Source organism: Tympanuchus pallidicinctus, unplaced genomic scaffold, assembly GCF_026119805.1.
Source record: "Tympanuchus pallidicinctus isolate F22 unplaced genomic scaffold, pur_lepc_1.0 scaffold22, whole genome shotgun sequence".
Classification (NCBI taxonomy): domain Eukaryota; kingdom Metazoa; phylum Chordata; class Aves; order Galliformes; family Phasianidae; genus Tympanuchus; species Tympanuchus pallidicinctus.
In genome coordinates this window covers 20,324,312-20,396,400 of record NW_026294739.1, presented here as the reverse complement: position 1 = coordinate 20,396,400, position 72,089 = coordinate 20,324,312, and the positions used below count along the sequence as shown (strand labels likewise).

Below are 72,089 nucleotides of genomic sequence, written 5' to 3'. Positions count from 1 at the left end.
TCATAGATTAAATTATCCCACAAAGAAGAGGTTACTACTGAGAATGAAGAGATTTGGGTATGTTATCATTCCCTTTCTGAGTTTAAATTCTGAATGACTTTTAGGTGAATAACTGCCTTCCTGAGGATGCAGACATTTAGGCATCTTCCTTAAGTAGAGATACCAGAAAATCCTCACTTCCTAAGCTCTCCAAAGTAGCTGTCTGAACTTTCTGATACTCTCTGCTCAAATTCAGATGCTTCCTGCTCAGGAAAATCAGCCATTTGTAGACTGTGTGCCCACAGGCATCCCAGAAACATCGTATTTAAATAGTTTGCTTGACATCAGGAGTGCATGAGTTAATTAAAAAGTGATTAACTTTTCTGTTCCCCTTCTACTTGTCTCCATTCAGCATTCCAATATGCTGAAATATAACAAACAGCAAAGGGCAGCAGATAGCATAAGAATTCAGCACATTTTCTGCAGGGAAATGTAACATTTGTAAGGAAACAACTTTTTTTTTTTTTTTTTTTTTTTTTTTTTTTTTTTAAAGAGGCAGCTATACATCACATTAGGTTCCACTGCAATGTTTAGGCAAAAAAGATAGGAAGCACTTCTCTATAAGGTGGTTACTTCCTCCAGATAAAATAATAAGGCCCAGCACAACCAGGAACCTTAAAAGAAACGCTTCAACCCACACTATATATTTAAAACCACAAAGTATCCATTTTTATTCCTGTGATTATTCCTTGTTTGTTTGTCTTCTGCCTCAAAGGAAGCAAAGAGCTTAAGAAGAAATAATCCCTTCTCCCCTTTCTGGTCACGTTGCAGCTTGCACATGACAGCAGATTGGCAGCAGGACAGCCAGGAGGGAGCTCAGTGTAGGAGGAAGGAAGGGGCAAATCTCAAAGCAACCACCAGCAGCACAGAACCAAAACCCTTGCCAAAACCCAGCAGCTGACCAAAGGTCTCAGCGATAGAAATATGCTGTTGTCACAGAATATATAACTAGCAAACCACTTTCTTTTTTTTTTTTTTTTTTTTTTTTTTTTTGTAGTTCACACTTTTATTACAAAATTACACTTTCATTTAATAGTTGCACAACCACCAGATTGTTTTGATGTCAGTGCTTCATGAAACGCTCTGATCTCATTTGACCCCACTGAAGCCAAGTGCAAAATCCATCCTGATATAAATAGTTTTCCAGCTGAGTTCTTCAAACAGAGTAAATTAAGGTATAGCTTGTTCTAACAATGAAGTGAAATTATTCAAAATCAATTATCACATAAAAGGCATCCCAAATTAGAAGCTCACTGAGCTTACAACTTAACATCCCAGCCCCAAATGGAAATCCATGCATCACTGAACCAAAGCAATCAGACTCCAGAACACTTACTTGAGAGGAAAAAAAGAAGAATTTCCTCCTTTTCTGCCCCGTGCAGAAACTGCTGCTGTTAGCTGGGACCACCAACAGCAACCAGAGTAACCACAGCTGAGGATGCTTCACCATCAGACCTCTGCCAGCATCACAGAGACTTCCAAGCACAAATAGCCCACTGCTTCTTCTGCCTTTGCCTTTAAACCCAGCCCCGATTCACCTTGGCTTTATCTCACATATGTGGAACAGCTGTGGAGAAGCTAATGACTTGCTTGGAGTCCTCTGGAGGAGGGAAAGCCTTCCAGGCTGGCGCTCAGCTACGGAGCTGCGCTCCTCTCTACATGTAAATGATAACCAAAGAGCTCTGTGCCAACATAAGATTAATGGAAGTAGCTTCTCGTTGGGTTTTAAAGCAAAGGACACACTGGTGATAATGCTATTTTCCACAGTTGCATGACTATTCATATAGAGAAATAGAAATTTATATAAATGTATACATATATATAGATACACATATACATCATGGGCATATACATACATACATATATACACATGGTGTTATCTACACATACACAGATTTGTATATACATATATATAAATATATATACCCACAAATATACAGACAGTTTTCCTCTTTTTAGCTAGCTACAGTTACAAATTCTCCCTCCCCCACAGAGCCAAGATGATCTGCGTTGCCTCTGCTGAACTCTCCACGGTTGCCTTTCCATCACAAATTAAATATAATACTCATTATCCTGCAATTCTGGTTCCTGAGAAACTTGGCAACATCTCTGAATGACTTCAGATGCAGCAATTTCTCCCGCATTGCCTCTGCTAACCTATTCCATGAGATGCAATATGCTGCTAAGACGAAGTGTCCAAAATGCTAATACGTCTGAGAAATGCCTCCACTGACCTACATTAGGAATGTAGGTCTTAAGGTACACATATTCAGCTTTATCACCAAAATGCCCATATTTTAATAACAGTTCAAAGCAAGCCAAATGCCTGAATCTCACGGAATTTACAAAAAAATGACTTTTACACTTGAACATGCTAGCATATACACATATACATACACATTCAGAGACTGTATATACGTATATAATGCACACACTCAGCATCATCACTTCCCTACATACATCAGCCCCTCCATTTCAGCAGAAGTAACAACGTGGGAGGCGGTTACTTCTGCTTTGAGCTAGCAGGAACTAATTTTAGGTTGTTGTACACGGAACATCTTTGCATTATCCCTGATGCATACCTGTTAGGGATCCATCTTATCAGTGCTTTGTGCTCTGAAGGCTTTAACAGACTTTGGCAGGCTTGCAGGGCTGGCAAAGCACAAGGCATGTAATACCACCGTGGCTAACCTCGGGAGGCTGCTTACAAAGCTGAGTTACAGGTAGGCAATCCCGTCGATACATCTTACAGAATGAAGTCTTGAGGTGCAAAACATCACTCTACAGAAAAACCCAACAAAGATAACCATGTTTTCAATTGGTCTCCGTTTCTCTCGCACGGTCAACGTGCAAACCGAGGCGTCACAACCCACTGTCAGCCAAATGATTATCTATCTCTGCATGCAGGCAGGTAAAAGCGATGTGGAGAATGCCAACAAATCTGAAGGCTGCCTGAGAATTCAGGCTCAGTGTGGGGGAGAAGGGATTCTGTAAGACATTCGTTCCCCTGCTCTAAAGGAGAGGTCTCTACAGGAATGGTTTGCTGCCACTGACTGTCCCTTACGCAGCGAGGTGATTGACTTTGTGGTGCTGTTTGCATTGCTAGCCTTGGCATGGTTCCTACTTGTGGCAGTTTAACCCAGCAGTGCCAATGCCATTCCACCCATCAGCACCACCATCTGTAGTGCCATGGCCCCACACTGTCCACAGGAGGAAGACATAAATACACACATAAATTGCATACATCCACCTTCTTCGCTTTGCTGGCTTAAAACTAAAGGGGATAAATGAAGACACTGAACCATCACTCTTCGCCTTGATCAGTGAAGGCAGCAGAACAAGGACCCGATAGCAATGATTTGCCCTTTCTTGGCATAAAACGCTAATATAAACTGGATCTGAAAAATATCTTTACTTGCCATATTTCTTTGATTGCCAATACTATCCACTTTCCAAAGCAGCCAGGTTTTTGGGTCACTGCAAGAAAACACAACAGAAGTGATGCCACAAGAAACGACGCTCTTTGATGAAGAAGAATGCATTAGTTACACATCTTTTCCAGCAGTGCTTTCATGAGGACCAACCAGGTGTGCCCTTACATGGCAGTTTAACTGCATCAGTGAAGCTCTGGATGAGTTTCCTAAAGAACCCAGAGGCCAACAGTCAATGTTTGTTACCAGAGCCCAGATTTTTCATTTTCATGTTCATTTTCATGAACATTTTCATGTTCATTTTGCACAGAAATGCTGCAACTTGGTTTTTCTAAGTGCTCGTCACTGTTCTAACCCCTGTGCCAAGTAGCTGTGAGGGACCACGGGTCTCTGATTGCTTGGGGTGAGAGCTAATGGTGCAGCAGGTTAGCTGGCCATATCTGGCCCTGTAACCCCACTAAATGGAGCTCTTCCTTTGAGCCTAACATAATAGGTGCTCTTGGGAATGAGAGGACACAGAAGCACAAACACATTGCAACTCTGAGCTCAAAGTGGCAGATCCTATGCTCTTTTGAGCATGGCTCCTTCATTCTCCAAAGCAAAGAGTAGAAAAGGGAGATTTGAAAGTCCTACTAAGAAGTAATCTTTGGTGATAACTTTCACATTGCAATGTTTTCATTTCTCCATTTTGATACCCCTCATTAAAACCAATCACAAAATGACAGCAACAAAACTGTAATTAGCCTTGATTTCCAAAGCAAAAGCATCCAAAGTTCAATAACAGACCTCTGTTCAAGGATTACTCAGATAACTGTCATGAAAACCACGAGCCATTTCATTTTTTTTTTAGGATTGCTGTTTCAGGAGTCTGCCAGCAATGGTGCCAAGTGTCACCAGCAGCAGAATAGATGGCAATGCCACCACACGCACCACGTCTCAGGTCTGACAGTGACTCTCCCCAATTTGGGAACACGTGTTTGAAACCACTATCTGCATCCCTACAGAGAACTTCCCTTCCTGGTACAGAGCTACACAACATGCCCAGCTTCCACGACACGTGCCATGCAAAGGAACTTTGCTCCCATTTGTCATGGTATCTATTTGTCTTCCCTGACTCAGAGAGATTTGACCCTTCACTAACCTAAAACTTTTCTTCTGAATTCATAGAATATATAGGATATTCTTGAGAGATACAGGCGATTCCAGTAGAAAAATAAAGATGTTAAAAAAGGTAAATGGACATTCAGTACATCACATGTTCAGTACACGACACACGACTGAGCTTTTAATATGCTATATTGTGCTATACCCTCTATAGTTATCTGTTCTTTTTAAGGCACACGACTTCTTAGTATTGCATATATGTACATCTTCCTAGTGTCAAAAAAATAATCCTTCATTTAGAATTTCAATCCTTCACATTCAAAATGTAAAGACTGATGCAGCATCCACTCCACGGAGGTACAACCCTTAGACAGGGAATTCCTATAGCAAAGCCAGTAACTCCTTGAACTTTCCCCCATCTTTTTCCCACAAAGAAGTGAACAATCTGACGCTCTACTGAAAGCCACCACAATATCAGCAGATTTAAAAGAGAAAATCCAATGTCTCCAAATGCTTTCATAATGATAAAGATAACCTACATCACGTCACACCCGTAACCTTCTGATGATCACCGTCTATAGCAAAACTGATGGCTTCAACAGTCACCCCTATCTCCCCAAGTGACCTAAACAAAAGTACAAACACACAACTTCAAAAGAACCGGGAAGCTCTAAGAATTAAGCAAAAGACATTTAAATATACACATACAAAAACCCAATTCTCGGTACTTGTAAATATTCTTGCTTTCAAAGAAAAAGGCAATACCAATAAGGTATTTGCAATTGTTACATGAATGATCTTGTTGGATATAGTAACCTAGAGATTGGCTCTCCGTTATACATTAGATCTGAACTCCTCCACCACTTCCTACATTTCATGAACCTACTGTGACACTACTGTGATATTTGCCTTCATGCAAGCTCTTTTCTTTCATACCAAAAAGTGCTAAAAATGGGTTATTCACTAATGAGGTCAATCGAGACAGTTACTAAACCAGTATCGCCTTTTTCCCTATGCTGTTCTCCATGTTATTCAGAAACAGTCCCATGGACTATTGAGGATACCTGGAACCACTGAACATAGGTTGCAATTTTCTGAGATTAGGCTTTGCTCCGCCTTTGGATCCGTTGATCAAAACTGAGCTGCAATGAAATCCACCACTGCTTTCAACAGGAATGGGATCAGACCTCAGCTCCATGCCCACACAAAGCTTTGCTCCTGGCATATTCCACTTCTTCCACAAGCACAATCATGCATCACATTGGGGCTTAGATATGTTTTCCAGAATAAATCAGTTTTTCTTTTCAAGAAGAGGGGGAAAAAGAGTATTTCCATCACACATTATTAAAAATGGCTTTTTTTTTTTTTTTTTACAAAGAGAAAGGTTTTAGTGTGAATAAGTTATGAAACTACATATGGGGTGAAATTCTACTGTACTTCTCACATGGAAACGACTGTTGTACAATCCAACCCATACATGAGCTTATTGTGAAAGTCAGATACGAGGAAGTCAGATTTCAAACCAAATCTTGGTTCAGCAAGGAGGAACATGCAATGTGCAGCAGAGTGTATCCATGCTGTAAAGGCAAATGCCATTGGAAGAAGTGCAATTCTGGAACGAGTTCACACCGAAATGGCCGGTGTGATTGCCAAAAGCCATATTCTCAGGCTGAGTAATGCAGATAAGCAGTGAACTTCCAAACTTACAGCCAGATTCTGCACACTCCCTTCACGTGAACACTTCTGCTGTAGACAGAGCCAATTTATCACACGCTGTTCATGTGAACCCTTCAACTCCATCTGAAGCAGGTACTTGAGTAAAGAAGGAGCATAGCACTCAAGAGCTGCTGCTAGCACACATCAGCCTTCCAGAAATAGAGACCATTGCATGCTGACAATCTGCAGAGACCTTTCTGTCATAATGCTGTTTATAGCAGAGAATACAAGTCGGTCTGCTTCAAACCACATCTACAAAGAGGACTCGCAGCCTGGTCTGGTGGTTGGTGACCCTGCACATAGCAGGGGGGTTGAAACTTGATGATCATCGTGGTCTTTTTCAACCCAGGCCATTCTATGAATATATTAAAAGTTTTTTGGTTTTTGTTTTTTGTTTGGAAAGGTCCCTGACAACATGCTGAGTTACCACAGCTTCACTCAAACTTTCTGACTCTCAGAGCAAATGATGTCTCCAGACACAGAATCCTTAGAATTAGAACATTCATCTGACCAGGGCAGTATGCTTCCTAGCATCCCACAAGACTTCAAGAGGCATTGTGCACTGTGGGAGTCAGACTATTCGTACCTCAACAACTAACATCACTACTGGTACAGTCAGTTCAGCAAAAGTTCAAGTTGCAAAGAGAACTTCTGACTCATCTAACATATCATCTTACATCAATGCCAATACCAAAGAAATACAAAAGAGCACTGAGCACTGTCATCATCATCTCTATTTCCCTGCATGCAGCTTTTACTGGCTGGGATTGGGACTTACCTGGTGGTTCCCGTCCTCTCCACCTGTAGGAAGAACTTCAATACAGTCAATGAGTGAGTAAAGCAAACACACAGCAACAGATTTACAGCACTGCTCTGAGCACCACCATAGGCTGACCTGCTGAAGCTGATACCACCTGCTTGTCACACACCATGCTAAAATACAGAAAGATTTATTTCAAGCACTATCCCATCAAACAGCTCCAACGTGAAGGTGGATCATTTGACTTTATTTGGTTCCTTCCCAATGTTATTAATGCTACCAATAATACCCCTGATGATGATGATAATCCCTGTGAATTAGGAGCAACTCAATCACAGCATGTAAATATTCACTCATCACACATCAGAGATGATGGATCCACTTTCTTTTCCTGCAGTGGGAAGCAATGCTCAACCTCAGCTTGACACAATGAAATAGCAAAATAGAAGTCATTGCAATATACATCAGATATCACAGTTATATATTAGCGACATTTCTAGAGGGAACCATCCCCAAATGGTTTCAGGGAGTCCCCAGCACACAAGGAAAAGGAAAAGCTTCCTACACGAGGAAAGAAAAATAACTCGATGTAAGCCAAAAATTATCTCTTTTAATACAAAATTCCATCATCATTGAACAAATTTATTTCCACTGAATAAATAGATTTCCTCACCAGCCACGGGTGAGGTTGCTACCTATAGTTATGCTGAAATTCTCTTGCCTTCCTGCATTGTAATTAAAATATAAACACTATTTGCAACTGGCTTTGCTATATTTGGATACAAGTATGAACACTTGGGGTCTGATGGCATTGCCAAATGTATGCAGCACCGCTCTCACTAGGGGTTGTACTTTAACCTGATTTGTACAGCTCCACGTGCTCCTTGCATGTCCCCTTATCAATGCAGTTATGATTATCACACCACAATGATTATCGTAAGAAAGATCTGGCCTCTGCACTCGGATGTTTATTATTTTTAACACGTCCATGCTCTTCTACTGTGCATCAAAAACAAACAAAAAGGATCAACCCAACAACCAGACAGGAAAAAAAAAACAAAACAACCAAAACCAAAAACCAACAGAACCCATAAAACAACCCCCCCCTTCCCCAAGCACATTAGAGCTGAACGCAGCAGTTATAAAATGCATTCAGCTCAATAGAGGGATCTGGGATCTCTGAATGTATAGCAATTATTATTATTTTACCAAGGACACGAAGCCAATGCTGAATTGCAGACATTTGGAGCTGTCCCTCCATTTCAAAGCACACACGGCTACTGCCAAGGATCAGGAAACTACTTCTGTCGCACCCAGATGCTTCTCTAAGACAGACTGACAAAAAGCCTGCAATAAGCAAACTCATTGATGCCATAAGTAGAGGCGCTCAGGGTGGAAACAAGCACTCACGGTTTTGCCTCCATTAAATGCATTGTGCTGGGTGGAAGAGAGTTGCTCCCAACAGAAAGGAGAGACAGCTGGGTCTGAGGTGACACCAAGCAGTGCTGGAAACCCCAAAGGGCAGAAATCCTCAACCTCCCTAACACCAACCAGATGAAACGCCCTCGGGGAGATACAATTTCAACGCAGGGCGAGGAAAGTAATCACAATTCACCTGGATATATTACCGTTACCCCATGAAGACAAGAAGAGATTTAGAGATAAGATTCGATCGCTCTCTACAGAATTCAAGCTTTAGGGCTTCAAGTCACCGTGCTCCGAGCTCTCCCCTCCTTGCCCTCCTCCCCACCATCCCGCTCAGAGACGCCCGGAGCTGCGGGGCCGCGATCGGACCGGGGCCGGACGGCAGCGGCTCAGCGGAAGCCAGTGCCGGTGTTATAGCGCCACCTTGCGGCCGCGTGGAGTCGCCGCCACCGCCCGGCTCTGATCCGCAGAGGCCAAGATACCGACCGGGACTTCCCCCAGCAGGGGCAACCCCATATCGTCTTTGGTCTGGCTCCGCTTTGAGCGGCTGATGCTTTAGGCATCCTTTTCCAGCTCGCACCGAGGTTTTGTTTTTGTTTTTGTTTTTGTTTTCCAAAATTGAAATGCGTTACAGTCGGTGCCCCTTCCCATCCCCCTTCATCAACTGCCATGAGAACGGCAGGAGCACCCCTAGCGATGCCCCCCTCCCCCTGGCCTAGCAGCAGGCAGAGGCAGCTCTCCACGAGAACGAGGGCTTAAATTCGCTGCCTATTTTTAAATACACGGAAACTGCCATCAGCGCGGCGCATCGTGGGAATACAGATTGTAAATCGGGTTTTAAGAAGTCTCGGGTGGTATCTTGGCGAGAGAAGCTGTACAGGGTTTTCTCTGTTAACATCACAGTGCATTGAACCGTTATTAATAAAATAGCTCTCGAGGTTAAAGTGGGAGAAGGAAATCTCATAGGGGGAAGCTGGAGTTTAAGGTTCAAGCTTTGTAGTCTTATATATACATATATATATATATGGAGATATATATATATGTATGTGCATGTTTTTGTTTTTTTTTTCAAAACGTTTTATTAGGAAAGCTATACCAGACGCATCACTGTACAATGATTAAACATTACCTTTACAATTTATATTCACTTGAAATTACAGAATAAATATAAGCACATCGTTGTACCTCGGTGTGTGCGTGTGCATGGTTGTGTGTATGAGAGAAAAACATTAAAAGTGCTTCCTACAAAGCTGTTAGTGACAGGTGCCCAGTAGCTGTTTTTTTTTTTTTTCTTTTTTTTTTTTTTTCTTTTTCCTCCTTTTTTTTCTATATGTTCGCGTGTTGCTTTTAGTAGGAAAAGTGCGGATGTCCTCAAAAAAAAAAACAAAAAAGAACAAAAAAAGAACAAAAAAAAAAACCCAAACAAACCATGGTGTCACGACGAAGCGTCACCGCGCATCCTCGAGGGGTGGGTGGGCCACGTGGGGACAACCCAGGGCTGCGGCCCCGCACCGTTGGGGGGGGGGGGAGTGATCCCGTAGGGGGCAGCAGGGTGGTGGTGAGGGTGTGTGTGTGTCTGTGTGTGTGTGCGAGGGAGAGAGACACGAGTGAGACATTCGAGCAAGACCCTCCCCTCCCTTCCCTCTTGCAGTTTCCAGGCATGCAGCAAACTGCGCTCGTTTGCTTCTTTGCAATTTTTGTTTGTTTGTTTGTTTGCTTGCTTGCTTAAATAAATGTACAGAATCTGTGCCATGATGGGCAAGAAGGAAGCAAGCCACGAAATGCCATCTTCCATCCCTCCCCCCCCCCTCCTCCCCTCCGAGGGAAAATATAGAGGGAGTTACTGCAAAACAAAAATAAAAGGGGGAAAAAAAAATGAAAAAAAAAAAAGAGAGACACATGGCATTTACTTAATCAGGATCAGTACAAAGATCCCCGATAATAATAATAATAATAATAATATACCTTAGACATGGCACAGTCAAAGTCTCAGTTTCAGTATAAAAAAATAATGATTGATTAACATCTGCTGGCAAAAGTCTGCGAAGGCACTTTGTCGATTAATGATCTGAGAACGGCCCCCCCCCGCTGCACTTCTGGCGGGGGGAGCACAGCTGGATCCTCGATCGCATGCGGCGGGGCCGGGCGGGCGGCGGGGCGGCTCAGAACCGGTACGTGGTCTTCTCCAGGACTTCGAGGTAATCCGGCTTGGTTTGGAGTTTGGCCCTTAACTCGAGGTATTCGCTTGTGGGGGTTTGGTGGTCTGAGAAGCCCTTTCCGGCCGCGAAGAGAAGGGTTTCTTTGAGCCTGGCGTCTTGCTGCAGGTCCGGGTATTGCATGCCAGGGGGGTGCACGTGCAGTTCCTTCAGCTTGGGCACGGTGCCGTACAGGCAGTCCACGAAGCCCACGGCGCACGGCGGCCGCTCGCGGTCCCGCGGGGCCCCCCCGCCGCCGCCGCCGCCGCCTCCGCCGCATCCCCCCGCCCCCGCTCCCCCGGGAGCTCCGGGGACCGCCGCCAGCCCTCCGCCCGCGGGGTGCTGGGGATGGACGGCGACGATGGTGTTGAGCTGCGAGCTGGACACGGCCAGGCTCCACTCCTGCTCCTTCTCCAGCAAAGTGCGGTAGTTGGTGCCCGGTTCCTGCGCGGCTCCGGCGGCGGCAGCGTGGGAGAAGCGCTCGCCGCCGCCCCGCAGCAGCTCGGCCGCCTCCCCGCCGCCGCCGCCTCCCCCCGCCGCCTCCTCCTCCTCCTCCCGCGGCTTGTAGATGGGGTTGTTGCACATCTGGGTCACCGGGTGCGGGATGTAGTCGTAGACGTGGCCCGCCGGGGGCGCCTTCTCCGGGGAGCGCTCCCCTCCGCCGCCCCCGCCGCCGCCGCCGCCGCCGCCGCCGCCGCCCTCCTCGCAGAGCCGCGGGCAGCGCAGCGGCACTCCGCCCAGGTCGGCCGCCTCCGCCCGCGGGCCGCGGAACGGCAGCTTCCGCCGGCGGCGGCGGAGCACGAAAGCGAAGAGCCCGGCGGCCACCAGCACGGCGGAGAAAAAGAGGACGAGGAGGCTGAGGATGAGGACGGAGAGTGGCACGGCGGCGCCGGGCGGGGGCAGCTCGTAGGCGGCGGCGCCGGTGGCGGCGGGCGGCGGAGGGGCGGCGGCGGCGGGGGGCGAAGCGGCGGCGGCGGCGGCGGGGCGGAGGGCGGCGGGGCAGAGCGCGGCCAGCTCCAGGGCGCGGAGGTCGCGTCGGGCCAAGCGCTCGGGGCTGGCGCACAGCACCTCGCCCACCACGCTGACCGAGCTGAGGGCCTCCAGCCACTGCTTGAGAGGCACCAGCTCGCAGGTGCAGTCCCAGGGGTTGAGCTTCAGGTCGATCTGCACGATGGCGTGCAGGTGCTCCAGCACCCCGGCCACCGGCAGCGCCAAGAAGTGGTTGTTGCGGAGGTTGAGCCGGGCCAGCGAGGTGCCGGCAAAGGCGTCGGTGGGCAGAGTGCGCAGCAGGTTGTCGTTGAGGAAGAGCAGCTTCAGGTTGGGCATGAGGCTGAAGGCCGCCGGCTGGATTTCCCTGATCAGGTTGTACTCGAAGTACAGGTAATGCAAGCTCTGCAGGCCCCGGAACATGCCCGGGGTGAGCCGCTCGATGTCGTTGCCGTTCAGGTAGAGGCTCTTGAGATTGGGCAGGTTGATAAAAGCCCCGTCCTGCACATAGGAAATGCGGTTGTTCCCCAGGTGTAAGAGATCCAAAGAGGAAAAATTCCAGAAATCGGAGCGGTAGATTTTCTGTATCAAATTCCCGCTCAGGTACAGCTTCTTGGCGTTCAGGGGCCTGGGCAGGAGCTCAGAGATGTTGTGGAAGCCTCTCTCCTTGCAGTTGACCGTCAGGCCCAGGTCGTTGATGTGCAAGCTGCAGGAGCAGCCCGTGGGGCAGATGATGGGGATGGGAGGCCGGGTCTGGTAGGCGGCCACGGGCGGCTGGTTGGGCCCAGGGTACAGCCCACGGGGCGTCGGAGGAGGCCGGGGCACCCGGGGCTGCTTGGTGGGCTTGGGCTGCTTGTTGGAGGTTTTGTACTCAACCGAGGAAGCGGTGAAATGGAAGGAGGACAGCATGGAGGAGGGCTTGGTAGGCCACGCGTTCTCCTTGCTGGAGGACAGCTGGGGGATGCCCAGGCTGGCTTCCACCTCGGAGTCGGACAGCATGGGGCACAGCTTGCTCCGCTTGATCTCCCGCAGGTCCTTGCCGTGGAAGTGGAAGGGGGTCTCGCAGGTGATGTCCCCTACCAAGGCGGTGTAGGGGATGCGCTCCAGCCAGCTCTTCAGCTGCACGATCTCACACGTGCAGTTCCACGGGTTCTCCTCCAGCTGAATCTCCATCAGGCTCCTGCCAATGTGGTCCAACATCCCGCGGTACGAGAGCACTTTCAACCTGTTCCCGCGCAAGTCCAAGTGGGTTAAGGACACGGACTTAAATAGGTTGGTGGGAAGCATGGGGATGAGATTGTCATTTAGGATAAGGACCCTCAATTTACTTAGGTTTCGAAAAGCCCCGCTTTCAATCCGCTTAATGACATTGTAATCTGCCTGCAGATATTCCAGACTTTCCAAACCCAGGAAAGTGTCGTTTCTGAAAATGTCCAATTTGTTCTCGTGCAAATACAACCTCTTCAGGACCCGGAGCCCGTTAAAAGCCCCCGTCTGAATGTCCTGCAGTGCATTGTTCCCGAGGTTAATGGACACAGCGTTGTTTAAGTGAAGAAAACTGTTGGTGTACAATTTCCTCATGGAATTCCTCTGCAGATAAAGTTTAAAAGGTCTCGACCACGACTCTGTTATCTGACTAATATTTATAAATCCCTTGTTGTCACAATGTATATGGAAAAGGCTCTCCTTCACTTCACAGTAGCATGGATCGAAGCAAGGCTCATCCAGTTCCTCCGAGTCCTCTATTAAGGGGATGGGTGTAGTCCATGCTAGAGCAATTGTGCTTAGAAGAATTATCCACCACATCCTTCCTTTGTGAAGCGTCTCTGCCGAGGAAGGTTTCATCATTTGTTGACGTTTACAAAACTGCAATGGGAAACAAAATGCAGATTTTCAGTATCCCTGTCCTGCCCCGCTCCATACACCGAGCCCCTACCTGCCAGACTTGTGTCAGACTCCTGCAAAGTTCAGCAGTGCTTGGCTGGATGTTCACAACACGCTCTGAGGGTGTCAGATGCGCGAGCCTTGCCCTGATTTATACCTAAGAGATGTTGAAGGTTTAATCACGCGATATCAGCCTCCCTCCGCCCCCCAGGAGGTGCCACCTATATAACCAGGAGAGCACATGCAGACCCTACAGCAACACAAGCACACAGCAGGACGTGTTGCCTCTCTGCCTGTGTTCCACCACAGCACAGTCATTCACAACCACACGTCGTTGCTACTTGTTTGCAAGGCTTAGAGCCATCATTGCCCGCATGGATACAGGGATATCTCCCCAGTGGGACTCTCTGCTGTCTCTCTACAGCTCTCAGGTTGCCCGAGGAGGCTGTGGATGCCCCATCCCTTAGAGACATTCAAAGCCAAGCTGGATGTGGCTCTGGACAGCCTGGTCTGCTGGTTGGCGACCCTGCACATAGCAGGGGGGTTGAAACTAGATGATCATTGGGGTCCTTTTCAACCCAGGCCATTCTATGATTCTCATCCATGCAAACTCTCAAAGTTACCAAATTCCAGCCCTTCCATCTCTCTCCCTGCCAGCTCCGTGCATTCTGTAGGTAAGTTGGGAGGAATGTGAGGTTTGCTGATGTCCCTACCAGAACGCTTCCCTTCCGGCACCCCCACAATATCTTTAAAGCAGCAAATGGTTAACAACCCTGATCTAAAGGAAAACATTCCCCATCCGAACAAAACCACAACATTATTGCAGCTGGTAAATTATCATAGATAGATACATACCACATATTAGTCATTTTAGCTGATTAAAGCGTTTAGAGATGATTAATCTTGCTAAAGCACATGCCCATGCGATCAGCAGATCTAAGGGGAAGTGACAGCTCGGAGGCAGCCAGGATGGAGCGCTCAGCCTGCCTCGGGGTAGGCTGTTCTGTGCCCCAGCACCAAGCAGGAGACCCGGTTAGAAAGCTGAAAGTGGAAGAGAAAATGCCTTGGCACTTACCAGCCGGTAAATTATCTATCCTACTATATGCGCTTCCGAATGAAGGCACCGTTCTTCTCCAATCAGATGAAAATAATACTGTACTAATGAGATGCAGCTCCTTCAACATACCATTTCCCCCATCCTTCCACCCGATATTTTAAATGTATGGGCACAGAGCAAATGCTAAGGGCGGCGAGAATAGCGGCGGTGATGCAGCCTTCCTTGAATCCCTGAAATGCCCGTTGGAATTATTTGGAGCAATCACTGCTTTTAGTCTTAATCTCCCAACAGAAAAGGTCCTTTTTGCCTTCCACGCGTGAGAACTGGAACGTTTTGCCCCCCCACTCCCCCCCCACCCCCCGTCCCCAAACTTAAGAGCAGAAAGATGCGTTTCGAAGAGAGAAATGCCAAAGGAGAAGAAATCCTTCGGATCAACTTGCAAATGAAACCCTCCCCTGTGGGAAAGAGATGGTTGGAAGCATGAAAAGAGAAATACCCTCTGCAATTAAAGCCAGCATCTAATTGGGGAGAAGGGAGAGAGATGAGAGCTCTATTGCAGTATCAGTCTCTCTGTCTCCTCTGCAAAAATAGCCACTTAAGTTCTTTCTCTTCTGTAATAAAATATTAATAATAGCAATAATAATGCTAATACTAATAATAAATAAAGGGGGTTATTATATCTCCTTTTGGGGAGAGGGGGTGTCTCTGACCCTACGCGAAGACAAAAGGATCCAGAAAGCCGTACTTACCGGTCTGCAGGAGAGATTTTAGCACATCGTTACAGAAAAAAAAAAAAAAAAGAGGGGGGGGGGGGGGGGGGGGAGGAGAAAGGGGGGGGAAAAAGCCCGAGTTTAAAGCTTGCTGTTCCCTCAGCCTCTCCCTCTGCCTCTCTCCCTCTCTCCACTCCTGCTGAAGCTGAGGCAAAAGAAAAAAAAAAAAAAAAAAAAAAAAAAAAAGAACCGAGCCTGCGACGTGCTGGGAATGCAATGAGCCCCTCAATGATCTTCTTTAGGATGCAGAGCTGCTGTTTGGCACACTCAATGGAGGAGGGAACGGAGGGGCTGCTGCTGCTGCTGCTGCTGCTGCAGGCTTCAGCCGCCGCCTTCACCGGGCAGCGCGGAGCGGGAGCGCCGGGGCGCGGCGGCGTCGGATGCGCTCCTTCCCGGGTGTGTGCGGTGTGTGCGGTGTGTGCGGTGCGTGTGTGTGTGTGTGTGCGCGGTGCTGCCCTGGATCAGGCTTTTCCACGTCATGAAAATGAGCTTCAAGAAGGGGAACAAATGGAGGGGGCGCGCTTGGCACCAGGTCGGGGGCGCGCATTTGGGAAGCCCTGACTATACATTTTTTTTTTTTTCTTTCTGCCTTTTTTTTTTTTTTTTTAAGAGGGAAGGAGGGGGCTGGTTGGCGGAGAGGAAGTGGGAAATGAGCAGATGGGGGAGGAAAAAAAAAAAAAAGAGCAAGAAGAATCAGAGAGGAAAAAGCCGCCGGGATAGGTCACAATTGGCAACCCCTTCTCGTTTAAATAATGATAAAAATAAAAAACTGACGGCAATCAGAGATGCCCTGACTGCGGGGATGCGGCGCGGAAGGCAGAGCTGTCCCAGCTCGGCCGCTCCGCTCTCCGCGCATCGCCCGCTGCTCCCCGCGCTGCTGCCCGTCCCGCTACGTCCGGCCCCGCAGCTCCTCCAGGACCCAGCAGCCAACCTTCCTCCCTCCCTCCGAGGAAGCAAAGCCCAAAACCTGGTGGCGGAGGACACGCTGCACCTCTCGCATCCTTCCCCTCGGCGCAAGACGGGGCGCGTTCCCATGCGCGGAGTTTGCGCGGAGGCGAAGGGGCCGGCACCTGGGCGCCCCGGGGAGCCGCAGGCAGGTAACGGGGCTGCGGGGCGGGAAGGGGGCGCGGCCCGCGGAGGATCCGCGGAGAGGAGCGCAGCGCAGCGGGAGGCTTGCGCGTGTCCGCTCGGAGCTGAAAGTCGCGCTATGCGCGGAAGGAACCGCGGGCTGTTCCTCCTCTGAATGGCACCCGCGGGTCCCCTCTGAGATAGGTCAGGTCAGGGACGCGGCACCCGATGTCCTCCGTATCCCTGATGTCCCTTCTGTCCCCGGAACCTCCCGCATCACCGCTGCCCCGCGCGTCCCCACCTCCCGCAGCCGCTCACGCCCATCCCGGGCACACGCAGCTCCGCGTATCCCCGCACCCATCCTTCGAAACCAAACTCCCCCAGTGCTCGGCCGGGAGAACACTTAACTGCACCCTCGGTTCGGCATCGCGAAGTTGTCGGGCGGACCTGCAGAGGCTGCGGGGAAAGCCCGGGGGTCCTCCCGCCGCCCCGCCGCGCTCTCCGCGGACAGGGGCGCAGCTTCCGCGCCCGCTGCCGGGCACCATGTTTGCCAGGCTCCGCCGCTCTCTTTCGCCGGTGCAATATGGAAGCGGCGCTCCCTCCTAATTAAAGTGCTGCATCATTCGTTTGGGTGAAGAGGGAGCGACGTGGGATATCGGCAGGCAGCGTGCACCTGGCTCCCCTTTAAAAAAAAAAAAAAAAGAAAGAAAGAAAAAGAGGGGGGAACGGGGCGGGGAAAAAGGGCAAATCTCAGCGGTTTGGTCCTTCTGAGCCGGCTGTGAGAAGCGACCTCTTCACTCCCCGCTTTCGGGGACCGGTGGGGCTGCACCGCCCGCCCTGACCTTGCACCGCCGCTTCCCCGGAGCGCAACTTTCCCCAACGCCCACGAGCGGCGCCCGTTCTTTTCCTCCGGCAGAGCGGCTGCCTCCGAATTTGGGAGCTTTGGGCCGAGAAATGGGGGCAGCCGAGCGGCCGGGGGTGCCTCTCTGCGTTCCTTCTCCGCTCTCACCGTCCGGCGCTCGGCTCTCGAAGGTGGGGGCATCACCTCCCCTGCTGTCACCTGCGGGCGTGCAGAGGGGGGAGGTGTGAGCTGGCCATGCTGGAAACCCTATGTATGTCATGTCATGTATGTCACCCCCCGCTGCCTATGTCCTCCCCGGGCAAAACCTAGACACGGCCCCAGGCCATTGCTCCTCGAAAGCTGCCCTCCGCACCCCTCACCCCCCTCGGCAGCCTTTGCCTCCACTCTGCTGGTGGTGGTGGTTGTTGGCGGGGGGGAGGAGGGGGTGATTGACAGGAGCTCTGGCTCAGGGTATGGCACTGATGTAACCGAGAATGAGACGTCACTTGGTTATTAATAATAACAATTATTATTGGCATGCGAGTTGTTTCCTTGCAAAAAGCCATCGTGGAGCTGAGCAGTTGGGGAAGATTTGGGTGCCCTCCTGTCTGCCTCTGTGCAGCCTTGGCCATAATTCCTGATATTCACCTTTTCCCCCTCTGAAAAATAAAGGAGAGAAAAGTCCCGGACAACTTTTGTGACAAATTAGACAAGGATACTTGAACAGTTATTGTGCCTTTATAAAGGCGTCATTACAGCTTTCCAATTCCACTGGAGGCTACCATTCCCCCCACTGCAGTCATTGCAACGCAGTCATTTAATGCCTCATTCAATCTGCAGTGTAAACCAACTCGTTCCTCCTCTAAAAGAAGTGGTGATGTTTGAGAGAATGAGGGAGTTTTCCACCAAAGCTCTGACTGTCCACAAATAAATATTCTGATCATTAATAGTCTCTTCTGTCTCAGGCAACGCACGGTAAGGGCTGAAGCAATAAATAGAGCAAGGACAAGGGAAACTCTGTTGTAATTATTACAGATGGGAGCTGCTTTCTGGCTCTCTGTATTTTGCTAAAGCTGGGAGGTTTTGGCTCTGTGTGTTGTGAGGATTTCATGCTGGCAGGGCCTGGGCTCTGGCTGGACTCCTGCCTCCAAGCCCCATGGCAGCTCTGTGTCCCACATCTGGTAACCCCTCTTTTGTCCCCATGGGATTTCCATGTTTGTGGTGTGTAGTTGTGATGGTTTTAACTACTAAATGTAGTTAAAATTGAGATCCCCCTTCTCTTTTTTTCTTTCTTTTTTTTTTCTTTTTTTCTTTTTTTCTTTTTAAGACAACCTGTCAAAAGAAGTTCTTGGCTTTGTATATTATGTGTTGTGTAAACTGAGCAGTACTGGTGTCTTTGAAAACGTTGACAGTGGGAAATCAGAATGGAGACCCACAGCAGTCAGTGGAACAGCTTATGAGGCTTGGCTTCTCCTCTTCCCTCTCTCCTACTTAGTTAATTTATCAAGCAGAGTCGGAGAAAGAAAATAATCAGTGGAATTTCCCTGCAGACCTTGTTTGGAGGGTGACAGTTCCACTGAAATCTGCATCATGTTGTCCCTGTTTTTGGGGGAGCCATGCTCTCTATCACGCCAGTAGCTTAGCTCCATGGCCAGAGGGGCTATGACACATCCAGAGCTGTCCTGTGCCCCACTGTCAACACAAGGTTCCACTACCCACTGTGGGGTTGGGCTCAGCCAAAGCACTGTCTCTGTCCCCCATACAAGAGAGGCTGCAGAAGGCCTCAGGTCACCCTCAGCCCACCATGAACTCAGCTGAAGGCTGGTTTCCTTCTCTCCACAAAGAATGTGACAAGCCGTATAGGAATAGCCAGGATGGATCATTTGAGCTGCAGAAGCAGTTGTTGAATGTGGAAGAAATGTGAGAATTTTAAACTGTCCTTTTCCAGCTGGAATCCTTCAGGCTGGAGAGCCTCTTATGTTGAACTGCTGCTCCCAGCCACAGTTTTTACTATCAGCCACCTCATTACCAGCTATGTATTATCCTGTGGAATAGCAGTTGATGTTTCCAAGGCTATACTCAGTGTAACAGATGCATACAGAATATCATCTTTACACAAAGTTAAGGAACAGTGGTGCAGAGAGCAAAACATTCACATTATACTCCTAATGCCAAAGTCCTGGGCTGCAGTAAGCTCAATGGAAGGACACTTGGGTTGGACAGAAGCCCCAGCCATGCCTTCACTAACAACGTACATGTAATTGGTTTTCACTCTTGGGAATTTTTTTCAGCAGATAAATTTTGCCCAGCATTCAATTCTACGAGTAAATATTAAAAGGAAAGGATGAAAGAACTACTGGATAGTATTAAAATAGAACAGCAAATACCAGCAAGCCACGAGTGCACTATTTCCAACGGATTGTTATTAAAAATAAAAGAGAAAAGTGGGCAAAAGAGAAGGGAGATTTTCATGGACAGAATTGACAGTTCTGTTATCCTCACCAGATCCTGACATTTCAAGATCAGTTTTTATCTAATGATTCAACGGCCTTAAATATTTCTTTCCAGTCAATCAGGTATGGCTATAGCTATTTTCCCACCTCAGACACAGAAGCCCACATTATTTTATTTTTTTTTCCAAGCATGCTGATATTTATTAGAGCCAGTGTCAAAAAACTTCGCACTCCATTTATATATGAGCTTCTCTTTGGCCTTTATTAGGATGATGTACAGCTATGGTTAGGCATGCACGGCTCCTCTGACAGCAGCCAGGATTTCGTGTGCGGATCAAAGGTAGAATAATTCCCCCAGGGCGCGTCCTCCGTGTGAGCCAGAGTTATGAGCTCTGCTCCAGCACAGGGTGGGAGCTCCTCCAAGTCACTCTGCAGCCCATCAGCTGCTCTTTCCTTCCTGTGGATGTGCTGCATGTTGTTAAGCTTGTCTTTTCAGCGGGGTTATTTTTTTAACCCGATGGCACAAATACAGGTTCTGATGTCCTAAATGGGGCTGCAAAGGGTTGCAACGCGGGTCAGAAGCGTGGTGTCTGCATCTCTCCATCCATGTCCACGTCCCAGTGGAAGGACACAGAGGTGGTACCTCGCTTTCGTACAAAAAAAATCTTGGATAATGCAAAAACAAAGGAGACACTCATAGCCAGACTGGATGGGACCCTGCACAGTACTTGCTCTAGCAGTTGTCAAAAAGCCCATAGCATGGGGTTGGAACTGGATGATCACTGAGGTTCCTTCCAACCCAAGCACTTCTCTGATTCTGTGTATTCCAGAATAACCATTCGGGATTATTTTTACATGGATGCACACAGCATGTAAACTTTTCCTTTTGCACTCTCTAGCTTGCTTTCGTGGTTTCTTTTTCACCTTTTGGCCAATCTTCTATGCATCCCAGTTCCTTTATTTTGCCCGGACACATGAAAATGGAGATAACAGCACAAACACTGTAAGCAACAGCACGGATTTTCAGGGCATCCGGATTTAGAGTTGCCAGAATTAGAAACATGAGCCCTCTGAGATCAGGCTAGGGCAATTCCCCAGTTCTGGGCCATAAAGCCAATCAATTTGAAGTGTAATAGAAGCCACTATTACTGCACCGGATTCCGTGTGAAGGAAGGCACTTACCGCTCATTTGGAAAGAAAAGCTCATATTCCAAATTGCTTTTTAGATCAGGTTTGATCCTACTTTTAGTGATGTCAGCAGTGACACTCTCGCTCAGCCCCGCAGTGCCAGAATTTTCCATTTGCTGTTTGCTGCTCTCCCCATCTCCTCCCTTGCTGCACTCCTGTCAGCTCTGCTCCTTGCTGTTCACCAGAGAGGACAGTTGGGATGCAGAGATAGACCTTATCTCGCAGCTGGGAGGCAGCAGAATGGATCATCATCTTAATCTCTTAGAGGAAGCAGTTCAACAGTCGTGGAAGAGATGGTGAGGATGTCTGCTCTGCTCCTGCACGCCTCGCTCTCCTTACTTTTTGCTGCTGCTGACACCAGTCTTCTAGTACCCTCTTGCTGTTAACAGGAGGTGATCTTTCATCCTCACTGGGCTCTGCTATGAAGTCCAAGATGAGCTGACTCGGTTTCAGTTAGGTGTAATGGTGTAATGCACTAATGGAAGTCTACAAACGTCAAAAGAGCCTGATCTTAAATGCTTGGACCTTTTCTAATATGTAAAACCACAAGCCATAATACTTGGGCTACTAGCACAGGATGCATTAACACATTAGCATGCTCTTAAAATATTATTTTTATCACACTGATGTTATTAAATTGAGAGAGATGGAACCAGCAGAAGTACCCTGAGTGCAGCTCAGCCCTCAGCTCCAAGTTGACTGCTGGGGGGACATTGTCTGGCCTTCCCATCCCAGGGAAGGACTCTGCTGCCTTTCTGGAAATGGAGTTTTTGCAGTGGAAACGGGCATCCAAATAGAATAGCGTGGCTATCCCTTGTGTGCAGTAGTCCCCCATTTCCTTGTCCTAATTAAAGCAGCATTATGTTGTACAAGAGAAAAGAAAATGAGGCAAACATCATCTTTTCACATTTAGCACATTCACACCACAATAGGTCTTCTCCATTTAACCTTTTATCTAACACTGAATTTCTTTCTCAAGGAACAGGGAACTAACCTTTTTAGATCACTACTTCCAGACAGTCATTAATACAGATGTATGAGAAGGATCACAGGTCAAGAAACCCCAACTTGTGAGGAAGGAACAAATTAGGAATGTTCCAAACACAAGAGTGGAAGAAGCATGATGAGAATCCTGAATTATATATGGAAAAAATAAAGGGAATACTTTGCTCCCAATGGCATAAAAAAGGAACATGAAAGAACTGATGGTTCATCAGGATGTGCATAGCTAAACCATGTACGTAGCACCATATAGTCATGTTCTGAACTCATGAAAATTGGCTCAAATGGTAATCTTGGAAGTCTACACGTGTAAATCTATTTATATACTTCTGTATGAGTACACAAAAGAAACACGTTCATATCTATATCTTTGGATGGTTTCATCTCTCTTTGACATTTCATAGAATCTCAGAATGGCCTGGGTTGAAAAAGACTGCGATGCTCATCAAGTTTCAACCCCCTGCTGTGTGCAGGTCACCAACCAGCAGCCCAGGCTGCCCAGAGCCACATCCAGCCTGGCCTTGAATGCCTGCAGGGATGGGGCATCCACAACCTCCTTGGGCAACCTGTTCCAGTGCATCATCACCCTCTGTTTGAAAAACTTCCTCCTAATATCCAACCTAAACCTCCCCTGTCTCAGTTCAAAACCATTCCCCTTGTCCTGTCAAAGTTTCTGTGTTTAGGGATTTGATTTTCCATTTGTTTTCTGTCTTCCTGCACCATCTGTCTATCTCCACTTGGTGATCTAGGCACCAGCAGCATCTTCTCAGGTGGTCGCCATCTTAAAGCTGGAATTTTAGGAAAAATCTTGCTATGGTAACACCTACAAACAGCGCTGAGAATTGTTATTCCTGAATATAGAGACAAACCTTAGCTCATAAGAAGGACAGAACTGTGGTGTAATGTAAAATCCACAACCATACTACTCAGCATCTCCCAGCCACTTTTGCAGCCTTAAACAGCAGCAGTTTCAAAGAGGGCGAGGAGCTTCCTTTTAGCTGTTGATTTAACTAGGCTTAAAATCCAATGAATAATTTGTGTGTAGTTCATCAGCTCGTGGGGCTCGCAGCGCCTGCACACCACGTAATGAGCTGCACATCCCACTGGGAAAGCTTTATGGCCAGAACACCACTACAGGACTGTCAACATAAAACATGGAAGGGAATCAGAAATGGAATGAACGCATACAGGTTTAAAATCAGGCCCATAAATACGTGTCACACCTGTCCTCCGGGTGGTCAGCAGCAATCAAGCTGTTATAAACCAAATGCATTCTCATAGCAGTGCTGTCTGAGCCGTCCTCCCCTCTGTGCTGAGCAAAGGGAAGGCCCTGAGCAACACTGCAAGGGCTGCAACCAAGGTGACATTAATACATCCTGCTAAATACACAATGAGCCCATGAAAATAAAAGGCTAATTATGTTCTACTGCATTTAACCATCTTAGGGAAAAAAAAAAAAAAAAAAAAAAAGCCAACAAACAACCCACATTGAAAATAGGTTCACAGCAAGTGTGTTCTCCACCCAGCAAGCTGCTGCACTTTCCCACAGAGGTCACAGTGCCTTTGGAAGTCGTCTTGCATAGGGATTAATAATAATAATTTACACTGTGGGAGTGCCAAGGATTCCCTCTGTGTTGGATACTGCAAGAACATAATATTACAGACAGGAAGTTCCAGGCTGGTGACCAATGTGTGTGAACACACTTCTGGTTGTTTCTCTTCATACTCCAAGCTCAGCAACACATGACGAATTCATGACATTGCCGAGTTATTAATTTGAACAGGTGATTTTCACATTGTTTTTTTGTTGGTGTTGTTGTTTCCAAAATAAGCTATAAAGGAAGATCCAACCTTTGGGATCTCACTACTCACTTGGGATCTCAGAAGGCCCCAAATTCTCACCTAACTAGTGGTAAGGATGCATCCTATCCTGCCAAGCCAGGGGAGCCTCCAGCCCAGGGATTCTGTTTGCATCTCAGCACAAAGCCTTCTTTTTGCCTTCTTGAACTTTCAGAGATGGTATTATTACATCCTTAAGTGACGCTGCCCAGGGTGTAATGTTAATCTGTGCCATTTAGGAGATTGTTGTTGTTAGGAAGGGATCTGATTGTCCTGAAGCAATTTGGGGCTAGCCTTGCAGAGCTGCTATGGAGGCTTCCAAACTTCAGGGCTTTCCCAGATCCAACACAGGATGGACAAGGAACTGGCGTCTCCCTGCTAGAACAATTTTGCTGCTGGGCTGCATTGCTGAAACCTCAGAGTTACCCCTGACCACACAGGTCCTATTTTTTTTTATTACAACTGAAATATAGCATTACATCGGGTTAAAACATGTAGCAGCTCAACAGCAAAACTGCTGAAAACCTGTGAGCACACACGCGTTGATTTTCTTGTGTGCAGTGCAGATGGCAACATTTTTTCCCCCACTCTTTGCGTATCTGTAAGTGACTGTGAGGCAGTGTAGAAGGAGGCAGCTGCATTCAATTAAAGAGAAAGGTAAAACGATTTGCTTTGATTTTCATGTCGCAATTTAGAGCAGAGGGGAGATGTTTCAAACCTTGTGATAGAGCTATTCAAACTGAGTAAAGTCCTGTACAGCACAGCCCAGGTGTAGGGAACTTTACGAAGGCATACATTTATTTCTACAGTAACAATTAACCTTTTGTCTCCTGCCATTCTCTACTGATCCACGTTGCAGGGCAAACTGCTTAGCCAGCTTCAGGGGACACTGATGCTTTGGGTTCTCCAACCCCACTGGAGCACAGTGGATGCACAATGCCCTCACACTGAGCGTCCCCCCCTTTTATTTCTTCATTTTATTTGTCTATCAGGCTTAGCTGCCGGAATTGTTTCATTTCCAGGAGAATAAAGGCGGGATAGCAATGAAAGCCCTTTGAATGCGTGTACCTGGGGCTGGGGGGACCAGCCAGAGGTTGCCGGGCGCATCCCCACTCCGCACCGGCGATGGCAGTGCGCGTCCCCGCGGATCCTCCAGGGGGCGCGCTCCGACCGCGCAGCCGCGGCAGCGGAACCTCCAGGAACCCACCGTTAATTACGACCATCGTAATTACAGCAGTGACATTAATCATAGTCGTAACAATAATCATAGTGCCATAATAAACAACTAAACCTGCGCTATTTCTCAGTCAGCCTCCATCGTCACTGCACCCTGCTTTCTGGATTTTTTCCCCTCCCGTCTTTTGCTTGGAGCTTCAGGTTGAAGCTCCTGGCTGTTGCAGCCCTGAGGCATCCTCTCTGCCATCCATGCACGCGTGCAAAGGTGGAGCAAACAGGGCAGGAGTAGGGGCACAGTAAATCCTTATAGGTGGCCAGTCTTTTCCCTCGATTACTGATCTTTGCTGATGAACACAGTTGTATGAGTAGTTCTTCACAGATATATTTCTTGTGTACTGGGTGGGATGAGGGTTAGCTAAGCACAGATCTGGCTGCCTCCTGCTTCTCTTGCCCAACACATGTCCTCATTTATCCTCACAAAACCAGGGCTCAGGCAAACCTTTAGCACCAAGCAGATTTCCCAGGTACACAGGTGATTGCTAAATTGCACTAAAGTTAGATGACAAAAAGAGAAAGTCATGTGAGGAGAGCGGCAAATTCTCCAGGTTAAGGTGGCAGGTGGGTTAAGATGATAGACTTTGTTCCCCGCTCCTACTTAATCAACTATATTAACTTCTTTTTCAGTGGATTTTCTCCTTTTCTGAGTTTCACTACACCCTGCAGGAGAACGTGTTAAAAACATTCTGCTATCCAGGGAAGGGCATAGTCTTCTAATGTGTGCATAAGGAGGAAGAGAGAGATATTTGGAGTTTATAGACAGCTGAATACTAGCATCAGTGAATATGAAGGAGACAGCTGACTGGCAGTTGTCCCTCAACATGATGGGGATGGAGACTGCTTCCACTGCAGCTCTGGTGCTTCTGGAAACAAGAGCAGCACACCCTGACCATTTGGACATACCATTGGTTGCAGGTTGCTTATAGGTTCCCAGGGAAGCCTAAAAAGCCCATGATGTCTCAGTCCAACACTACTTCAGAACCTCATCTTATGTTATCATAGAACATATATATTCTATGTACAATGATAGAAGACATCACACTGCAAGAAATTTGCCTTACAACTGACTGTGTCAAAATGATCAGCCCTGGTGAAGGAAGGAAGGCATTAAATGTGTATATTTCTATCCTGTGTTCAGCAAACTATAGCAGGTTTTAAAGCGAATGTGAGCCATGCAGGATTAGAAAGGATTTCTGCCTCCCATGTAACCCTGGGGACCAAACCAGAGCATGGACCGTTGGTGGTGGAAGGGTTGTCTCAGCGTAAGGCCAGCAGCCCCTTTGCTAAATTCTCCATTTGTTTTTTCTTTCTTCCACTAAGGTAACCTTGCTCCAAGAGAAGGCAGTTTCCCAAAGACTCCTTGGCTAATTTTAGAAAAAAGGCCTAACTTGCCCCACTTATTCTCAGTGTTAGGAATGAAAGAGCCTTTCTGCACTAATGGCTTTTTCTCTGTTTGCACCAGTGCGAGCAAGGAACGAGTCTGACTTTAACAGAAGAGATAAAAATAAAACCAGCAATGGACAAAGCCAATTATATTCCCCATTGCCTAGGGATGGGCAACCTAATTTGCAGCTGACAGTGATTTGATGGACTGAACCATCCTTTTTCTGATCCAGCATTCAGAGTAATTTTTATTGTAAACCAATCACTGCAGTATAGGACTCTCAGTACTAGCAGTGTCACCATGACAAATTCCCAGGGCAGCACTAGTATTGCTGCTGGGGTTTTTCTTCCCATCTTTCACAACCTGATGTGCTCTGGGAGGTGCTGGACACAGCACACCGTGCCCTGTTCTCAACACGAGCCCTAGGCAGAACAACTGGTGGGTTGAGTGAGCACGATGCTGCCAAACGTGATGGTACCAGCACTGGGGGACACATTCCCAGTCTCATTGCTGTCATTTTGGCAAGGATGCTAAATTTAGTCCACTGGTTTGGAATATGCATACAGCACATTAAGCAGGGGGCTTAGCAGGGCACATTTTCTCCTGCATCTTCATCTGTGATTGGCTCCAATTTTGCTTCTTTTTGTGGTTTATAGGTCATAAAATTACAATTTTACTCCCTAAGGATATTGTACTAGTTTGTGTCCAACATCTGTGCACTCTAGTAATTGCTAAGGCTTAGTGCAGTGTCCTTATCTTCCCTGAACTGGGGTAGAAGTGAGGCTTCAGCCCAGCCTATGTTGGACACCACCCTACTACATTGGAACCTGATTCTCACCATTTATTCTCACCAGAACCTGAGCAATATTTTTTTTTTTTTTTTGAAAAGCCAAATCCCTGTTTGTTGTTTTTTTGTTTTGTTTTGTTTTTGAGATGTGGGACTTCACTATTTTGCAGTGGATGTACCTCACACTGGGTTATATAAGCTGTGGTTTGCACAGATAGGAGGAAATTTGGAAAAAGTAACCTGGAAGGTACCTGCAGAGCTGAGACCCGTGGTTCCTGCAGACAGTTTGCCCTACATTCCCCTCCCATCTCTGAGAGAGCACACTGTGTACCCAGAAGGCTGCAGCTACACTTCTTTCCCCACATTTCTGCCTAGCTGTGAAATCTGTGCCTTCCTTCTTTCCACTCTAGTATCCAGCAAGGACTGATTAACGAATGATAGACAGACACCTACTATTGCTAACAGGAGGAACAAAAGCCTACAATTTTCATAAGACAGATCACTGAGACTGCTCTCCTATTGCACAGCCTTATCAATACCTCTACTGCCAAAGCACAGCCTGAAAGGAGCGTGATTAAAGCTGTCATGTCAGCTCAGAGAAGGTGAGGCAGGGTTGTGGTAATGGTGCACCTTTGCTTCTGCTCCTTCCATGCTTTGTGTTCAGCACATTGACATGAACACAAAAGTAATCATGCACTGAAACGCTATAAGGAGCAAACCATGCATTTCTTACGCTCAAATATTTGTTTTTATATCAATCAAAATAGATCGATTTTATCAAATAAAAAAATCAAAGTGAAGGTAGAGGAATATACTCATTCATTGTGGTAGAATTTAAAAGTTCCAATAATTCAGGTAGAAATCTTAGAATCACATAAGTGAAGTCGGCTTAATTATTTGTACCAAGAAACCAAACACAGTGTTGGTGCCTCCTTACCTAAATAAGTGCTTCTCCTTCCATGAATTCGGCTTCTTTTAGTACTTTACTTTACAACAGGAAGGTTTGGTCCAGCAGCATGTGTCCAGGCAGAGACTTCTGGAAGTGTCTCCAGGTGCTGCTGGAAGGGGATGTGTAGCACTTATGCTCTGCCACCAATATGCATCTGGAGAGAATCATAGAACAGTTTGGTTTGGAAGAGATATTTAATATCACATAGTTCCAACTCCACTGCTATAAGCAGGGACACTTCTCTCTAGACCAGGTTGCTCATAGCAATCCAGCCCGGGCTTGAACACCTCTGGGGAGGTGTAATCCACAGCCTCACTGGGCAACATGTTTCATTGTCTCACCACCCTCACAGTAAAGAAATTCTTCCTGATATCTGGCCTCAGTATACGCACTTCCAGTTTAAAACTGTTTCCCCTCACCCTGTCACTATTTGCCCTTATAAAAGTCCCTTTCCATCTTTCCTGTAGGCCCTCTTGAGGTTCTGGAAGGCCACTATAAGATCCCTCTAGAATCTTCTCTTCTCCAGGCTGAAGAGCCCAAGCTCCCTTTGCCTGTCCCCATAGGGGAGGTGCTCCAGCCCTTTGATCATCTTTGTGGCCCTCCTCTGGGTCCTTTCCAACAGTTCCATGACCTTCAAGCGTTGGGGGCCCCAGAACTGAATATGGGTGAATCTCCCAGCTGTCTTTTTTGGGGTGCCATCTGATAGAGGAGCTGCTGAAATGGAGGAAGGTTCTCCATTTCCCAACAAGGAGAGCACACAGTTGGGTACCCAGGAGCCGCCTGCACAGGGGGTGTGTGTGTCTGCACATCCCCATGTGTGCAGCTTGGGAAGCTTGCTGAGACATGCAGGAATATTCTGCTATGGGGCTGTGGCAGCTGTCAACAGTTCTGGGATGTCTGTATGGAACTGGGGTGAGAATGGTGCCCTCGTCTCTGTGGCGCAGATGGAAGCGATAAGTCTTTGCAGACCTGCTTCAAGAGCAGCCCTGTGAAAGGAAACAGATTGCCTGGGGCCAGACATTTAAGAGGGTCTTACGCTTCTCTTTGCGCTTGAAAAGTGCATGTTCTCTCTCTCAGTGAAATATTGCCCTTCCAGAACAGACTTGGATGGGGAAATGTCCTGTGGTGCACCCCACCTCAATGAGTTGCACTGAGCTGCCAGCATGCATATAGGGCATCCTCATGCAGACAAATTCCTATCAATGGAAAGGCCACCATGCATCCAGTTTATGCTACTTATCTTCATTTTTCCACAGTTCTTTTCTGTGTTGAAAGTTTCCCTACACTCACAGTTGCTCTTCCCGAGGTCGGTGTTGGTGTGCCTGTCATCCAACCTGCTTGGCTTGGAGTTTCCGTTGAAGTTTGGATAGAAGTGCTTGGTGTTGGCATCAAGTTTGCATCAACTTCATTACAATTTCATTTAAGAAAAAAAAAGAAAGAGGTTAAAGTGTTGCATAACATAAAGTATTTCTAATTTTTTTTTTTTTTTTTTTAACATTTACTTTTTGAGACAACATTCAGTTTGAGTTTCTAACAGATTAGGGTTGCATTATATATGTTATGATGATATTAAAAAAATAAACAGAAGGAAGCTAAACTGTTTTAATCCATAGAAAATGGCTTTTCCCACAGATGCTTTGGACAGATGTTGAAATTATGTCGTGGTTTAGAATGACAGTGAATTCCTTTTCCTAATAAAACAATACTTTCATTTTTACATAGCAGTTACACAATTTCAGTTTGTTCACCATAGAATCATAGAATGGCCTGGGTTAAAAAGGACCACAGTGATCATCTAGTTTCAATCCCCCTACTAGGCACAGGGTTGCAAACCACCAGACCAGGCTGCCCAGAGACTGGTTTACACTGAACGAAGATTGTGGTCAAAATTTAACAAAACAGGGGCTAAAAGTTCAGTTCCCAAATTTCTGTTTACATCCACAGCTACAACACTTGATGTGTAGTTACTGAGCAGTCCCATTTCTCACCTATTTCAATAGTCCCATCCATCCCACTTGTCCAAAATAGACATCTTATGGCAGTCTATATCTACACAATTACTTCTGAATATTTTTATTTTATCTTTAACGTTAAATCCCCTTTCTGCAAATGAGAAGGAAATGATTTTCTAGAAAAAAAAAAATCATTTCTATTTCCTCCTTAACATCTTCTTTACGGGGTGTTTTGCTTTTGATTTTAAAGTTCCTCCACATATTTACCTTTTGTAGATCACTCCTTTCACAAGACTGATCTCTTCAACTCTTTGAAAGGGTAGATAATGGGAGGACAAGGGGAAATTGTTTTAAGATGAAGAAGGGAAGATTTAGTTTGGATATCAGGGAGATGTTCTTTACCAAGAGAGTGGTGAGGTGCTGGATCAGCTGCCCAGAGAGGTTGTGGATGCTCCGTTCCCAGGGGTGTTCAAGGCCAGGTTGGATGGGGCCCTGGGCAGCCTGGTCTGGTATTAAATATGGAGGTTGGCAGCCCTGTCTGCAGGAGGGGGTTTGGAACTTCATGATTCTTGAGGTCCCTTCCAACCCAAGCCATTCTATGATTCTTCAGAATGATCTTCAATGCTTTAGGTCTGACTGTGTGTGGTGCAAAACTTAGTCAGTTATTTTTATTACACAATCGGTTTTCCTCAAAGTCTGTCTTCTGGGTAGATTTTAATACATATATAAATACCTTAATATTGTTTTCTCAAAGGAGGAAAACATTCTAACTCATTCTAGGGATTATGAAAGTAGTAATTTTCTTGCAACTGGCCCTTAATACAGCTAATAGCTCTTGGCATCACCTTAGGATGGTTAACAAGGCCATTATTAACTGTGGTTAATGAAAAAGTAATTAAACTTTTTTAAAATCTAATCCTGGATGACAAATCATTGTAAATCGTGCCCTTGGTTATTCGTGTCACTAATGTGAATAAATGAGTTTTAAGGTCTATATATGCATAAAACAAAACTGTAAGCAAACATAGCGTGAATCCTGATGGTTGTCAATAGCTGTTTCTTTCAATCGCTTTTAAAACTTCTTAAAAAGTCCATGACTTCGGGTATAATTTGTTGAAGATTTAAGAAAAAAACCTTAACATGTTCTGTGAGAATCCCAAAATCTGCTGTGGGATTATCTTCACTCACTTGAAAGATCATCAGCCAAACTGTGGAGATTTAAAAGAGGGAGGGCAGAGGTATTGCAAATCTAGCAAGACACAGTTCAGCAAAGCAACCTTGCTGGATTTCAATTTTTATAAGCTGTCAATAGAAGCAAGAGACAGCAAATTTTTATATATATATATATATATATTCCTGTTCTGAATGCGCCTAAGAGAACTCAATAAAGAAATAGAAATAGGATCAATACATTCTCTCTGAAAATCAGTTTAGAAGGAGCCACAATGTCTCAAGGAGGAAATGCTAACTAGTCAAAAAGCCTTTCACGAAACAAGTTAGAAACCTTCTGGTAAATCCTTTGCATGTTTCAGATATACTGGCATTAACTCATAACCCCCCAGACATTTCCCATACGTGACCAGTCCTATTTATGGCTTCTAGGTCATAGAATCACAGGAACACGAAGGTTGGGACAGACCTGTCAGACACGTAAGCATAACCCCAGCCCACTCCACATCCTTCAGTGCCACATCCCCATGGTTCTGGAGCACCCCCAGGGATGGTGACCCCACCACTCTCTGGGCAGCAGTGCCACTGCATCACTGCTCTTTTAGAGAATAAATGTTTCCTAATACCCAACCTGCTGTCGGGCTTATACTGCCATAACACTTGTTATCACCCGTGAAATCTCTTTTGTGCCATCAAAGCACCCTGAGGAGCTCAGTAGGCTGGGGCACAGCCCTCTCCTCTTACCTGGAGGTGGATATGCCTGGGACCACCAGCCCCATCCATTTCACACAGTTTCCCTCGGATCCTTGGGGCGGCTGAACACACACACAGTCTTTCTGCTGATGAGAAGAGAGGATTTCCTTTAAAGTTCTTCCTTCACACAGCGAGTTCTCTGTCCTTTCTTTAGGTGCTCTCAGTACTACCCAGGCTATTCCTACTCCTCTTCTGGGGCCAGAGGACATGACCTGTTTTCACTTTCTCTTCTCTCATCTTTCTCCCCATCCCATAAGACTGCAGTGTGCTCCCTTTACATTACTCCAAGGCCAAAAACAGCCCACTCTGGCTCACCTTGTGATTCCTCAGACCACATCCCTCCAAGATGCTCCATCTGTACTCTGTGCATTCAGATCTGTCGCACTGCAGGGTCACCTCCTTTGTGTGTCACATTGTCCCCTTGGCCAGGGTGCATTCGTGCTTTAAGGTAAAGGCTGTTCTCCGTGAACTGTAAAGACCTAGAAGTTACTTATGGGCAAAAGTTATTTCCTGTCATCAAAAGCAAATGTATTTCACGCCTATCCCTACTGCTGAAAAAAGCCCAGATAAATTCATTTTCAGATTCAGAAATCAGTTTTCCAAGCATAAGAATGTGTAATAGAGCAATTATGGGCATTCCCTCAAAGCTGCATTTATGAAAAACCTCCCATGAGGAACGTTTCATGTATTTGACTTGGAAATGCTTTTATTTTTATAAATTCCTTTTTTGGAAAAGTGATGCAATACTATCCATAACGCATAGCATTGCTTTGAGAGGTCGTGTTCTGCAACCAGCATTGCTGCTGCTTGTGTTGGGAAGGCAGTGTGAGCAAACTTTCTTGGTGACATTCACAGCTTTGTGGAAAAAAAAGACATTTAAACTGATGATTTTTTTTAAGATGTAATTTGGAAAAAACCCTAAGATGTAATTAAATCTGGTCACAACATTTCTGTGATTGAAGTGATGGATAACAGATAGGTTATGCTTATCCCTGATGTAACAGCATTGTAGCAAACACTCCCTTTATTGCATTACAGATGATATATCAAGCAATGTTAGTCATTCACATGAATAACTCTGGTCTGATTGAGTTTCATTCCTTATTAGGGAGAGTTCCACAGTGCAGTGTGTTGTACCAGTAATATAACACAGAAATTGCTTCTAGCATGTGGAACATGCAATTATAATAAGCAAATATTTAACTCAAACCATGCTCTTGGGATCACAATGTCAATAAGAGATATAAAAAAACTAATTGTTTCATCAGCCTGAGGCGCAGGAGAAGGGGCTGGAGCCAAGGTGGGCTGCCAGGGCTGCCCCGTGCATGAAGCTCAGCTCATGGGAAGGTGATGATTAAGTTGATCATAAATGCAGGCTGGGATTTGTTTTACGATCAAGACATTGAACACCAAATTAATAAGCATCAAGTTATGACAGTAATAAATGGCAATGGCATGGGAATGGCAGAAGAAGCAGCTTGAACCATCAGACAGCTGCTTGCACACAGGTTTAACTGCTGCCTGGCTGTTGCTCTGGGAAGGAAAAACAATTTTTTTGTGACTTCCCCCTTAATAGCCCTTCAAGGGCTTGGGACAGTCGAGACCCAAAGAAGCCCTGACACAAAATTAAGCTAAGAGACAGATTTCTGTTTCTTCAGAGCCTTCTGCCTTTCCCGGTGAGCTGACTGCAACGTGCTACTATTCATCAGTATTTTCATTCAGGAGACAGACTCATGAACTCTCATTTTCTATGGGAGATTTCTTCTGGGGCCGGCGTTGCCAAGCAGTGATTAGATAAGATGATACCCTGGGAAATTCAAGATGGAATAAAAGCCCAAGCGGGTATGCAGCTGAGCTGCAATGCTATCAGTCCTTATTGAAGGGGCCTTCAACTGGGACATTCAGAGGGGCTTTTTTAAAAGCACCAGCTCTCTAATGAAGCTTAATGGTTTTGAATGGACGGTACCTCGCAGCAGAAGCTGCTTAGATGCTTAATAATGGCATAATCATCTTCTGTCAGCCATTTGGTTGGCACAGAATGCTTACGCCTGCATTGTTCCATTTAAGATAGATATATTTACGTTTATTGACTTCATATACTTTCATATCATATCCCTCTACATGTATCACAATATCCTTTGTTTTGAAGGTGGGACTGCAAAGATTTGGATCAACTAACATCATGGGAAATTTAAGGTGAACCAGAGCCAGTGTGCCTGATAGAAGTAGAACTGAGTTTGGTTGTCCCAGTTCCAGTGCTCTTTTATGGAAATCTGCTATCTCATCAGGAACCTCTTATCATCACTTTGAAAGAGTTTGTGTGTCAGGATGAATTGAGTCATTAATTGCAAATACATTAGTGAGATCTTGGAATACAAGATGTATATGAATGCATGTGAAAACTGTTGAAGGAATGAAAAGGACAGATAAAGTGAGGCAGCGTAACAATGAAAAACATTGAATAGGAAAAGTAAGAACAGAAGATGCTTAAAAAAAAAAAAAAAGAAAAAAAAAAGAAATGGTTTTAAAGAAAAGGCAACTATCATATACAGAAAGGGAAAAGGCAAGAGTCAGAAATAGATGTGAGATATTCCCTATGCTTTTAAATACACCAGTTACAGAAATCTGCCATAAGATGACATTACATTGCATTATATTATTAAGCACATAGATTTTATGGGACTCTCACTCCCAACATCTGATGTAGAACATAAGTTCCAAGCACAGCACTGTGCAGTAGAATTGCAGGATAAGGACCATTGGGAAGATACGCTCTTTCAGACCTTCAGGTACTACTGGATTTATTTCACATTTCTGAATGGATTGTGTGAAAGCAAATTAAAGACATAAGTAAAGTATGTGGCACAAGTAATGGGATATTCAGCTGGGTAAAAGCACTGTTGGATCCCCTGCTACTCTACCAGTGGCTTTGATGGTGATGTAATCTCAAAGAAAGCACTGAATCATGCTATCAGTTCACTTGAGTAGCAATGTATATACATAGGAAGTGTTGCATATTAGACAAATTTTAACGTATTGTGAAAAAATTGATGAAGTGATTGGAGGATCTCTCTTAATTAGCCATACATCTTTTTGAACATTCACCTACAGAGAACCGAGGACAGTGTTAGCAACAATGCGATACAAAATAATTAGCTTGTTTTCAGGGCTTAAATAGTCATTACTTTCTTGTGAAGTCCCTAATTAAGCTAATCCTAGTTTATAATACATTAGCAACCACTCTTTATGTGGAAGCTACTTCTCAGAGGATAAAAATAACTTCAAAGTTTGAAATGCTCAAAACTGTATGCAAAATTGTAGAGCTCGGGACAGGAGCAATACAGATGAAGAAATTCCTGATTTATTCCTTGCTGCCCACGTGCTGTTTGTTCACATGAAGGCTGCAGATATAACTGTTTAAAGGCTCCAGTGAAACAATTCCCCCCTTTCTGCTTTGAAAGCCTGTTACCACGGTTTTCTTAGGAGGTCCTGCTATAGCATTGCCCAATTATTTCCTAAGAACCACAAAGATATTCTTTCTTACTGACTCATGCTCTAATAGATGAAGGACTCATTATCTGTTTGATATTTGACTTCAGTCAAAGGAAAAGAGTTGATAATACGAAGTTGGCAACACAAAGCACAAAGCCTGGGCTGCAGGACACAGTGGGCTCTGACCCTTATCCACAGAGAAAAAATGAAACTGAAGAGGTAGAATTAAGCTCTGTTTTAGGACAGGGAGGCCTGCACCCAGCTGTTGCCATTTGTTCACAGTGGGCAGAATTAGCATCTTCTTCAGCTTCGTACTTTGCTTCCTGATTTGCCCATGGTCAAGTGGAGGCAACGTTGAGTTACAAAGCCTCAAAGACGTGCAGGAGTAAGTTCATATGCAAGGTGATGGAATCAGCTGACATGGCAAAACCCAGCACCACGTGGCCTCTCAGCTGAAAGGAATGATTAATTGAAAAATTTACTGAAAACTTGGCCAGTGAATTCTGCAAAGAGATCAACTTGAAGCAGGGAAGGCTGGCTTTCCCTACTTCTCAGAATTACTGCAACAAGGAACCACGTCTCCCATTTAAAAACAGAGCGGAACCTCTCACTTAAATAATTTGTAGAAGCTTTGCTATCAGCTTATGCTCAGAAACGAGAATCTGGGAAAGATAACCACAGTGAGCACGAAAACGCCTGAGATCGACTTTATATACAGCAAGCTGCAGGATTTCTACAGAACTATTTATCCAAACATCTCACTGAAACGTGGGGCTGCCTCACCACATCATGTAATATTCTGTCTGTTCCCCCTGCACTTTCATTCCTGGTACGGTATCAATATTTCACAAACTCTTCTTACACGGCCTGTTTAATGTGTTGTAAGAGAAAAACCATACACAGTACGCATAATAGAAAGAGATTTCCTGCCAAAGATATTTAACAGACCTATGCAACCTAGCAAGAGGCATAAGGCAAAACACAGGGAAGCGCAGTACAAATGATGTGATAACTGTGTGCAGCGATGTGGCCATGTATATATATAGAGCTTATTTTGAATCACCCTCTGCTCTGTAAGTCAGTGCTAGAGCTCCTGAACAGCTGGAGCTCAGCTCCTCGAGTCTGCCCAGCTGGAATTTAAATAGTCCTCATTACACATGTACATGCCCACTGCCTCATGCTTTTTTGCCTTTTTTTTTTTTTAAATGAACAGAGCACACTGAAGTTAGAAAAGATTAAGCAGAATTAAACATGGATACCATTTTGCAGAGGCATTTCTCAGAAGACATGATTTTTATTCTTTTTTTTCCTCCAGATTCTCCTTTAGCTGCGTTAGATCTGACTGCAAATGACAAGCTGTACACAGGAAACAGGCATTTATATCCCTATCATCACTTATTAACTGTTGATATTGTTGCTGACAGCATAGTGATAATAATAGGGATTCTTTCAACACTTGGCCTCAAGATGTAGGAGTTTATGACATTCAAAAACATCTCAATGGAGCTGACAGGTGAAGGCACGTTCAGAGGCAATTCACACCAGGAGCAGTATGTAAGTGCCAAACAAAGCTGACTGTGACCTTGAGAAGTCTTTGCCAGCCCTTCGGAGCCGACTTAGGCATTCAGAAGCAAAGTCATTTTCTCTTAATAAGGTATCACTGTCTCCATCTGTAAATCACTCTACAGTGTCAGCGTGTTGTAATCCGTGTAGCAAAATGACTAATAGGAAATAATAATGTTGCAATAGAGAGTGTAAGGAGAGCTGTGATTGAGTGAAAAACACGCTACTGGAAAGCCAGCTGTTCCCACTTCCCTGACTGATTGAAAGCATGAAGTGAACGCACTGATGTGCTGATTTCCTCCAACTTGCATAAGATGTGAGGTTCTTCGAAGAGGCAGTAGGCTCCTGAAGGGCTCAGGCCCGAATAATGGAAAATACCTTCAGCTTCCAAAATTATTGCTTTAGAGACAACCGGATGTGAGCTTTTCAGCAAGTACATCATCTGCAATGCAAATAATTGGATCCACATCTGCATTCACATGCTGTGCAGTGCCTGTATTCATACCTTGGTTCACCACAGCCATCTACAGGTCAATGCACAGGGATTTCTTAGCAGGTAAAGACATTTCAATGGAAGAACACTGCTGTGAAGACCTGAAAATTATTGATGTACTCTAAAGCAAGCCTAATCTCTCCAGTAAATTCACAGACGTGGGACTTGAAAAGAAGGATTGAATTGGGAGGAACCTTGGCAAGACACATCCAAGATGTGGCCAAAGAAGAAATGGCATCAGGATGGTTTACAACTATTTGCATGTCCTGTGTTAAGACTGGAAAAACAAGCAGGTAAGGCACTGATACATGGGCACTGAATGTCCACCACCAATACAAAATTGGCCCCTTCCGGATGCCTCGAAGGATGCTCCAACAAGACTCGTGCTGCACCAAGCTCTTGCCAAAGAAACTTTTTCTAATGCCCAAAGAAATACATCTCTACACCTTCTCCAAAAATAAACTGACGACTCAGAGTGATGGAAATCAACTTTAAACAACACATTGGTTAAGAAAGCTTAAGGAAGCATGTTTCTGTTGTGGTAGAACAGACCAGACAAAGGTATTATTAGCTAGGCACCATCCCACAAGATTAGAAGTATGAGATATATATAGGGACCCAAGGGTGAGATTACCTTAAGATAATACACCCTTTAGGTTTTTAAATCGCCTCCAAAGCAATCAAACCGGTTACCATAGCATTCATTTTAATGCACAGATAAATTTGTAGCTCTTGTTTATATAGCTTATCCTCGGGAGGCACTAATATGATTTCCTTTAAAACTCAAGTTAATGAGAAAATAATGGAGCATTGTAGATATAAGCAAATTTTTTTTCACTGTCACTGGCATCATCCTTTATACAGCCAGAGGGCTCTTTGAAAGTATAAGTTGGATTTATTTTTTGTTTCACAAAACCTTTAAAAAAAAAAAGTCTTTCTTTACACCAAGCTTTCTGATTCCAGCCTAAAGCCAAAAATACTGTCTAAACATATTTATCAATCAGTATATTATCCATAAATCTTACCTTATCCCTAATAAGAAATTTAAAGTTATCACTCTTAAAACTTCACTTTGGCAACATACATGCTTATTTTATTGTCTTTCCTGGACAGAAATCAGTGATGAGATTTGTATGTGGCCAGGGAATAGGGGCTACATATCAGTTGCTGAGTGTACTGAGCTGTGTAATGAAGCCACGTTTGTTTACTTTCCTTTCTATACACCATTGCAGTAAATATCAGCTTTTTGGAGATTTCTTTTTTACTCCATCAGCTCTCCTAATCCTTTTGGACCAACTCGGGAGTTCTCTTGTAACATCCTCGAGTGTAAGGATAGAACATTGCCAAGGTTGACATAGGCAAGTCTGATGTGGGCTGGTAGCTCTTTGTAGTAATTCATTTGCCTGGGAAAGATTTGTTATATACATAATTTACCATATACAACATCTATAATTCATAAAGAAATGCCTACATGGACTGGGTCTTCACGCATTCCAAGCTTTGTAAGAGAATGGTTAATAGTAATCATTAAGAGTATGAATAGAAGTAATGTATTTTACTAGGTCTGAAGGATTGTCCCTGGTCTCACTTAAGACTATGGGAGTTTTGATTTGGAAAGGAAAGTCTTCAAGATTTCTTTGCTTCTTTTCAGGAATGATTTAGTCATGTGGTAGTTTGTTGTAAAATTTTCAACTTCCTTTAGTTTCTCTAAACCGTATCTGAATTTTAGGCTATTCTCATAGAGTCTGGCTGTACCTTTCTTCCTTTCAGTTCCCATCCCTGGGGAGCCTTCGTAACTGGTCTTTCTGGAGACTTAGAAAGGCATCTCTTCTGGAAGATGTCCAAGTTGGACCCTCACCTCTACATCCCATCCCAAGTGCCTGTGGGACAGCCAAGGCATTGCAAGGTTTGGTGCACGGTTTGTAAAGGGATGTAGGTATCTGGCTCTTGCCTTCAGGATGCATTCTTCACATGCCAACACTGTCAGCCGCTCTGCCCCAAAGCTTCTGAAACTTTGCCACAATACTGTGTAGAAACTCGCAAGCTTGCTTTAGAGAGGAAATATAATCACTGACTTCAGTAAGAAGGATGCAGCAGTGGAAAGTCACTAATGAACTCAGCTCCATATGAACTAATAAGATAAAGCAAATTTAATTCCTTTACTCAAGGATAGTGTGGTTTTGCTTCCTTTACCCTGGAGAAACATTACTATCGGAGAGAACAATGCATTGCATCGTTGACAGAAGTGAAATCTTGTCCCTGAGAAGCCAGGAGGTTGTTGCAGTTCTTTCTCATGCAGCCTTTGCTCCCACTCCTCATAGTCCTCCTATGACTGTTCATTCAACACCCCAGTTCTGACAGTAAAGCCACCACAGGCAATGGAATCAGCTGGAACTTATTCTCTTTTTAACCCAACTGCTTTAAGAATAATTTCACTGGATGGAGAATCTTAGTTTTGGTGAAATACATAAACTGTCAGTTCTGAAGCCTCAAGCTTTTGGCCTCTTGAAAAAGGCTCTCCAACAAATAAAAACAGTCATTTTTTGGCTCTTCTTAACCAGACCATGCTCTCCATTAAGAGCCTAATTACATAGTAGGATAGCTACTTCAGATCACACTTGGGGGGGTCTGAAGAATATATTATTTTGTAGAATATACTCTAGCTGGAGTTTCCATGAAGGAGAAACAGAAAGCAAAGACTTTTGGAGGAAAAACTGCAAATAATGAGGAAGTACACAGCTGACTTAAATAAATACACAAGCAAATGCATGTTGATTGCTACTCCACGCTGATAAATGCATTCTATTGAAAACTGGGAGAAGGGAAAATGTCTGCTAAATGGTATAGTGCCGCTGAATACTAACCAGGGAAGAGATTTTAACTTTATTGTTGGGAAATCCCCAAAGCCTTTGCTGTGCTGCTTCAATATGCAGCTGTGGCACGCACAGGACGAACAGAATGCTGTGTAAAAAAACAATCCTCTAGGAAAGGAGCTGGCAATGCAGACAGACGCATCACTGAGCCAATGGTATTCCTGGAGCAGACATATTGCTCTGATTGGTATTACAACGATGTTGAAATTGCTGACTCAACTAGTAAAAAAAAAAATAAATTAAGCAAATAAGAAGTTGCAGAGTCGTTGCTAATCGTTTGGAAACAAATCTCATGCTTTAAAACATATTTGGAAGTATCTAGCAAAAGCCTGAATGAACAGCTAGCAATCACTGAGCTGGCGTTAGATAACATTCAGCTAAGTGAGGAATAGATGTATTGGAATCAGATGATATTTTTGGCCAAAGTGATAAAATCCAGTACCAGAATTAGACAGGAGGGTAACAAGCACTAATTGCATTTATTTTAGAGGTGGCTGATGTTCTAAAAAGATTCCATAAACACCCCCCACAAGCTCTCAGATATTTGGCGATGGTTCATGTTATGATCCCAGTATTATGTCCAGGTGAAATTGGCTCTGTCAGTGTTAATTTGAATCTTTGAAGAGCTGTTTTTAGCATCTCAGTCTTCTGCTATGTCTTGAGAGAGGTAAAAAAGCAGCTCCTCTAAGAGTTCTATTATGTGATAAAGAGCAAGTCGCGCAAATCTGCTCCTCAAAGAGGAAATCCAGCATTTCGAAATGCAATACTACGGGTGAGGAAATGCTCAGAGTAGACACAACAGCCCTGCTATTTTCCTGGTAAGCGTTGCAATATGGTAGATGGTTTAAACAGTTTAAGCCACATAAGAGTGTCAGCTATTAGCATTAGGAGGGATTGAAGAGAAGGACGCTGTGTCTGGGGGGGAAAAGCTGCATCAAAAGAGGAAGCTGAAGCTTGAAGGGTCTGGAAGATGCTGGTTCACCACCCTGCTGTGCCAAGCATTTCCAGAATGACCTCAGACACCTTCTGCCCCCTGAGCTTCCACTCTCTGCAAAAGCGGTTCCCTACCTCAAAGATTTGTTGTAAGGCAAAAAATACTGTCCAGGATGTGAAGCTTTTCTAGGACGGCCAAGTTTTACAAGTACCTGTGATCTGTTGAGAATTGATTTTGGTCTACGTGCCACAAGTTCCCAAGTACATACTAAAGTCATTTTACCAGCATGGTTACACCATTTTTGTATGAAGATGAGCAAATAAAAGCTGAAGGGCAATCCAAACTAAGTGAGGATGCGCTCCTTCAGTGAAAAACCGACTCGCACTTTTCAAGCATTCTGAGCTGCTAGATCACAATATGAGAGAAATACCTACAAACGTGCTGAAAATAAGGGAGGAACAGCGTGGAAATTATTATTTTCCCATTAGAATATACTAAGTAATGCAGCTGTGCTTGTTTTCCCTACTGATCCCCAGCCATCAAATTCCTCTAAATTAAATCATAAAATAATGATCTCCTTTTCTGTTTTCTGCTAAGCTGCATAGTTAATCCCTGATACAGAAATATATAACGAACATGTAATTTTAGGAAAACCCTTATTACTAAAATACTGAAGGCCTCAGATGAAAGGGTTTCCACAATTTCCAATGCACATTTGAACCCAGATCCAAACCATCTTTCTGAGTTTGCCTTAGTCTAATCCTTCTGTTTGGAACCTGATTTTAGGAAGAAAAAATATCAGACTATTATTTTAATGGGAACATTCGGTTGTGATAGCAAACACACATACTGAAATAATCTGAAGCAGCCTGTCTGCTTTAGCTTTTTTAAGCCTATGATTATTTTTTCCTAGTGATTTCAAATGGCTGCATGGTAAAAGCAGCAGACAGGCCTGGAAGAGGAGCATCTCTGTTATCAACAGCCACCCATGCCAGCATGTTGAATGTAACAGAGCTTCTGAGCTTGTAAGGACTAACACATAAAAGAAATTTTAATAACTTTAATTAAAGTTATTCAGTTATCTGGGATTTCTGTGACTTTAATAAGGTCACTGATGTCAGAGAAATGCAGGTATCTTCAATTTCTCATTTTCTCTGCCAAAGCAAGCATGGCATTTAAGCACGTTGTCAGCCTATATGGCATTGTAATTCTTTTAAAGTAGGAGGTGTTTATTTAAGAAGCAGCACTTGCAGCTACACACAAACCTCACATGCGAAGGAGGGGAGGGAGGCAGGGGGAGAGCACTGGAACGGCAGCGTTGTTGGTTTTGATTACCAGGGACCAGCTCTGTCCCATACTGCCATTAAGTGGCTCCACCCTCCAGTGCCCTCAAGGCACAGAAATGGTGAGAAGACAAGGGACATCTCCTTTTGTAGGAGGTGTTATATATGATACATAACTACATTTTCAAACTGCTTTTTTGCTATTATTATTATTACTCTTTTTAACATGCTCTCTTTCTCTCCAGCATCTCCTGCTACCAGGTCAAAACAAAAAATTGAGGGGAACAAAAAGACTGACAACAAAGAATTATTCTGGGACTTCTGAGAGAAGCTAGGATATTTATGGGTTTATTATATTCCCTGGAATAACAAGTTTCTGAGATGTTAGTACATTGTCAAATGTTTTTTCAAGGTTAACAGTTTAGGGATGCCATTACATTGCAAGTTGTCTGTGAGAATAATTAAGGGTATTTCAGAGATATGCAAGAAAAAGTGTTCCTGCAGCTGTCAGAAAGCAAGTGATCCCAGCTCAAAAATGAGCCCTCTCCTTCTTTTCAGTCCCTTTTCAAAGAACATCCTCCTGTGTTCAAGCATACTCAGAAGCAGATAAAAGGCATGTGATTAGGCTGGGAGGAGTAATGCTGAGGTAATCCCAGGTACAGCTCATCCAGCTGCTGCCTACCAGAAGTGGCCCTCCAGAAAGGCATTGTTAAATAAATATTTCCCAAGGCCAGAAGATCGTAAGAAGCCATGAAATTTTGCCCAGAGAGATTGCGGATGCCCCAACCCTGGAGGTGTTCAAGGCCAGGTTGAATGGGACCCTGAGCAGCCTGGTCTGGTATTAGATGTGGAGGTTGGCAGCCCTGCCTGTGGCAAGCAAGCAGGAGCTTGATGACCCTTGAGGTCCCTTCCAACCCAAACCATTCTATGATACTACGAAATACAGGCAATGAAAAGAGCTGCGAGTGCCAGTCTTGCTAGAGCTCTGCATCCACCTGGGCAGGTACCAGGACAGCACCAGCTACCTCCTCAATCAATTCTGCTAGTGAAGTCAAGGGTCTAGTTAACAAAAAGTCAGAGATTGTGGAAATAATTGCAAGACCTAGAGAAACATGAATACGAAAGGTCTTAAATAAAAATAAATCCAATAAGTCAGCATTTTGATTAAAGTGCTGCAACTAATATGCATATCTGTCTATCTATCTATGATCTGATATGATTTTTAATCCTTCCTTCGAATCCCCATTATTAATGAGGGATAGGGCTGGTTTGAAGAGGACCAAAGTGATTTATCGATACCAACTCAGAGCCATGGCTGTAAATCAGGACAGTGAAGAAGTATGCCACTGCTGGCTTATGTGCTCTTCCTGCAAAGGGACAGGGATGAATGAACAAGTATCTGAATGAATGACTGAATAGATGAATGAATGCATAATCAAATAAATACATTAAAATACATTGCCAGCTTGCTGGGATTACATAGCAATGGAGCTCTTTGGAGGCTTTGTACAATTATCAGCAACGGTGTCCTCATTTTTATTAAAAATTAAAACCAACTTTACTCAAACCTTCCGAGTGTTTAATTTTTATCAAAAGTCAAAAGGTGCTTTGCATTTAGAGAAACTAAAGAATTTGGCTCCTGTGCTACCAAACCCACACCCTTGCATAGCTGCACACACAGAGTGGAGCACCATGCTCCCGCTGTGCATCTGGGGCTGGCTGCCAACCGATGGTTCCCAAGGGCCCCAAGGTGCTGATACAACAGGTAGTGTGCTGCAGCAGTACACGTGAGGACAGATTTGGGAAAATCACACTATTTTCTCCCCTCTCTGCAACATCGAAGACACTTGTTTTTCCAAGCCACGACCCCAGCCCTGCATTTGTGCTACTTCTGGGAAATGCAACGTTAGGAGTTGCCATCAGTATTTCAAGGTAGCATCTTTTTCTGGGTAAGGGACAAGAAGGACAGCTGGTAGAAATCTTATGGGTACTCAGAAATGGATGTAGGCTTTCTGACCTCAAGGCAAAGGTTTTATCCCTTTCCAAGAGAATGTGGAGATCTGTTCAATTTATTCTTTTTTCCCCTGTAAAACAGCTGCTTTGAATTTTGTGATCCGATGAGATGAAGGTCACTGGAATTTCCTTCCCTTTCCTTCTGCTTTGGAAATGACTTCTGTATCAGCCCTGGAGGGTGAAGCTCTTCTAACTCAAGACAAATATTCTCCACGTGAGAGGTACAGAGATACTGCTGCCAATTTAATTAGCTTTCACGCATTCACACCCAGATGGATGAATTTTTGGAAGGAAAGAATATTAAATCAATAGGAATAAACTACTTTATTTCTTAAAAATAACTAAGCCAACAGTTTCATTTCCCACTGCTAATATTTCTGTCAGTCAGGTCAAGGATAATGAAACAAAATTCTAGGAAGGCTCACCTAAGCCTTGACTTTCTTATTAAAAATGCTCCCATTCATAAAACCTACATTTGCAAATGCAAAATCAACAGTTCAGTGTTTGCCTTTCCTGTGTCCGCATCTCTCCAAGGAGAGATGATCTTTATCCAGTTTTCACCTATAATAATCTGAGGAAGTTTTTGGAGGAAAAACAAGTTTTCCCAAACTTTTCTTATTATTACTACATATAAGTAAATACTGTTTGCTGTTGACAGAATCAGTGTTGTTTTGTTTTTTGTTTTTTTTTACAATAACAACATGTTTGTCCATATATCTCTCCTCTCATGGTCTGGATTACTTCATTTCCCAGCAATTAAACAATAAACACACTCAACATGGCTATCTAGAATAAACAAAAATGAAGAATAAACATGCTGTGGAAATTATGGAGACACACATCCAGAGAGGTGCAACATACTTCAGCAGAATCCAGGTAATATATTTTAAGAAACTGCTTCTAGCAGAGAAAATAACTGCTAAAAGCAGGTGTTTATTCTGAAAGCTACAGCAATATTTTTCTGTCATGTCACATTGAATCACTCAGGTTGCATCATGTTGTGCTCCACTACATCATGTTAGTACATATGGTGAAGAAAGCAAAATGCAGTAACAGGATGTGACAGACAACATTTAGCAGAAATATTCACTTATTTGACTCAGATACTTGCTATCAGTTTGAATTGGGATGCGTGGTACCAAACAAAGCTGACAGATAGAAATGAACTCACCCAATGTAGATTCAAAAGCTTCTTGTCTCATACCCAGTACTCACTCTCCTGGTGGTCACTGCTCCCTTCAGCTCTCCTTCTCACCATTCCTTTCCCTGCTGTAAGTAGCTCTACCAGCTGATTGTTGTTTTCTTTTGATAAAACACAAGCTCCCCATGTGGGACTAATCACATCCTGCTGTACTTAAAGAGCCCCCTTAAATGGCAGTTGATGGAATTGCCATAAATCGTTTTTATATGAATGAAATTGTGATACACACACACACAAAAAAAAAAGTGCATGGCACTGTGCATTTATGTATACAGAGGGACTATTCCAGTTAACAAGAAGCTTATTCTTGAAGGCACCTATATTTTATACTGTGGCAAAGTCTTTCAGACAAACTTAAAAATATAGAGGGTCCTTTATTGCTCTTGGAGGAAATATTTCATGGCAACACTTCTGGAAAAGATTTAGCAAAGTACTGCATGCTCCTGTAAGTGAATCAAATAATCCTCCATAACAGAGGAGCTGAGTATCAGGCCTTGCTTCACAAGGGTTTTAATTAAGTATTGATCCTGACCTAGATGAGGACTTCCAACCCACAGAGCACCTCTTGGACAGCCTTCAAACCATGATGTGTTCTGTACAATCTGTTCTAGCAGGAATTAGGATGGGAGAACTTCATGCCAAGTATCAGCAGTGCCAGCGAAGGTGGCTCGATGGCCTAAGGCCAGGCTGCTGAAGTGTGAGGAAATTTGCACGTGGACATGGAGACTTCCCTCTTTCTAGAGGTGGAGCCAAAGAGATGGGCCAAGCTGCCATGTTTTTTCTGTACCTCACCAATAGGGACCCAATCCAGTCAAGAGCTTGGCTGCAACTTGAAGGAAAGGAAGAAGGAGATACCAGTGATGTGAAGGATCATGAAAAGAAAGCGATGTATGCCAAAACTTAAGTTTTTATCATGGCAGCAGTGTGCAAGGTCCATGGTCCTTTGAGTAGCAGAGGAAATTATAACACAGAGGGAATTGATTAAATGATGCACCCAAGCAATCCATGTGCCCATTTCTTGGCATGGCACTCTTCTGCTTGTTCACACAGGTATCATCAGAGTCCTAAAGGGAAGCAGTAGAGGACCACAGCAGCCCAAAATGGGCTCTCCACAACGCCACAAACAGGGGGTTTCTCCTAGCAGCAGAGGGTGGCTGAGATGAACGAGGCTTTATCCAAATGTTAGGGAACAGAACACAAGTAAAAGACCTCCTTCTTCTCAAAGCCCACACACTCTCTGAGAAGCTGCTCAGCATTGAGGAGGCTGCCACGTCCTGAGGTAACTCCTTTGGTGTGGTCCTGGAGTGCGGTGAGATCTGGGAAAATGGGAAAGGGCAATGGGTGGTGGGAGGACAGAGAGGGCAATACTGGGGGAGGCTGGAAGTGGCTGGGGTGCTCATATGAGGCCACGAGTACGTGAACCTTGGTGTCCTCATCCAGAACACAACCTTTGCCCAGTTAGCTTGCTCTGCGGCGTGCGCACCTCTCTCTTGTACTCAGCCTCTGTTGGGTCCTTCACCAGCCCATTTCTCATGTGCCATAATGCACATAGAAATGCTGTTCCTTGAACTCGATCACACTGCCTCTTTGGTGGCTTTAATTAAAAGGTTTCTGCCCATCAATGTCTGCAGAGGCCTCTTACCTTGAGCTTGCTTTTGGAGTCCAGTCCTGAGCACAACGGTGCTAAGCGAAAAACCATCCTCTGAGCAAGCATGCTATTCTCTTCTTACCTGATGAGAAAGAATTAAAAAAATGATTAAATAATTAATACTGGATGTTGCTTAACACTTGTTAAGAGTCTTAGTTAATAATTTTCTGAAGCTTTTTTTTTCTTTTTTTCTAATTTGGGAATAAAACAGATATAATTGAGCATGTCATTCTGAAGCAGCAAATAACACTGTGCAGAGAATTGAAGGAAACACGTTTCTTTGATTAGAATGTTTTTCTCATTAACAGGATGTTCAAAATAAAGCAAAAATATTTGATGCACAGAGCCAGTGGCAGTACCAAGTTAACGCTGGCGTGCTCCTGCATTTTACCTCATGTTTACTAATCAATCAGAAAGGACTCTTGCCGCAAAGAAAGGTCACATCTTTCATCACAAAACTGAAACTCTTTGACAACAAACAATTGGAACTTCACTGCTCTGTTTAATGTAGATTCCAGCACAGAGAGTTGAAAACCGAGGCTGTGGGATGGTGGCTGTCGGATGAGGTGAACATACAGAGCTATAGATTCCCAAATGTTTGTTGATCCCTACTGTGAGTCTGGATGTCACAAGCCAAAATGTGCAGGTGTTAAAAGCTCTTGAAAGAGCTGGGGTGGACATGGAGGCTGATCATGAATGCTGTTTTTGCTATTTTATTTTCCCTCTGCTGGCTGCCCAGTCATCAGCATTTCCAAGGAGTCTTCTGGGCAGTGACAATAGTGGGATGCAGACCCAAGCCAGCCAGGATTTACTTGGTCCCCTGGAGGAATCATTGGTATGAAATGATGCACACGTTACTGGCAGCTATAGCACACACTGCATGGCATGACACACACATAAGTGAGATTAATGTGAGTTCTGGGCATCATTAGCTCAATTAAAACTGTGATTTTTTAGTTCAGACCTACAGGCCACTGCAGAGAAGAGTAATCATAAGGCAGAAATGAGTTCCCTAGTTAAAAATTAATTCCCTAGACTAAAAATATAATCAAATGATGTCTACAGTATTTTATGAAGAGCTGAGAGGATAATAAAATTTAGAGCAGTGCAACATTTGCATTTTGTTCATTTCTATCCATATTTTTCCACACATTGCCTTTCTCTGTGCTTGTTAATCACATGCGCTGCTACAGCCCTGGCATTTTAAGATCACTCTTCACATCAAGATTGAAAGGAAACTAATTACAATTACATTTCAGGGTGGTTGTTTAAAGCTGGTACAGCATTGAATACAGCAGAGGAGCCTTGACCTTTATTTGTAAGCATGGAAATAAGGTAAGGATGAAAGATTGCTTTTCCTCTGGCTCATAGGCAGGGATCAGGAGGCCCTCCAGAAAAGCAGGGAGGTGGAAAGTCCCCTTCAATTTCTCTTCTCTCCTCCTCTCCCGTGCTGGCAGCAGAGGCCAGTAGTGCTATGCAGAAGCCGTGCTCCACTGCAGCGAGAGGGGAAGGGAAGCACCACACATGTTGCAGCTCCCTCGGGCTGCTGGAAGGGTAAGCAGTGAATCAGCAGAGCTGAGGACCTTGCTGTTTTGACCCCAGCCCAGCTCATTTTAGCACATTAGTGTATGGCAAATCCTTCCCTGGGGCTGGGCACAGACACAAGCTCACCTGGTACTTCACGCTGCACTGATGCAATGATGGAAGATATTGATGTTCATGGGATACCTGCAGGCAAGAGCTGTGAGCAGTGCTGCAACCTCTGCTGCTCACATTATGGTACCAGTAGGATCTGTGTGAGTGCAACAGGGGCAGAATAAGGACCCCTACCCTGAGGAAATACAGGTAATCCTAGCATAGTCTTACTTTCATAAAAAGCGAATACATCTAGAGCGTGCTGAATGGCAAATTTACTCAGGAGGTTTAACTTGCTTCTGTGTCTGCATATTTTCAAAAGTTTAATTTTAGTGAATTTGTAGCACGCTCAAAATAAACCAAGAGGTAGTTCCACAAACAGGTTCAGAACCTGTGGAGCTCTGGATGTCCCTTTCAGTATCATCACCTGGCATTTGAAGTCTTGTAATGGTGCGTATTGACCCTCAGGAGATCTTCTGTTCTCCGCAAGTTGTCACAACTTCACACCTAAATGGGTTCATTGAAGATACAGCACTGAAGGCATTCTGCATGCCAGACCCACAAAACGTAGGCAATGATCGTAGTGTTTCATGCATATGGTGCTGCATTCATCTTACACAATCATTTCATTCATCAGCCCCCCTTTTCTGGCAGAAGTCACTGCTGGTCCCTGAAGTCCAGTGAATTTGATATCTACCAGGTCATTATCATCCGTGGGGCAGAAAAACTCCTTTTTTGGGTATTAATTAATTAAAAGAGGGAAAACTGCCACACACAAACCCATCCCAACAGCTCCCAACCTCCATAGGCGTGGTGCTGGCTAACCCAGCTGGCAGATGGCCATGCTGTGTTGAGGATGCTAGGGATCTGGTTGCCACTTCAGCCAAGAAATGAGGAAAGTTTCACAGCACTTCCGCAGTGCATTCTGCATCTGTCTGCATTCTCAAAGCAAAAATTTAATCATGCAAATATTTACAGAAATTGGGGAAAAAAATAAAGACCAGTGAAAACCGCCGCAGTGAACTTCTAATTACAAATCCACAAAGTGTTTATGAATAAATTTATCTGTTATTTGTCTTGTTCTAGCACGGCGCATACTTTGCCTTGTACCATTACAGTCTGAAGGAAACAATATGCGGCATGAAAATGAAAACAATTTGACTTAATTATTTATACCATTACCACCCTTTTGAATTAAGCCTTCCATTTCTTTGGTATTTTGTAAAATTTGACTGGTAATTATGCTTGTTTAATTCATTTATTTTTCTACTACTACAAGGAGATTAAAAAAAAAAGACAAAACCCTACCAGAATGCAAAGTGCCACTATGTTCTCAAATTGTAAATGATTCTTTTAAGCTTTTATGACAAAAAAAAAAAAAAAAAAAAAAGCTATTTTCTATCATTTTGTTTAAAGTGTGTCTGGCTACACTCCAACACTATTTAAGTATAAACAGGAAAAGCCTTAGAGGACAAGTAATCATACTTAAATGACACAAAGATCATTAAAATAATGCTCAAAAACCACGGCAAAATGAGACATTGCAAGGCTGTTTTCTTCCTTGAAGTGTTTCACCAGATGGTGAAGAGCACTGAAATAGATCCGAGAGAGAAGCAAAAAACATTTCATCAGCTGTCTCACACCAGCGCCGTGCAGTACACACAGCCCCCATCTGAGCTGGTGTGAAGTGGCATCTCCAACCTCAGCCTCACCCAGAGCTGAGATGGAGAGAATACGGAGGTGCTGGAATGAAGCTGTGCTGAATCACGGCCTGGGAAATCCCTGCTTTGTCCTGTGGAAGTCATCAAGCAGATTTATTCGGAGATGAGAACAAATGAGCATGTCAGCAGAAGTTATTGTGGCAATTCGTGAAAGACTTAATGGGATGTTTTCTGAGCTCATAGAGAAGAGCTGTGCCATTAAATTGCTGCACAATAATTTTATGTTGATACAGAGTTGTTTTGTTTTGTTTTGTTTTTTAATCAGAAACGACAACCTACATCAGTGGTGACGCACCAGCTACTGGTATTTAAATATAAGGGTCTCAGAAGTCAATCTTGTCTCACATAAAGGAAAAATCCTTTCCTTTTGGCTAGAACTTTTAGGAATGTTGGTGATCAAAATGAGTGCTACTCAACCATCTGTGCTCTCCTGTGAACGTTTAATCTCTGCTTACATGTATTTTGTGGAATCCTTAAATGTACAAGACAAAGTATTTGGAACTCCTGAAATCTTCAGTGGGTTCTGCTAGCCTGTAACCAAACCTGGCTCTTCCTAGATCCTAATGGAAAAGCCTGCTGTGCTCTAGGAGATGGCATTAATGCTACCAGAGCTGCAAAACCACAGTAGGCAGAAAAGGTGCCCTCTTGAAAGAGAGGATTTCATATCGGCTGAATACAAGCGGCTGAGCCAAGAAATTGGAGAAGGGTGTCAGTGTATTTCCAAGCTCCCCACCTTCCAGAAAGGTTGGGTTTCACAACTACTTCCTATCCAACATGCCTGGCAATTCCAGATCCACAGGAAAACTCATATTTTGTAGATAAATCAGCCTGAAATGGAAGGTGATTTCATTTCCAATTGGCAGGCATTCTGGTTCCACGCTGTGCAAGGAAACAGCCACTCTATATTACACGTGTCTTTGCAATGAGTAATCCTAATGTCCTAATAACATCTTATGCACAGCACTTGATATACTTCCATTATATAGAACTAGCAACAAAAAATGAAATAAAATCCCCCAACACTGTCGGTATCTCCATACTGAATGGGCGCTCAGAAGAAGAGCTTGCAAACTGGAAAAGATGAATTTGATTTTTGCAATTTAGTCAACCAGTTTGCATCCAGCTTATGCACGTCAGTAAAAACTTATGCATGGAGAGTTCTCAACAGTCTGTTGAGTTAAATGAGCTGCTGATTTTAGCCCCCTTCCTTGAGGACAGTTGACCATTAGGTACGCGGATACTGGAGGTGACATTAACTCATCTCTGCTATCACCCTCAAGCAGTGGCACTGGGCGAGGATACAGAATGTCCCAAAATCTTACAAATGGACTGTACCTCCAAATGGATGTGATCTTCCATTGATCCTCAATGTTATTTCCAAGCCAAATAATCTGAGAAAGCTGGGAGTTGGGATCAGTCTGCATCTCAGTTTCTCATCTGTAAAACAGCAATAGAAGGACATTTAGAATTATTTTTTTTTTTTTCCCTAATATGGATTTTTTTTTGTATTTCTAGAAAGGCACTTGGAGGAATATCAGGTCTTTCTGATAGTTACTTTCCAAAGAAAACAAGAACCGATGGTTTCTGTCTTTATCCAGGCAAGGACTTTCTTCCTTGGTTTGAACTTAATTATGCCATCTGAGCTGTGGCATGGGGGCCTCAATGAGGATCCTTGCTTTGTACTCAGGGAAGTCTCTGTGTTTGCGTTCACTTTGCCAGAAGCTGCTGCTCTCGGGACTACAGCGCCAATGAGGAGTTCTTCAAACTTGGCAAAGCTCCCACTGTACATTTATTTTATATTCTGCCTAAATTCTAGGCAAAATACCATTACTTGTACTTAAATACTAATGGGTTTGAGAGACAATAAAAGTGTGAATCATACAGCAGGCATATCGAATTCAAATCTTTGAACGCGTTATGCTGCTGAGAGCTCTGTCCCCAGTAGCCGGCAGAGGTTGCTCTGATGTTAATGATTAATCACGGAACTTATTTTCAGTAATAAAGCACAAATATTTAAATGATTAAATGACCTACGAGCCAGCATTATGAGGAATGTGTTACATGTGAGCAGCCTGCAAAGCAGCAGTTCCCAGCTCATGGACAACATGCTGCCTGCTGAGCGATGCCAGCATCTCTCTTGGCCACTATTTACTTCTCAGGAGGTGGTGGAAACTGGGATTCCTCCTTGAGTACATAAATTGTGTCACACTGGCCTTTAAAAATCAGATTGCTTGCTTTTATTTTTTCTTTCTTTTTTTCTTTTTCTTTTTTTTTTTTTTTTCCTTTACTTTCCCAGCTATTAATTTCCTTAAATATAAAGTGACATCTTTAAAATGAAAATGGCTTATTTCTTGCCAGGAGCAAAGCCTGCTTAATTTAAGAAATTCAGATTTAAAGCTTTTGAAGCATATCAGGGAGTGTTTATACAACAACAATTATTGCAAACATCAGTCCTGCTCATTGCAGCCTCGTCAGGCCATGACCAGTGCCTTTAACTTCTCTGCCAACCTTCCCCACCCCAAAATGCTTCACCAGTTGCATAAAATCAGGTCATTCCATGATTTTATCCTTCTTATCACCCCCCCCAAGCACTTGAACCCAAACCCAACCAATCTATTGTTTACAATTAAGTAGTAGACTCATTATTAATAACTGATAGCAGAGGAAGGAGTGCAGTGACCTCTCCAACAGAGCATTTAAATCTTTGCACTACACGCTCTGCTTGTGCTAGGCTGGTTTCACAAACAACAGCTGTGTAGTTCGTTAGCATATGAATCCCCTTGAGGTAATTTGGAGGAGCCAAATGTGCTAAACTAAACACCTCATTAAAACAGCACTTTAAAAAACAAAACAAAACAAAAAAAAATACCACCCAAGCCCCAAACTAATTTCGAGTTCCACTTTTGCTGATGGAGATGCTTGGTGGTGAATATTCTGTAGCACGATATTCACTCATCTCAGTTGTTGGAAACGGGGGGGTTTTAAAATCACTAATATGGGCTTTTCTCAGCTAAGATGCACTGGAGACTAAAGCGTCTTTGAAGTGTGTTCTGTCACAAAGAAGCAATTAACTGAGGACAATAATGTTTTCTTTTCCTCCCAGTCACTAAGCTGAACTCATGGGCCCCAGGATTGTACTCAAATACCAGAACTTGTTTCTGATGGGTCTGGGGAGTGAGTGGATGAGGCCAAAGGCTCTTGCTGGCTCCCAAGTGGATATCTGCAGAGGGTTTTGGATGGGACCAAGGCAGAAGTGCTCACAAGTGTCCCCAGGGCCACTGCAGCCCCCTGGAGAATCTCACAAATATTTCCAGGAATTCATTATAACAAATATGGCTACCAGAGGAATTGGTTGCAAGTCCAGGCAATAATGCAGGATATTCACGGTGGTACTAGCATTTCTCCTCCTCTCCTTGCTCACACAGGCTGCAGGGTACTCAAGCCTTGGTCTTATTTTGACATCATGAAAATCTTTTTATTCTGCTTTTTCATCTCCACTAATTTATTAAATCCTGAGTGAGACTGCAAGTCCATTACAATATTTAAATGTTTCTTTTTTTTTTTTTTTTTTTTTTTTTTTAATGAATATAGTCCCCAGAAAACAGATACAGAAATGTTATTTCACATTTTGATAATTATTTAAAAAACAAGTAGTGAGGAACATTTTGCTCTTAGGATCTTCTGGAACAACAGCCCTTATTCTAGCAGAAAATTACATTCCAAATCCGAATGGACAATCTTTGCCCAGTGAGGCTCTGAGTGCCCCCTCCCTGGAAGCATTCAAGGCAGGCTGGATGGAACTTTGAGAAACCTGGTGTAGAGGAAGGTGTTGCTGCCTATAGCAGGGGGGTTGGAACAGGATGATCTTCAAGGTCCCTTCCAACACAAACTATTCTATGATTCCATGAAATTAAAGCATTAAGATCTGCTGGCTTGTATGGTTTCATCCAAAAAGCTCCTCTTACTCTTTCATTCCAATCTATTTCATTTTTCACATGTCAGGTAAGACATTAAGTAGCTAGCAGTGATAGTTTAGAGCTACCATAACAGTGATTTAACATGGATAAATACAACATAAACTGTACAACGTCAAAGCATGTATGCATACTCCCTAGTTTCTATCTTTTAAAGATATTTTTATCCTGAAGCAAAAGTAGGGAATCTGAGTTTTGAGAGGAGTGAAAAATATCTCCTGACCTACAAACTTATTTTTAAAACATGGCTTGGTAACCTGTTGGAATTTCCTCAAGATTTTGTAAATATTCTTCTGAATTCTTTCAAGGTGTTAGCATGTCATCCAAAAACCAGAAAGTACTACTTATTCTCCACAGGATTCAATCCATTCTTCCTAGAAATCCTGCAGGTAACCAGCTGCCCCCTAGGGTAATCTCTCATACTTCAGTTGGCACGTAAGTATGTGTTAATTTAGTCAGAATTAGTATTTTTTCTTCTTCTCTCCTTTCCTTCTCCCCTTTTCCTTTCCCTTTCCATTTTACCATCCCCCCCCTTTTTTTTTTTCCCCCTTCCTTTTCCCTTTCCTTTCCTTAAATTTTATTTTAAATGTTGCTGCCGTGCTCTGGACAAGCGAAGCCTGAAAAAATCTATTCCCTCTCCCAGTTTTGTAGGTGAACCCCATGGCTTGGGGCTTTTAATAGTCACAATGAATACAGAACTTCTGTATGTTAAATGATATCCACATTTTCAACTCCTGCTGTTATTTAGCCATGTTAACTTTGCATGTTTTCAGTACAATTATATCTTTTTATATCTTTAATAAAGGTATATTTGCAGAAATCTTGCAGACTTTAGGCATTGCATCTGCAATGTAGGTCTTTAATCTACAGGTTTATTGGTGAATATATTCTGCTGCATTTACATAAATACTATTCCAGAATAACAAGGTTTCAAAATATTTCTCTGTTTTCATTTAACTGGAAGATCTGTGACATAGAGTTATTTCAGAGAATCATAGAATATCTTGGGTTGGAAGGGACCCCAAGGATCATCAAGCTCCAACCCCCTGCCACAGGCAGGGCTGCCAACCTCTGCATTTAATACTCAACCAGGCTGCCGAGAGCCCCGTCCAACCCAGCCTTGAACACCTCCTGGGATTTCATCTAAGAATATTTGTATTTTTTATTATATCTCTCTTTGATTATTGCTATTTTTTTTTTTTTTTTTTAATGAATATAGTCCCCTGAAAACAGACACAGAAGACAGTAGCGATCTTTGTGAAGAAGTATCTTTGAAGTCTCCTTTATTTACTAGAAAACTATCATTCCGGATCCTAATAAAGCCCAGAGGTTCAGCTGAGCCCACTGTATTGCAGCAAGCTTAAATCACAGCTGAAGTGAAAAGAGAGATTCAGATTGTGTACTTCCAGAGAAGTGTTCAAGCTCATAGCAGTAAATAAACACACCTATGAGAGAGAACAGTTTTTCTCACTCAGCGTCTCCCCAGATTTCCCTCTTCACTGCTACATTACCTACATGGCAGATCAGGGCAGAATCACAAAAATTCCTATGTTTTTCTTGTGCCCTAATATCACATCCACTTACTGCTGTACCTAATCACTTCTGATTAAGGCTGATGAGGAAGACTAATCTCAAGGGATGCAGAAAGTTTAGTCGTCCACACAAAACCATAACAGCTCTTCATTTGCTTTATACCCTGAGGACAGATTTCTGCCTGTCGTCAGCAGCACTGGAGCACATCTTACTCTCAACTGATGGACAAATCTGACTCTCTGAGCTACCTTGCCTTGCTCTGAAAACTGAGATGGCATGGGAAGAGTTTCTACCATCTCCTGTACTTAACCATGATTACCCAACTCATGTGTCACACCAAATTTAACCATCAACTATAAGTAAAATGGCTTTACAGTCTCTGGAGAGTGATGATCTTTTAGAGGGAGAGGCTCCAGTGACTTTTGGATTGCTAAAAAGATAGAGACTTTTTTTTCCTCTTATGAGATTTGAAAGGATCACAGTTTTGTCTTGGGGCCAGGTCGGTTAATTACAATGATTTACCATTGGTATTAAAACCAAACGTGGGAATTATTAAGAAATAACTAGCAATTAACAAATGTATTTTTAAAATAACTATGACCTTTCACCTTACAGATCCAGATTTAATTACTGGAATACTTTCAACTTAAGAAGATTAAAAATATCATTTTTCTGGTAGTAAGACCCACTGCATTGCCCATAAAGAGCCATGTCTCTGTTACTCATTAAATAAAAGTGTTAAAAGGTTTTTACTAAGGAAGGAACAAGTAAATTCAGCCCATAAGACAAGCAAGACGTGTATGTGTGGAATAAAATAATAAATAAAGAGAGGATTAAATATTTTCAAGTTGTTCAATGATGAATTAAACAAAAGTCCAAATACAAGATTTCCCTACCCTTCCTGCTCAAGATTTATAGCACTAATCAGCCAAGTTTCAAATCCTTAATATACTAAAGCATTTACCTTTAAGGCAGCAGCAATTCAAGACTGCTAGCAAAATGAATGCATTTCCATTAGGCAAAATAATTATGTCATATATTCTAACAGTATCTTTGGACTTAAATCTTTTTGGTAAAGGGAACTGTCAATCACCTAAAATTTGATTGAGATTCTTTGTCAGAAACCACCCCATGTTTGGAAAGAAAATTGCAAGTGACTTTTCTCTCCCTTGCATTTATTCAAGGTCATTGAAAAAAAAAATAAGATCAAAATGACAGGTCACATTTTGTCCTACAAGTCTGGTGCATTTTGAGGAAAATATTTGAATACTAATTTATGTTTATTAAAGCCAGCATGAATACCTATGCAAATTAAAATTCTTCAAATCTCTACATCAGAACTAACTCATGCATTTTTAGTGCAACTTTTCAGGGGGTTGCAGGTTTGTAATTGTGAGCACAGTAAATCTTTACAGTCCATGACTTCTTGGTTGTTGACTTTGAAGTCCTCCGTGCTTCAAAGAGATATGCTTTCAGAATAAACACTAAGCATTTCTGCTTGGCCATGCTTCAGAATCCTCCCCTAGACAGAAGCTTAGCAGAAAGGGAGGAGATCCATTTATTGCTGGCTGGTGGGATGGGGCATTTGAAAAGACAAGATGTGCCTAATTAAACTGAAACTGGCAATTACCTAGAATAAAGCCCCACCTCATGCAACTAGGCACTTTAAAATGTATAGCTATTAATATGTTTATGCACATCTCACTTGAAGAGTGAGCCTTGATCCTTTAGACCCTTGGGCTCATTCTGCCCAATTTATAAACCATCTCAGGGGATTGTAGCTAATTAGGCCCAGGCCTTGCATCTCATCAGAGGATATCATCTACTGGTGACAATCGAGCACCACTCTGGGCACCAGTGGTGTTGTTGGGGTGAGATCTGGAAGGCACACATGAGAAAGGAATTATGGGGGAGAGCTGATAAAACATGCAGTGCCACTGACATCTATACAGGCCTCTGTGCACAGGATGGCCAATTAGCTAATCACTACTTTGCCTTCCTATTAGAGCGTAAATGGAGTCACTGCAGAGTTGGTTGAGCCAACAAGCACAGCTAAGCCACTGATGGACACTGCACTCTCAAAAATCAGGGTCATAAAACAAGGTTTCACCTTGGCCGTTGTGTCTGTAAAGCATAATTTGAAGATGGCAAATCCCCCTCCTGCTGCTGTCACAGTTCTGTTCTTCCAATCTTCAAACTGTGGCCTGCAGGTCTCCCTCCTGTGTGAGTCCATAGGCAATGACCCACAGCTGCTTCTGCCATCCCACCGCTGTAGCTGCATCAAGTAGGAATACCATGGGAGATTAATATAACAGTAATCACAGCTGTAATTGCCCATACAGGCTTGGTTAAAGCTAATAACAGTGTGCCTACCTCTGGTGAAGTCGTATCTTCATTTTGCTGCAGAGGCACAGTTGGACGTATTCGTCCAATGAAGTCCTGGGTTGTGTGCTGCATTGCAACACAGGGCTGTGGAATGATCAGTGGGCAAAAAAGGATGCATGAAGAAAATCCACTATGTGCTCCGTCAAGTTATCAGATGCTTTGTTCAGAAAAGCAAACCCATGATGTGGCCTCCCCATCTAGCTTTGGACTATTTACCCTGCTGCTGAGAAAGGGCCATTAAATACCGATCCTGATATTCCGTTACTAATAGGGATCCCACTTATCTAATTGAAGGGAAATTGTGGGAAAGCACCACTAGAGGTCACTCAAAATTAATTGTTACCCAATTAGCACACTCTGACCCTAAAGTTCAAGATGTTCTACAGCTTTCTTGTTTAAAGTACTATCAGTTTTGACTCTTGACTCTTGACTGTGAGAAAACTCAGAACAGTTGGAGACAGAAAATGTTTTATCAAGCATTCCCTCATTCCAAGGTTCCTAAATCAGCTTTACCTTTCCCTCTGCCAGCAGCACATAATTTCTTCCTCAGCAATGAGCTTACAGATGCTGGCAGTGATGGACCTCCAGAAGTTTTAGAAGAATTCAGAGCTAGCTGTCTTATCTCAAGCACCTGATCACCCATTTTGAAAATTAGATCAAAATGAATAGTACAATTGAGGGAATCTATAGGAAAAAACAAAACAAAACAAAACAATGTAATCTTTCCAGGATAAGAGCCTTTTTTTTCTTTTTTTTTTCTTTTTTTTTATTTTCTTTTTTTTTTTTTTTTTTTTAAATATATGCGCATATAGAGAAAATTGTAACCACTGTTGCATGGAAGAATGAGTACATGTTTTTGTAACAACTGTTTGACTAAGTAAAAGAGGTTAAAAGCAAAGTTAAAGTTTGATTAATGGGTACATGTTGAAATATATCTCTGCATGTATTTAATTAAAAGCAGATGTTCTACTTGCAGGGCTTTCGCCATGATCTGTGGTAATGATGATAGCAATTTATTTGCCAAACCCAACAGGAAAAGAGATATCTAATTAGTGTGCTCTATAAGATTAAGCCTACTAACACTGGTGCACATGCATAGATCTCCCGAAGTATGTAATCAGGAGACTGAGTCCTCCCAGTGCTCAGTAAGTAATTCATGATCCTACATAGACCAGAGTAAAGAAACATTCCCAGTGCAGTTCGGTGTGGGAAAACTCATGGGCAGCCATGCTGTCATGAATGATGCTCTATTAGTGCTCTTATTTCCTTCCTCATTTCAGGTTACTGATGATCCTCCTATTCTCCCCACACCTCACTTTCAGCCTGATGGACAAAGGGGAGGATTAGCTACTTGGCTTATCAATATGTATGAACAAGTCAATAGGGAAGATTGTGGCAGTCTCTTGAAATATCCTTTAATAACCTCATAAGACCAGCCAAGGAAAGATGCACAGCACGTGTACAGCTGCTGAAAAAAATGTTTAAGCATCATAACATGAACAAGTAATTTATGAGGCTCTAGTCTCCTAATTGTTTCATCAAGGTGATAAATAAATAAATAGATCATCAGCATCTGAAGAGCTGTATGGCTTCATTCTCTGCTTTCTAGAGAGATTAATCTCACAGAGGTAGAAAGACAGTTTGCCACAAAATCATACTCATAGGCTCAAACAAATGGAATTTGGATGTAATTATCATTTTTTAAAATGGTGTGCCATCTTCTGCTTTTCTGCACAGCAAGACAGTGAAGTCAAGGAAAATAACTCTGCATTTCTTCTCTCCCTTAAAATCCGTTGCAACCGAATAATAAGAGCTACTGCTTCAAGGTGTTCAAATATCCCAGGCTTCCCTCGTCTGCACATACTGCTTCTGTGCTGGTGGCAGTGAAAGTCTTGTATCATTCAGTCACACCTGCCTATTCATCAGAACAAGTTTCACTGTTTGGTGGCCACATTGCTCCCTCTCAGGTAGTATTTATCTGGGCTTGGACTACGCAGTTAGTCCTCACCACAAAGATTCAAGATACTCATGTGTTCTCCTTTCTAAAAGGGGATGGACATAAAGAAATAAGGGCTGTTTTACGGACGTCCTAACTAAAACCCAACATAATCAGAGCCTTTCCCTTCAGAAAACCTCTGCCGTTGGAATTCTTACTCTAAAATGAGTAAAAGTGCCACTGAATATAGTCACTCACTACTGAACATGCACAGAAAAGCTTACTGAATGCTTCTCGTGCAACAAAGCAAGAATAAGATAGCAAGCAGCTGAAGCTGTAAGGCTGAGGTGGAGAAAGAGAGGGAAAGAAAATGCACTAAAGAGGAGACAGAGTTTCTACAAAATGCCAACAGCTGAAGAATCTTACTACAGAAAATGAAAATCAGGCGGGCTCAGGTAGAGAGCCCTTTCTTTTCATTTGCAAGGAAAATGACAGCTTTTGATATGTAAAGATAGAATTCGATAAGACTTGAAGGTGAGGTACCTAGATTTGCCACAGCACAATGTTTTTTTGCTAATTTCATATCCCTCATTCCCTAATCAGCCCATTCTCCTACGCATTTTTGTCCTATCAGCTATTATGAAATATTCTTAGGACAAGTAATTTCTTATTTTGGTCAAAAACAAAGGCTGTTCAGCAACAGAGGAAAGCAAGGTTTCTACCTAACTGCCACAACGCATTTCCAAGAGCTGTTATTCCCCTTAAAAACCTGTCTTGTATTCTGTGTGCCTCATCATCCAAAAGCTGATCTCCAGGTTATGACACCTAATAAATTGTAGCCACGATTCTCCCCTCAAACCCCAATAATCAGAAAGTAGGGGGAAAAAATATCAATTTTTCTTTTCTTGCTGTAAAAAACACATGCAAAGATGCTTCGTTCACCAAATATTTACACTGAGCCTTCAATGACACCATTATTTTTATCAAACTCTAAATTTAAAAGCATTCAGCACTGAAGGATAAATGAAGGATTTCTACATGGGGTTAAAATCTTCATAGGGGTTAAAATCCACTACATACACAATGGGTTTCAGGTGCACTGATTTTTGCAATAGTGCTCAAGCATTGCTTCAAAATGACTACCGAAAGCTGGGGAAAATCAAATAATTCTGATGTATTAGCTGAATTATAAAGAAGTAACAGAGGGCACTGTAATTGAATGTATGGAGATGATGAACATCTGAACTCACACAGCATAGGTCTTTTATTTTAAAATAATCTGTAAACTGCTTTAGCAATTCTCTAAAAGTATACAAAGATACAGACAATTCATTTAAAGTGGCACTTTCAATCTAATATAAAATCACAGGTTTTAAAATGATAAAAACATATGTATGTGATACTAAAAATATTCAGTGCTTCTGAATTAAAACATTTTTTTCACAGGCTCTGCTATAGTGATTTCTGTTGCTTATATCCTGATTTTCTTGGGGAAATTGTGACCAGAACAACTCTGAGCTCATATTCTTTTCCATTCATGGAATCATAGAATGGCTTGGGTTGGAAGGGATGGACCTCAAGGATCACCAACCTCCATATTTAATACTAGATCAGGCTGCCCAGAGCCCCATCCAACTTGGCCTAAACATGTTCCTGGTGAAGAGGTTCAAATATACAAAGGAATCCTTTCTTTTAAAGAATTGGTTTTGATAGCAGGCTCTCAAATAAACCAATTAACAGAGAACATTTCCTAGCTAAACTGAAACACAAGAAGGCCCAGCTAAAAGTACACAGCTGTAGGAAATCACTGTTGCAAAACTCAGTATAAAAATGCAAAACCTTAAGAAAATTGGAGGATTTGGCCAAATCTCTTGAGCAGCATGTTGAACCCACTCAGCCTTACCCTTGGTACTCCTAAGCTCCAAGCGTGTGTCTGAGTAGCCTGATCAGGATCCCTTCTGTGTGACAGAGCACAAGGGACACTGGAGAAATCCTCACTTCATCCGTTGGGTTCTGATGCTGGCCAAGACCTTTTGCGCTTTGCTTTCGTTGCATTTACCACGATGAGCTCATAAGCTGCATGCACAAATCTCAGCACGCACTGCAGCATTGCCTGCTGGCAATTCAGAAGGGAATTGTTTCGAGAGGATGTGCTGTGATTGCTGTTTCTTCTGGTGTCACACTGAAAGGAATATGGGAGGCCAAGCCATTTGTAATGGTTGCTGTGGAGAGCTCCTGGAAGCACAGGGCTTCTGCATGCTGATTTGTGCTGCCATCACACACATGGTAAATCCTAGAACTGCTGCAGCTTGGAAGCTGTCCCAGGCAGGGCACAAAGGCAGACTGGCAATCACAGGTTGGAATCAAAACCCCTACATTTAGTGACAAATCTTGGACAGGAACTCAAGCCTCAGAAGACAGAGATGCTCTGCTGGTATTATCTGGTAATATGGAGCTAACTACAGATAAGAAGGCTCTCTGTGTCCAGAAAAGAAGCCATTGGATTGGATTATATCAGACTGAGACATGAAGGATTAGTAAATAGGCACCCTGACAGCACTGCTTGGTTGGTTACGTGCATCCAAACCTTACCCAAGAACGGCGTTGTTTGTAAACTAAACTTGCAATTTAGAGATGAGTCATTAAGGATGGCTTTAGGCATTTCTGGGTGCTTGGAGCTGGGGTTTTGACACCTCTGAACCCGTAAAGATGCTATTTTTCTTTTTTCACATCCTCTCTAACACCTTCCTTAATCTTTTGCACAATTCTCCTCCCAGACCTGGGAGTCTGAATGGAAATGACGACTTGCTGTTCTCCTGGCTAACTGGGACTAGAGCATAGGAATTTCACAAGGTAAAAAATGCTTCCCCCCACATCTGTTGTGTTTGTCTCCATTTTTGCTTTTGTACTGTCTAATCTGCTCTACTGAACTGCCAGTCATCTCCTGGGGATGCTTTCTCTGCTTGACAGCCAGTAGGACCATCTGATTTAAGGCCTCAGCGTGTGCTTGCAAGCCCTGAGGCTGAGATGCATGGTCTAGAGACTGGACCTGGGCATGAGACCAAAGAGTGGCCTGCAGTGATTCCCACCTTCATTACCACTGTGCAGCTGTTTCAGAGCTCAGAGAGGTTCAGGGCTAATGAAGGAGCATTGCCTTCCTTCTGCTGACCTATTTCCCCTCCTTGCTCAGCTCTGGAGTAGCTGGTGGCCAAGTTGCCTCTGGCTCACCTCAATCAACTCCATTGATTTCGGGATCCTTCAGTGATCCTGAAAATGGGCCCAGACTGACAATTCTGAGGTAGAGAGATTTAAAGTACCTATTTTTTGCTATTTTATTTTTGGAGTGTTTTATTGTGAGGCAGTGGATGCTACTTTCATTGCAGGAAGCATTATGAAAACATTAAAAAGGTTAGGAAGTTAGCTAGACCTGAGGAGATTTAGAAGCCCTGTTCTTCTGTACTGCTCTATCATACCACATTTCATTCTCCATCCCTTAGAGTACTAACTTCCATAATTGCCTAATTCCTGCAATGTAATCAATAGAACAAAAGAGATTCTGTTCATGTACCTTGGGAAAGCTGATAATACATAAAAATAGGGGCAAATCAGATATATCTCAAGTTTCTAAAGCAACATGGAACCATGGAATTCAATTCCTGCACTAAAAGCTACTGAGGCTACAAAATCTAGCAGAAATGCAGAGCACAAAGGAAAAGCAGTGCCAGCCTCTTTAGAAAGCTATGACTATCATTGGCAAGGTCTGGTTGGCATTCATGTCTCTCAGTCCTTTGACTGATTTGTTTCTGAGGTGTAACAGCTGCCTACAGGTTGTACCTACACAAGTGAATCCAATGTGACACACAGCCAGAACATTGCAGTACACTGCTTCTTGTACTAATAAATATTTAAGCACGCAACCTAAGTGCTTCTTCAGCATCAGTTCCTTCTCTGTTGCAAGTGGCATACAGCAACTAGCAAACTGCTGTTCAAAAAGGAAAATAAAAAAGGCCATCGATAAACTTATGATGATGGATAATGCATTTAATTGCTTTTTGTTTGTTTCTAAGTAAAGTTCCATGAGGCTTTTGAATGTGGAGTTTGACCCTGTGCATGTACTTATAGGTTAAATATAAGGGAATGAAAAAAAAAAAAATGGCTGCTGGCACAGTTCAAGACTTTTATTGATGAAACCCCCTCGATGAGGGTAATTTTTTCTAGGAAAGGGAAGAAAACTGTGTCAGACTTTCAGGGATAGAGTACACTTCTCCCTCCTCTCCTCATTTGATCACACAAGAGAGACTTACCCAGTGCAGACCCCAGCGATGTTCATTAGCAGAATGGCCTAGACCCAAAGAGCAGCGCCAACCCATTTTATAAGCTTACCTTGCCTCATCAGTCCAGTGACTCTGGGATGAGCAATCACAGCTTTAGCAGAAACTCTGAAAATAATATTTATATAGTTACATGACAAACAGGCACGGGCAGAATACATTTTATAAAACAGAAAATGTTAATTGCTTCCGAGTGTCTGGAGATTACTCTACCTGAAGATATTTGAAGTTTTAGATGAAAACTCATACATTGTGGCACATCAACTGCAAAGCAAAATTTTTACTTATTTTCTCTCTGGATTTTAAAATTAGGGACAAATAGAAGAAAAATTCAGTCAGTATTCAAAAGAAATTAAAAGGAGAGACGTGTCAGGGATTGATTTTAAAACTTCCTACTCAGCTGTGTTGCCTTTCCTGGCTAGATAGTCCTCTGATTGAGTCAAATAGAGCACAAATTTGAGATTATTTTCACCTGGAATCTCAAATGCTTACTGAGGACCTTCTGGTTTGTAAATTAGCAACTGAGGATGGGGGAGAAGAAAAAGGAAAGTGGCTTCTTTCTCTAGAGGAAAACATGGGATTTCTTCCTCCATCCTCAGTTCCACAATGAGATTTGTCTTTGCCTTCCATGAATCTTTTCTATGAATTCAGAGAAAGCTGGTGGTGCAGAAGTCATTGTATCTCTTGTGGTGAATACTCTTTTATTCCTCTCAAGAGAACTCCTAAATCAGAGCAGAATCCTAAAGCCAGTTTTTGGGTTGCAAATGATAAAAAAGATTAAAAAAAAGTAAAAATCAAAGCAATGTCTTTCATACTAAAGGACTTTACCCATCTTTATTTAGTGCATCAGAAAACGTTACTGGTTAAGCTGCAACACTCACTGTGGGTTTTAATCTCATTTTCTCTGAAATATCGGTTTATTTTCTTCGACTGGCAGAAGAAAATTAACAAATGTAAATATACGTCCCCATGTCTGAACTGCAGAATGGAGGTAGCTTGGGGAAGGCTTGGAAATGGATGCTATCAAGTTTATGTGGAAAAGAATAGCCATTCAAAATTCATAGTTTCAGTTTTTATGAGATCCGAGTCCATTCTGTTTTCATTACAAACTAGAAAGGATTTTTCACTGAGATCCCAGAAGAAAACAGAAAACAAGAAGATGCAGGAGAGATTCAGAACTGTGATTTCACATAGTGTAATTAATTCTGCAGGCATGCAGAAAACAAGGAAGTGCAGGTAGGAAAAGAGATCCACAGGAAATTTATTCCACAGAAATATACCTTCGCTTTAATAGAATCCATATTTGACTTTCAAAATATTTTTCTCTGTTTTCACACTAGACTTACTTTGCTAATGAGTTTACCCTGAGAATTACCTTTCCATTGTAACTGAGAGAGGTTTACGCATTGACACTCACAAGGATATCACTTCCCTGTTGTATCACAGTACATGTGGGGATACTTGGGGCTGTCATAGGTGGAGCAAGTCAGATATAACTCTGAACTTCAGCCTTGAGCAGTGCAGAAGCAGTGTTTTCTTCCACAATGCAGAAAGGATATGTCCCATCAGAAATGCAAGTTTATAATTAAATGCAAGATCGGATTGAATTTGGTCAGCCCATGAGGTGCAGCTACTTATTCTGAAGAGCTGTTATTTCAGAGGGTGATTTAAGAACTTTGAATATTGTTGTTCTCCTCCGTGTTATGAAATGCATGTGTCTCAGCATGCTGTCTGTGAGCCCTCCCAGCTGTTGCCAAAGAGCAGCTATTATCATCTGCAGGCAAGATTATTTTGCACCACAGCAGTTATTAGAAGGACTCCTGCGTAATCATTTATAGCATGTGTGGATCTTAGCACTGTAGCTGAATTTTTCAGACTAGGCTGTAATGTATTATGGGCATCACATATTCTCCTCATTATTACTCATAATTCTGCATCTCAACAAATTAAAATAAAAGGGCTCCTACTCTGGTAGCAGTGAGCACTGTATCTGACATGTTTTCAATGCAGGTTAAGAAGATAAACAAGGCAAAATAATTGTTGTGCTACGCCACATGAACTCACAGTCCACAAAGAAGTAATTTATGTAGACATATCGACATTGCAAATTTTCAATGCCCTCTTCAAAAAGACACTCGTTCTGTATTTCCTTCACTTCTGAATGACAGAGGTCTCTCATTCCCAAGAAAATGCAAAAGGACCTTGAAATAAAATGATGCCATAATGACTTACAGTGATACACTCCTCCCAAGTTTTCAGGACAATTATATGCTTATTACTTTGGAAGAGTTAGAAAACAAGCAAGCTGCAGCTTTTAATGAAGCTTTCATAGCAGAGAGAAGAACTATGAAAAAGCATTTAAAGCAGCTCATCTCCTCCTCTATTCAGGCTCTCTTTCATTTCCAGAGGCAGTTGCAATGAGAAATTGGATGCTATCCAGTTTGGATTTATAAGGAAGCAGAAAAGGAGATAATGGCGGAAGCGTGCACTTTTTTCCTCCATGTAAATTCAGATCATCTTTAACGTTTGATCAGATTTTGAGGAACACGAGACAAAAAAGCAGCAGATATTTCCAAGTAGGCACTTTAAAAATTCAAAAGAGCTTTGCAGAGTCTCCCCGCACTCATAGCTGCTTCAGAGTCTCCTTTTATGATTTTTGGGGAAGATAGAGAACATAACCATCTTCTTAGCTTGGCTATCTGATTATAAAACCCAACTCGGAGCCACTGTAAGTTCTGCTTACAATGTACAGACATACATCCCAGGCCTTTGTAGTGTCATGCTGCTGCTATTCTAACAAGCTAGAAATATGTATGCAAGAGAGTAAGATGCATCAGGATCAGAGGAAGAGACAGTTAACACTATATTACCGAGACTGATCTCCTCATCAGTCCACAGAATCCAAATGTGACCCCAGTGGAGATATTTTATATTATGAGGAAGGAATTCTCTCACCCTTTGATGATGCTATTTTTATGCTACCGTTATTCACCATCCCCTGAACAGAAAGCACAACACTGCTACACCAGTTTTCATGCAGAAGCCAAAGAGCCACAATGTTTGGATTTGTCTGATGTACCATGACATATGGTTAGTAGTTTCATGGGTAGTAATGGTGATAGGAGGCTGGTTGGACTAGATGATCTTGTAGGTTCTTTCTAACCTTGTGATTCTATGATTCTATGATAAGAGTTTTCCCTTTTCTGCTCTAAACCCATAACCTCACAGATGCTCGTATAAATAAATGGTTGAGCAGAACAAATCTACTGATCTACTTTTCTGCTTGAAGGAACTCATCAGAAACTTCACAACAAAAAACTTGTTTCAGGTTTCAGTTCTGGAAGGACATCCCCAGCACATGAAAAAAAGTAGCAAACATTGATGTGCATACAATATTTCGAATATGAGTATTTGAATTCAGGAACTTACCCTTTTGTGCCCTCCTGTAAGAAATCTGCCTTTGTGTGATAACACGAAGTTATTACAGATGACTGAAAAGTACAACCGCTGCTGTGCCTAAAACTTGACCAAGGGAATTTAAGGTTGAAGACATTATTGGTTGCTGTTCTGTCTGTCCGTTTTCATAAGTATTGCTATTCAGAGCAGAGTATTAAACCTCAACTTGAGCAGAATCAGGTATGAAATATATTTCTGTCATCCCCAAAACTTTCTGGACAACTCTGAATAAGTCTCTTCATGCAGCCAACTATTAATATCAGAGAGTGCAGACTGCCCTAAATCTTCCTTTTCCAGAATTCAAGGAGTCATAATTCTTTGGTATTTTGAGGAATGTTGTGAATCAGTTCCCTATTCAGGGTTTCATTTTAAAGACCTAAAACAGTCCCAAATCTGAACTGTGTGGAAATAGTTCCTCTCTTTGCTTTTTGTTTTGTTTTGTTTTCAAATTATTATTTCGTTTATTTTTTTCTCTAAAGCCTGTGTATATTTCAGTGTTCAGATGTCAATGAAAGGGTTTTATGGCAGATCTAGTAAAGCACAGTTCTCCAATTACAACCTAGCTGTAAAATATACAGTAGGCTTTTTTTCCTTTTTACTTCCAGGCAATGAGTTTTGGTCATGTCAGTTAAACCCAGCTAAAAGAAAGAGGAAAAAATAAGAGAGAGATGACTGTTCAGTGAACCTCAGGAGAGTTATGAAGTTATACAACCTCAGAAGGATTTTAGGTAGTTTTATACTGCTTGGCTCAGCTCATATTTATGTCATCTGTCTCAGTGCCTGAAATGAGCTGAGCTATGTGCCTGATAGAGAAAAGCACCTCCACTGACTGATGTATCTAAGAAATTCAGTTTGGACATGGCTGGATGAACCAGAAAAGAGGATGATATCCGCACAAATCTTGCTATGATAGATGTCACATAAGCGAGAACTAGATAATGCTCAACACAACAAAAAGAAAAGAATGTGAAGGAAAACGTTCACTAAAGAGGTAGAATTTTGTTTAAAGTTTAACACTTTCATGTGAACTTAGTTATGTCCAAATTACTGTTTAAACTTGGAGGAGGAAATTGGAGAAGAATTGCAGTAATCTGGAAGTTTGTGCTGCAAATGTACTACCTACTCCAGGTAACAACCATAAACGTAGCCTAATTCAGTCTAATTATCCAATAACAGTTGCATTTTGACTAAGTCAGGTGCTCAAAAACCTCTTCCAAGAACCTGCAGATACTTTGCAGAGTAATGATCTATCAGTGAAGATTTACCTATGGTTTCACCTGATAAGATTTTTCTTCTTGTCTCAAATGGTGCAATTTACCACACTCAGCATGCTGCATTGTGTTCATATATGTAGAGAAGAACTGGATTGATTGCCTTCATCCTTTCTGCCACTAAACGCAGAAGCAAATTAGCAGCTCACAATTCCAGCAAATGACTGTTCTTTTTTGTCTCTCTTTTTTTTTTCCTCTCCTAGTGCATAGGGAGAAATTGGACTTCAAAGCTTTGACTGGGAAGGTGAAGACTTATTTTGAAACTCTCCAAAGAAGAAATAGATATCAAGATGTTGTCATAATCAGTAAAGTGGTACAGCAAAATATGAGGCAGTCATAATGTTTTGGAGAACCCAACCAAATTGCATCACAGAAAGGCTCAGGTTGGAAGGACCTCACAGAACATCCAGGTTCAACTCCTTGCCATTTATTCTTAGCCTGGATAAATCCAATGTCACAAAAATAGCAGAACTAAAAACCTTCGGATAAGAAGCCATATCTTTACTGCCATGAGCCATACGCTACCTCTTCTCAGAGGCTTTCAGTTCTTCCTTGCACGGTGAGGGGTAGCACTTCTCTAGGTGCACCTGTCGCCCTTTTCCAGGCTAGAAGCAAGTCCAAGCCTGATCCTTTATAAGAAGACCAGCTGTCTTTTCTCTGAGCCCAATTACAGAAGACGTGCCTGTTTCTGCAAGAAAGGCTAAACCACGCTCGATGAGTAGTGTATGGTGCTGGAGTAAAGTGCATTTGAGGTTAAAATCCTGGAGCTGAAATGGCTCCCAGGAGAGGTCAGTGTGCACGAGCATAGCTGAGAAGGTCATGAGTTCTTTGTAGAGATACTATATGTGGATAGCTGTATAGCTACCAGGGTATTGAATTAGCACTGTGTGTCATGGTCATTAAATTCTTTAAATTGATATATTTTCATTCTTAATTTTTCTTGGTTTTGGTGTATCTTGTAATTCCCCTAAAAACCATGGAGAAATCATTTGCATTTTCAAATGTTCTATGTCATTTTGCCTTTTAAAATACGGATTTAGATGGAGTATTGAATATTTCCTTAAGAATATGAAGTTTTAGGAAGTTGCTGATGGTTTATGTTTCTGCAGATGAAGTCATTGAAGTCCTTCATAGGAAATATCTTTAACTGATTTAACTGTGGGTGAAACTGTGCCAACAGTTTTCTCAAGAGCAAGTTTGGAGTAGCTGTATCAACAGACTGCCAGATTAGAACGCATTTAAACACAAAGTTTGCTTTGCACATTGTATCCTGGATGGGTTTTGAATCTAGTAGCTTTGGTATAAGCACCATAAGCAATTGCTATGGAGTAATATTTTTTTCCTTAATTAATTAATGTATTTCATATTTCTTCTAGGATCGATTTCATTTACATAATTAGAGGAATCATTTTAAATGGTCTGTGCCTATGAAAATTATTTTCCCACTCTACAATAGCAAACTGTACTTGCAGAAAATTCATATCTTGCAGGTGTGGCTTCACCCATGCAGTGACATTCCATATATCAGCCACCCTCAGGAGTTCTTTCTTTGCATACAAGACACACACATAGCCAGAGATAACACTTGTGAAGACTATAACATGATAGAGTATATAACAGAATACATTCTGGCCTTCTTAATCATTTCATGATGTAATGAATGAAAACTGCAGAGCCTAGCACATACGTTTTGTATACAAATCACCTCAGCTCAGTACCTGGGGGATAACGTGCAGAGATTTTTGTAGTCTGGAAGATCTTGTGTGCAGCCATCCTTACAAGTGCATAAATCAGGAGCAAAGGAATCTTCTGCTGCGAGGCGGTGGGATCAGGCCAGTCACAGCCCGAAACAGAGAGGGGCATCTGAGCTCTGAGCAAGGGAGAACATCTGAGGGAGTAACTCCACTTTGCATCACAACTACACTCTTGAAATGCTGCACAAAGTCCAGTGGGGCTGGACTAGCACTGTCCTGGACTTTGCCAGGCCACTCTAGCTGCTCACTTGATATTTCACTTAAAAATAAAGTCAATTAGATTCAGATACAGCAAACTTGTTATTGTTTGTTTTTTTTTCTCTCTGACAACACATTTTTTTTCCATCTACTCCCCCAAACACCAGTCTGCCTGCTAGTGAGCTTCTTACACATATCACCAAGGCCAACATGGCCTTCTGAGCTCCAGTGGAGACCCTCAATGCATGGGACACCTAACCCTGTGCAGTGAATACTGATCATTTTTCTCTTGTTTCTGTTCAAGTCATATTAATCCTGAATCTCTCCTCTTGCTTTGTCTTTTAAATGATATTTGTACCATTTAATCATTGCTCTTCACTTTTTCCCTTCCATAAAAAGCAATAAAAT

The 72,089-nt window shown here is 43.1% G+C and overlaps 1 protein-coding gene and 1 long non-coding RNA gene across 3 annotated transcripts; both read right to left on the bottom strand.

The window, feature by feature from the left end:
* Positions 1 to 9,749: 9,749 nt before the first annotated feature.
* Positions 9,750 to 15,391, bottom strand: SLITRK3 (SLIT and NTRK like family member 3). 2 transcript variants are annotated; one of them, XM_052685682.1, is made up of 2 exons: positions 14,397 to 15,391; positions 9,750 to 13,523 (listed from the first exon to the last, which is right to left on the bottom strand). In XM_052685682.1, the coding sequence occupies exon 2, from the start codon at positions 13,503 to 13,505 to the stop codon at positions 10,638 to 10,640; it is 2,868 nt and encodes a 955-aa protein (XP_052541642.1). In that variant the 5' UTR covers positions 13,506 to 13,523; positions 14,397 to 15,391; the 3' UTR covers positions 9,750 to 10,637. The 2 variants fall into 2 exon arrangements, with proteins under 2 accessions (XP_052541642.1, XP_052541643.1); XM_052685683.1 differs by having other exon boundaries at positions 14,617 to 15,391.
* Positions 15,392 to 47,487: 32,096 nt separating this feature from the next.
* Positions 47,488 to 65,395, bottom strand: LOC128082288 (uncharacterized). The gene is made up of 5 exons (XR_008207606.1): positions 65,216 to 65,395; positions 65,055 to 65,110; positions 58,461 to 58,625; positions 52,179 to 52,280; positions 47,488 to 47,569 (listed from the first exon to the last, which is right to left on the bottom strand). It is a non-coding gene; the product is annotated as an uncharacterized LOC128082288 (long non-coding RNA).
* Between the last annotated feature and the right edge of the window lie 6,694 nt (positions 65,396 to 72,089).

What these genes read in the sequence shown, in the direction of transcription:
- SLITRK3 (XM_052685682.1), bottom strand. Translation starts at nt 13,505, where the DNA reads ATGATGAAACCTTCCTCGGCAGAGACGCTTCACAAAGGAAGGATGTGG.